Below are 69,722 nucleotides of genomic sequence, written 5' to 3' on the forward strand. Positions count from 1 at the left end.
TCTACTTATTAGTTTTTACTAATACAATAACCCTGAAAGTTGCCATAATTAGCCCTGTTTTACATGTAAGGATCTGAAATCTGAAAAGGAAATAAGTGACTTAGATCCCTCAGATAATATACGGAGCCCAAATTCTAACCCAGATGCGTCGATTTCGGAATTACGTAGCCATTAGATTTTTATATTCTTGGACTCAGCAGGGGCTACGTCACTCATCCAAGAGTTACTTAGGGGGATCAATGGTTTCCAGGGACAAACCTCACATTGTCCAGTTGCTGCTGTTTTTTGTCCATGGAGTGACAGACCAGGGGTCCTAGCTAAGTGAATTGCTGTCAGGTCAGCTCCCGCACTTCACCCATCAGATCCAGGATTCATGAGCATAGTCTGGGACACAGGCTTCGGGGCGGGGGGGCTGGAGTAATGAGATACATTTTTTTGTCCCCAGTGAATTAAAGATGGGGAAGCTCCAGGGATACCACATGGTTCCCCATAAATCCCCCATCTCAATGCACAGGTTACATATTACCTGCTTCCAGAAGAACACCAAACTAGAGAGCACACCAAGAGTTTGTACTTTTTAAAAACTTCAATCTGGTTGCAAAACAATTTATGTTCAATCAAGACACTGTAGAAAAATAGAGATAGTGAAATTTACACCCCCCAGGACATGCCCCCTTCCTGGATCAGAGAAAATGACTGTCCACGTTTGAGTGAATATCATTCTGATTTTCTTTGTCATTCATAAAAATGAAGATTTTGTTGCCTTTACCTTGGATAACTGCTCCTAAGATTAACTTGACTAGTGAAAAACAAAGAATAACCACCACGCTATTTTACAGGCAATTTGCTCACTCATTCGTTCATTCAACACATCCTTGAGTGTGTGTTGTATGCAGTTCCGGCTTCTGGGAGATAGTAGTAGGCGAACTCAGTGGCCTTTATGGCTCAGAGAGAAAGAGGCACATGCAGGAATACAGTTTGTGACAAGCACCCTGTAGGAAATGAATAGAATGGAGGAAGTAAGGGGGTGTGAGAGATGCTTATGGGCTAGACCTTGAACAGGTCAGAGAGGACTTTTCTGAGACTGCAGTCCTCACATGAAGAGAACGATGTCTAATGCAACCTGGTCACATCCAAAGTTGCTATGTAAGAGTAGCTGTTTGTCACTTAAATCCACGCTTCAGTTGTGTTATTAGTTGACGTGGATAGATTCTCAAAGCAAGCAAAGATCATAGAGGTGATTTCATCTAACACCTTCAACTTATAAATGATGAAAATGAGGTCAAGGGAGTGACTTAGCCAAGTCACGTTACAGGCAAATAACAGAACCATGTTCAGAGGCTAACTTTTTTGACCCACAAATCCTGTCTCTTTTTATTGTAACACACAGCCCCTTTTACAGAAGAGTAACATAAAGAAACGTGGCTCTCTGCAGCTCCCACGAATACACTGTAATCAAATGTAATCACCTGCATGATCTTCTTTTCCTGATGCAAGTCTAGGGTGAAAGAAAGAATGTTTTAGTGTTACATGATGTCTGATGTCTTTTTTTTTTTTTCTCCTTTCACTTGCTGTGTGATTCGGCAAAGCAGCTTAATCCTTCTGAGCTGTAGTTGCCTTATTTAGGAAACGAGGATGCTTAGTAAATATGGTTATTATCACAACGTTTGAATGGAGAAAGTAGTAAGACAGTACAGGGGAAAAATGGCACATCTAGTGATAAAATTTCACATCTTCCAGGCAAGGGGAGTAGAGTAGAATTTGGTGAGGGTTGGGTTTTTCTTTCACCTGAATAAGGCTCTGGTTAGGAACAGAAACCCTGGGTCAGCGCGTGGAGAAACCTGGGGAACCAAGGCAGTGGGTCAAAGCCATATTGCTGTGGTTTTTCTTTTTAAGATACCAAACCTTCCGGTTTTCTTCAGTGCTTCTTTTAGCATACTTTATTTGTTGCATTCATAAGCTACGTGGTCGTGGTTTCATTTTTACCATGTAAACTGGATTATCCCACTGCAAATCTCCCTGGGGTTCTTGGAAAGATGTCTAAAACTGATAAGAAGCAGGACATTTTTAAGGAAAAACCCAACTAAGAAATTATTGAAAGTTTTACATAGCTTGTAGAGGACTTAGGAAGGTCTTAACTGCCTCTTTAGAAAGGTCAATTTAAAGCTTATTTTATGGGGTGCCTGGGTGGCACAGCGGTTAAGCGTCTGCCTTTGGCTCAGGGCGTGATCCCGGCGTTATGGGATCGAGCCCCACATCAGGCTCCTCCGCTATGAGTCTGCTTCTTCCTCTCCCACTCCCTCTGCTTGTGTTCCCTTTCTCCCTGGCTGTCTCTATCTCTGTCGAATAAATAAATAAAATCTTAAAAAAAAAAAAAAGTAAAGCTTGTTTTATGTCTCAGGGGGCTGCATGGGGGACTTAATTTTTTAGACTATTGGGACAGACTGGAATAAGCCTAAATTTTTAAAAAAGATTTTATTTCTTTATTCGAGGGAGAGAGAGAGAGCACACGCACGGGGGAGCAGCAGAGGCAGAGGGAGAAGCAGGCTCCCCCTGAGCAAGGAGCCTGACTTGGGGCTGGATTCCAGGACCCTGGGACCATGATGTGAGCCAAAGGCAGACTGACTGAGCCACCCAGGCGCCCCTAGAATAAGCCTAAATTTTGATGTCTTGGAGCCTTCAGCTAGGACGCTCATCAGGCAGCCTTCTCTTTTTCTAACCCAGCCAGGTTGCCACAGACCAAGCAGAAGTGGCTTGATCTGGGGAGAAAATGCAGGCTCCATCCAGAGGGGTAGGCTCACGCTGTCCCCAGATACCGGTCTTCAGCTGGAGGCTGGTTTCCTCTGTCTTCCAGCCCCGGGCAGGCATTTCTGCCCATAAGAAGACAGTCTTCCTACAGCTTGGTGGCAACAGCATTCTCAGAGGGGTGGGCAAAGGAGCCAGCAACAGAGGCTCCAAGAGGGAGCCTCACCCAGAGGAAAGAAACACGGCAAAGCCACCTCCCTTCCCTCTTGCCTCTTCAAAGGATCTTTTCTTTCTTCTTTCTTCCTTTCCTTTTTTTAAGAAGATATGAGTTAGGGGCGCCTGGGTGGCACAGCGGTTAAGCTTCTGCCTTCTGCTCAGGGCGTGATCCCGGTGTTATGGGATCGAGCCCCACATCAGGCTCCTCTGCTATGAGCCTGCTTCTTCCTCTCCCACTCCCCCTGCTTGTGTTCCCTCTCTCGCTGGCTGTCTGTCTCTCTGTCGAATAAATAAATAAAATCTTTAAAAAAAAAAAGAAGATATGAGTTAGTATTAAATGTGGCAAGAAGGGAAATGAATATTTCTGTACCGGTGACTCTATGTCTGAGTACGTGGGCTCGTTAGGGTCTAAGGTCATAGAACTCAATATTAAAGTTGGTTCCACAATCAAAATACACATAGACGCGAATCCATAGAACTCTTTGTTAACCCAAGTAAAAAAATTAGTATAAGCAAATTTAGCAAATAGAGCTATTATTATTATTATTATTCTGAATATGGTGAAAAAGCACTAGCCCATTCTCTGGGGGAGAAAAGTGACTCTAGCAATAACTAGGTCACGTGAGGTGTTTTTCATGTGGTATAACAACCTCTTCAGAAAAGCGTAAACTTCCATGGGATCACACACACGTGGTGACGGTCTTCAATGGAGGTTCTCAAGTTATAGCACACCTGACAGCTTGTAAAAAATGCCGATTCCTGAATCCCACCGCTAGGAAGTCTGATTACGTAAATCTGCAGATAAAGCCCAGAATTCCTGTATTGTCATAATCTCCCCCAAATGCTCCCGAGGCAAGAATCAGGTCCCTGGACCAACATTAGAAAGCCCAGCCTCGGGAATGGGATAGACTGGTGATGGGTAGTAAGGAGAGCACGTATTGCATGGTGCACTGGGTGTTATACGCAACTAATGAATCATCGAACTTTACATCAGAAACCAGGGATGTACTGTATGGTGCCTAACATAATATAATTTTAAAAAATTAAATTAAAATAAAAAAAAAGAGAAAGCCCAGCCTCTCAAAAAAAAGAAAAAACCCTCAGGCTAGAGTATACGAAGTCAAAAGGGCAGCCACAGTGGTGTCACATTCCAAAAGCTGACGTTCACTCATTTTCAAGCATTTGTTTGCAAGCATTTGCACGTGAGATTAAATCTAATTGACCATTCATGCTCCCCAAACAGCAGCAATGGCTTAGGAAAAAAAAAATCTTACAGGAAAGGGAAAAGTTGTCAATCCTACTCATTTACACAAAGCACTCCAGAGGGTGGTGAAGAAGGTTCAGAGCTCTTTCCATTAACGCAACCCTAACTCAGAGCTCTAGGTAATTCACTGAATAGAAGACATTCTTACAGTCCTGGTGGAAATGTTCCCTATGATTTCAGGCTTGTCCAGAAGTCCTCTGTGTATTTTAAAGTGCCTGAATTACTTTCTTTGAGGATCTTTGACGGTTTTTTGGGGGGGGGTTATTTTTTTATTTTTAAAAGATTTTATTTATTTATTTGTCAGAGAGAGAGAGTACAAACAGAGGGAGCAGCAGGCAGAGGGAGAAGCAGACTCCCCGCTGAGCAGAGAGCCCGGTGCGGGTCTCGATCCCAGGACCCTGGGATCATGACCTGAGCTGAAGGCAGACACTTAACCAACTGAGCCACCCAGGCATCCCTGGGTTTTTTAAACTATTTTTAAAATAGTCTCTTTTTCCTTCCGAGAGAGGAGGAGAGAGACACACAGAGATGGACCAGACTGGGATTGGGGGGTCGTTCTGATCACTAGTCTACCTTTACTTATAGACTTTTTTTTTTAACCTCAAGCTAATTATTTAATTTTGCTGTGCCTCAGTTTCTTCACCCATAACATGAGACATGATAATATCTTGTTTTATCAATTCTAAGATAAACATTTTCCCCAAATTTTAAAATCTCTGAAATCAAAGTGTACCTCACCATGACACTGAGAAAGCATTGTGTCCTAGATTAACTGGCAGCATTTTTCTTAGCAGTGCACAAAAGAAAGGAGTGTTTTACAATGATGGTCTCTTAGACTAGATGAAATATAATGATAGCTCTATCCCAGGGTTTTGTAGGGGGTTAGCTGAGTCAAGAAATAAAATGCTTAGGGGCACCTGGGTGGCTCAGTCCTTGAGCGTCTGTCTGTATTCAGCTCGGGTCATGATCCTGAGTTCCTGGGATTGAGCCCTGGCATCGGGCTCCCTGCTCCATTGGGAAGCCTGCTTCTTTCTCTCCCACTCCCCCTGCTTGTGTTCCCTCTCTCGCTGGCTGCCTCTCTCTGTCAAATAAATAAATAAAATCTTAAAAAAAAAAAAAAAGAAACAAAATGCTTAGAACCATGACTAGCTGGTACTATTCACTTAATAAACTAATCTATTACTATTCTAATTGTGGATGGATTATAAATTAACTAGTGTCTTCTTGTTGAAGCTTTAGATTGTCTCCAGTATCCCTACATTATATACTGCCTTGAATGTAAACCTTTCTGTGCATCTCTAATCCTAGAGGTGGAATTACTAGGTCAACAAGTATGAACATATTGAAGGGATGGAGTATAATCACAGTGACTAGAAAGTCCGTCAAACGTGGGTTAGAGTTACTACTTTGTGATCTTGGTCATTTTACTTAATCTTTCTACATCTGTTTTTGCATCTATAAAATAAGGATAATAACAACACTCACAGGCGTATTGTGAGGTTTAAATAAGATGATGCGATTAGACGCAACACAGCACAGGCTCATAGTGAGTTCCAAATCAGCGTAAGCTATTTTTATTAGGACACTGGGACACCCGCAGCAATGCATGGCCTCATGCCGCTTTGGAGGAGTGTGACCACAACTTCTCAACAGTGTCCCCGTGTGGCCATAATGGGAACAGCAGTAGCAGAAAATAGGGTGTAGTCAGAAATTATCAGATTCATCAGTCCTTCCGGTGGTGTTGACAGGATCGTCTATTTGGAAGGCAGAAGCCTGAGTCTAGGATTCGTGCATGATCTGAGATAGACAGACTCAGGAGATAGTGAATGTTGCCAAGCAATATGAGGGCCTGAGAGATTGCTTTAAATATTGAAAGATGGGGGCGCCTGGGTGGCTCAGTCAGTTAAGCGTCTGCCTTCGGCTCGCTCCTGATTCCAGGGTACTGGTATCGAGCCCCGCATCGGGCTCCCTGCTCAGCGGGAAGGCTGCTTCTCCCTCTCCCACTCCCCCTGCTTGTGTTCCCTCTCTCACTGTGTCTCTCTCTCTGTCAAATAAATAAAATCTTTAAATAAATAAATACATAAATATTGAAAGACGATCTCATTTAGATCTCATATATGAACTGACGAAGAGTTCAACATCATTTCTATGGATACATCATAGAAACAGCCTATCTCTCTGCATAATATAACCGTGAAAAATCACTTCGGTAATTTTCTTTGTGCCATATAATCCTGGCAAACTCTTAAGACTGAATTTTAGTGAATGGTTGGGATTGGCAGGCTGATACCCAAGCTATTATTCTTGAAAGGCCTCTCAGCCTGAACTTCTGGACAAATGGGATGCTTAGAGCTTAGAAAGACAGACCTGATCATGTAATGAGCACGTTGAATATATTCAACAGCTGACTTGTCAGGTAATGTATTTACATATTTCATTCATTTTATTTCAGAGAACACCACGTCAATCTTAATTCTGTGGTTTCTACAATTTACTCTTAAAGATTAAATAAAAGAAATATGATTTTAAAATAAGCCTTTACTATCTTAAACATACGAATATCTAGAAGTATGGAGCTATTAGTGACAGTTTTGAAAAATTACTATCAGTAGCAAAACCATAAAACCCCAAAGATATGGATGTAGATGGTCAGCTTGAATTCTAATAAATTTAGAATATATAATTACGAAGGTTTAAATGATTTTTAACTGTAGCTTGTCTTTAGGAATTTATTTAACCACTTAATTAAAAAGTGATATGGAGGGGGTGCCTGGGTGGCACAGTGGTTGAGCGTCTGCCTTCGGCTCGGGGCATGATCCCGGCATTCTGGGATCGAGCCCCACATCAGGCTCTTCTGCTGTGAGCCTGCTTCTTCCTCTCCCACTCCCCCTGCTTGTGTTCCCTCTCTCGCTGGCTGTCTCTATCTCTGTCAAATAAATAAATAAAATCTTAAAAAAAAAAGTGATATGGAAGCTCTAACATGTTTAATGGTACTTGCTTTCTTTCCCCTAAATACGCATGGTACAAAATTTAAAAGGGGCAAAAATGTAGATAATGAAGTCATTCTCCTTGGCTTCCCTGGTAATTAGATATTCAGTTTCTCTCCTTTGAAGCAAATGGTAGATCTGAAGGCATTTTACATTTTTAATTAAAAAGTGTTTTAAATCTTTAAAATAGAATTCAGAATTACAACATGTTTTTATTTTTATTTATTTATTTTTTTTAAAGATTTTATTTATTTATTTGACAGAGAGACAGCCAGTGAGAGAGGGAACACAGCAGGGGGCGTGGGAGAGGGAGAAGCAGGCTCCCAGCGGAGGAGCCTGATGTGGGGCTCAATCCCAGATCGCCGGGATCACGCCCTGAGCCGAAGGAAGACGCTTAACAACTGAGCCACCCAGGCACCCCACAACATGTTTTTAAATATTTAAAAATTTAAAGGAACAAAAGGTATAAATAATCCCCTTCTCACAGTTGGTTGCATCTCCAAAGTCGGTCAGAGCTACCAGTTTTTTTGTGTATCCTTCCAGAAATAGTTTGTATATATACAAGCCATATGGGTGTGTGCATCCAGTGTCTTACCCTTTGTTTGCTATACTTGGCAATTTAGTTTCAGATCAGTAAATAAAGCTCCTCCTCATTCATTTAGGTTGTTATCTCTCCCTGTAAGAAAGAGCTCCAAGATCAGCAAGTATATACAACGCATTTATAAAAGTAGAATTGCTGGATCAAAGGTTTCGTGCATTTGCAGCTCTGATGAGTATTGCAGGACTATCTGAAGGACACTTTAGAAAGTTGTTCTTGAAGTACTTAAAAGGAACTCAGCTATAGTTGCATTTTAATTTTCACTGCAAATCCTGGTTTCATATAACAGAAAGGTAACTAGTCTAATCTCTGTCCAAATTATCTTAACCCAAATTGGTAGAATATTAATAAATTCTTTAAGTTTTAAAGCACGTAAAATTATAAAAAGTCTGTTTTCTTTAAGGGAGTAAATGGCAGAAAAGGATGACCAGATTGGTTAAAATGAAAAGCAACAGGCAAGCTTATGAATATACATCCTTTGTTAGCACAAGTATGTTTAAAATTTTTTTGTTCATGATTCAATGAATCGTGAACCTACTATGTTCTTACTGCAGGAGAAACAGGATGAATAAGTCACAGTCCCTGAAAGCAAATTGCTCACAACCTTGAGTGCGTGTGCCAGAGTGTTTACCACTCTTATCAGTTACACTGGCTCCCTCCTTCCCTCTTCACTAACCATACCTTTTGGGGAACATCTGCTTTCTACTTCTTTACCCTTTTTAGCATTTACCGAAGACTGAAGTAATCGACTGACTAGTCTGTTTTCCTCAGCAGAGAATGGACTCCATGTGGGCAGAAACACTTGCTGTAAGAAAATCTTTGGTTTTTTTATTTATTATTTTTTTTTGTTTTGTTTTGAGAGTGAGAGTGCACAAGCAGGGGGAGGGGCAGAAGGAGAGGAAGAAAGTGAATCTCAAGCAGGCTCCACACTCAGCACAGAGCTGGATGTGGGGCTCGATCTCAGGACCCTGAGATCATGACCTGAGCCAAAATCAAGAGTCCAACGCCTAACCCACTGAGCCCACCCAGGCGCCCCAAGAAACTCCTGATGTAAGTCTTGTATAATCTTAAGTACTGGCACATAATTTTAGGGAAATAGATCTTAACTGAATTCTAAGTCTTTGTGCTATGATGAAACAGAAGATCCCATGTTCCTCTTTCTGCAGTTTAGCAGACACAAGGGACAAAAGCAAGATGTTGAATTCTTTTCCTTAAGGACACCAGAGCAGATTCCTGGTACAGGTAGGACTAGAATGCAGCCCCCTGACTCCCAGGCCAGTGCTCTTTTCACTGATCTTCAGTTCATATTCAGGGACTGCCCTTGTGCCAGGCACTAGGCGCTAGGCTGAGCCTGGTGGTGCAGAGCTATGAGATGTGCTCTTTGGAATGAATGAATGAACGAATGAATGACATGAATAAAAATATATATCTCTGTTTACCTCATAACTAAGTCAGTCTTTGTACATGGATTCGTCTAAAGCAAGTGAAAGGGGTTTGTGAGTTTTCTTCGCTAACGTGAAATGAAAGGTTGGGCAAAGTCAATCACTTCATTTACTAAGGGCCATTTCCCCACAGGGGTCTCCCCTTATTAGATGATGTGATTGCACTAGAAAGCAGTGAAAACGTTCAGTTAGGTCTTCTACTGAAAACCCAGGCATTTAATAAAGGAGCTCAAAAAGTCTCCAGCATTAGAGCTGTACCTCTCAGATGAGAGGACAGGAATCTCAGGCATTTGGGGAAGGGGGGGAGAACATCAGAACCACTGGATTGCCAATCCAATTTTACTCAAAGTTGATTTGAAAGGAAAAGTAAAGTAATTCAACTGTATAATGAGAAAAGCATTATTTTTCTACTGTTTCAAATACATAAATATTGTAGAGAATGCAAAATTTCCTTGATCTTAAAGATAAAAGATAATTTCACAGAAATTGAAAAATTGCATTGGCATATACCTTTCAAAAGTTCCAGTGCTTCTGAGTTTGCTTTTTTCTGCTAGTAAAATTTTCCCCGGCACCTCTGCTTGCTGAGCTGTCCTTAGCTGATATATTTGGCTTTGAACATGAAAATCCTTCTTGGTGACTCGAACAGGAAGCCAGGATCCGGAAAGACATGAGTAAGGTAACCATATAATTTATCGTCCAACTGGAACACTTTTGAGAGTAAAAGAGAATGTTGCAATAACTACACTGTTGCAAACAATATATGTGGTCTCTGAGCCCTAAATCACACATGTTCACTTTTTATCACTAGCTTAACTTAGAGTATTTTAGTAGCGTGTGAAATGTACACACAATTGTTTGCTCTTTTCCTGTTGGCTTCCCAATCTGCATAGGATTCTTTTTTCTTCTTGATGATGCAACAAATATGTTTGTTTTTTTAAGATGGCCATATGTTAAAAGACCCTCATTTCTAGGCACCTAAGCCTCTGATTTCCCTCCTCATAGGGAACTGTCACTGCTGACAGTTTGGAGAGTGTCCCCCCAGACATTTCCAATGCTGTATTTCACAGGATGTCTCAAATGAGAGATGGGTCTGTTGGCTTCGTGGTGTGAAATACATTGAATCTGATTGATGACTATGGTCTGATGTCACAATAATATTGATAATGACTATAAATATAAGACAGGCTTATTAGTTTGCTAGTCCTGCTTTTAGCAAAATGGCACCAATGAAGTGGCTTAAAATGACAGAAATATATTGCGCCACAGTCCCGAAGTCTAGAAATCGAATCTCAAGTATTGGCGAGGTCATGTTCCCTTTGAAATCTGTAAGGGAATCCTTCCTTGTCTCTCCCTAGCTTCTGTGGTTTGCTAGAAATCTTTGGCATTCTTTGCCTGCAGCCACACAATTACAGTATCTGCCTTGTCAACATATGGCGTTCTTTCTATGTCTCTATCTTCACATGGTCGTCTTCTTTTAAGGACACCAGTTGCATTGGATTAGGGGCCCATGTTACTACAGTATGACTTCATCTTAATTAATTACATCTGCAACAACCCTCTTTCCAAATAAGGTCATATTCTGAGGTACAGGGGGCTAGGACTTGAACATATCTTTTTTGGAGGACACAATTCAGTCCTTAGCAGTCAATAAACTTTGTAAGCCGATAAATTAAGCCTACCGTTATAACAAATATTCAGGGATATCCAGAAGTTTGATTCTGTCTTCCCGTGTTCGAGAGAATCTACGTGGGCAATTCTTGATAGACATGAATGAACTTGATAAACCTGAATGAACTGACCTCAGTTAATAGAACCCCTAACTCTTTGACAAAGATTTATTTGCACTAGCCTTTTCTTAAAGATTTTTATTTATTTATTCTACAGAGATAGAGACAGCCAGCGAGAGAGGGAACACAAGCAGGGGGAGTGGGAGAGGAAGAAGCAGGCTCACAGCAGAGAAGCCTGATGTGGGGCTTGATCCCATAACGCCGGGATCACGCCCTGAGCCGAAGGCAGACGTTCAACGAATGCGCCACCCAGGCGCCCCTGCACTAGCCTTTTCAAAAGAGAAATCACTAACAAGAAAATAATCAGATATCATGGGTATAACTTTCTATTAAATATTGAATAGATACAAAATGGTATTTACAAATATGTGTATGGTAAGAAGAATTCTAATACAAGGAACACCCGTGGCCCCACCACACAGTTTAAAAAATAAAACATTACCATATCTTTGAGGTGTCCTATATGGGATTTTTTTTTAATGGTGAAGTTAATATATTGACACATGCTTGTTGTAAAAAATTGTATATAATTAGAATTCTATGATGTAAAAATTTGAAGTCTTTTCATTCCAGAGGTATCCTCTAGACAAAGTAACTCACTCTTTGTAATAAAGGAAGAGAGTTTCATGGTATGTCTGTCCTAGTTGATGTAACCAAGGACAGACGTTGGAGTTATTNAAAGTAACTCACTCTTTGTAATAAAGGAAGAGAGTTTCATGGTATGTCTGTCCTAGTTGATGTAACCAAGGATAGACGTTGGAGTTATTTCCATTTTTTTAAAGATTTTATTTATTTATTCAACAGAGATAGAGACAGCCAGCGAGAGAGGGAACACAAGCAGGGGGAGTGGGAGAGGAAGAAGCAGGCTCATAGTGGAGGAGCCTGATGTGGGGCTCGATCCCATAACGCCGGGATCATGCCCTGAGCCGAAGGCAGACGCTTAACCGCTGTGCCACCCAGGCGCCCCCCATTTTTTGGTTTTACAGTTAATGCTGCAGTGAACCTCCTTGTATATATAACCTTGCACACTTGTGCAAGTGTATCTATAGGGTAAATTCCTAGAAGTGGAAATGTTGGATAAAAGTCATGAATGTGTTTTTTTAAACTTACATAATTTGAGTTGGTTTTCTGATACATCACATTAAAATGCTTCCAAGTAAAAGAATTGTTGCACCAGTCTTCAGAAAATGAGAACAAGACAGCACTTGAATCCAAATTTAATATTGTGGACTGTAACCTAGTTGGCTATATTACATACAAGGATGATCTCAGTTCACAAAGGAGATCAGGGAAAGCCCCATGATGCGAGGCCACTTGCTGGAATTTCCTGGGGCAAGTACTTTACTATTATGATTAACAGTGAATCATTCATTTAACAAACATACCACCTACCTACATCATCTCCATATAGTCCATATTCCTAGTCCAGTTCTTCACTTGGGAACTAGACTACATCCTCTCTCAAAAACTACTAAAGGACACAGCTCGGCAATTTTCTCTTCTGTCTCCCATAATATCTATTTTCTTTTTTTTTTAAATTTTTTTATTATATTATGTTAGTCACCATACAGTACATACCTGGTTTTTGATGTAAAGTTCAATGATTCATTAGTTGCGTATAACACCCAGTGCACCATGCAATACGTGCCCTCCTTACTACCCATCACCAGCCTATCCCATTCCCCCACCCCCTCCCCTCTGAAGTCCTCAGTTTGTTTCTCATAGTCCATAGTCTCTCATGTTTCATTCCCCCTTCTGATTACCCCCCTTTTCTTTATCCCTTTCTTCCCCTACCGATCATCCTAGTTCTTATGTTCCATAGATGAGAGAAATCATATGATAATTGTCTTTCTCTGCTTGACTTATTTCACTTAGCATTATCTCCTCCAGTGCCGTCCATGTTGCAGCAAATGTTGAGAAATCGTTCTTTTTGATAGCTGAGTAATATTCCATTGTATATATGGACCATATCTTCTTAATCCAGTCATCTGTTGAGGGGCGTCTCAGCTCCTTCCACGATTTAGCTATTGTGGACAATGCTGCTATGAACATTGGGGTGCATATGGCCCTTCTCTTCACTACGTCTGTATCTTTGGGGTAAACACCCAGTAGTGCAATGAAAAGCCTAAGCTCATCTTGATAGATGCAGGAGAAAACAAAACAAAACAAAACAAAAAAACAATCTAACACCCTTTCATGCTAAAAATGCTTAACAAACAGTAAGGGAAGGGAACTTCTTCAACCTGGTAAAAGGTATCTACAAAACACCCACAACTAACATCATAAACTATAAGAGAAGACTGGATGCTTTTCCACTAAGAACAAGAACAATTACAGGGTGTGCATTCTTACCACCTCTATTCAACATTGTAGTCACCAGAGAAATTAGGTAAGAAAATGAAATAAAAGCTTCCAAAGTGTAAAGGAAGAAGTAAAACTATCTCTCATGCAGATGGCATGAACTTATATATAGAAAAATCTAATGCAACTACAAAAAAACTATTAGAACTAAAACTGAGTTATCAAGGTTACTGGATACACTATTAACACGCAAAAATCAATTGTGTTTCAACTGCAATGGACATTCTATTGAATGTTCTGTCTACTTGCAATGAATAATCCATAAATGAAATTAAGAAAGCAATTTCATTTATAATAGCATCATAACGAATAAAATACTTAGAAATAAATTTAGTGTGTAAGATTCGTACACCGAAAACGGGAAAACATTGTTGAAAGAAATTAAAGGAGATCTAAATAAATAGAAGGGCCTTCCGTGTTCATGTTTTAGACTTAATGCTGTTAAGATGACGATAGTCCTGAAACTGATCTGCAGATTCAGCACAATTTCTATCAAAATCTCAGCTGCCTTTTTGGCAGCAACTGAAAAGCTGATTGTAAATTCATATGGAAATCTAGGGACCTGATGTAGCCAAAATAATCTTGGAAAAGAAGAACAAGGTTGGAAAACTCATACTTCCTGGTTTTAAAACTTACTACAAAGCCACATCGATCAAGATAATGTGGTACTGGTGTAAGGATAGACATATATATCAATGAAATAGAATTGAGAATTCAGAAATAATCCCAGGAATCTATGTTCAACTGACATCAACAAATATGCCAATACCATTTAATGGGCAAAGTAGAGTCTTCTAAACAAATAGTACTGGGACAGATTGAACATCCACAAGCAAAACCATGAAATTAGACACCTATCTCATACCATATATAAAAATTCACTCAAAATTGATCAAAGACCTAAATGTAAGAGCTAAAAATATGAAAATCTTAGAAGCAAACATAAGGGTAAATCTTCACAACCTCAGGTTAGGCAAAGTTTCTTAGATATGACACTAAAACACGAACAACAAGAGAAAAAAATAACTTAGATTTCATCAAAATTAACTTTTATGTTTCAAAGGACACCATCAAAAAAAGTGAAGTTCAACCCACAGAATAGGATCAAGTGTTTGCAAATCATATATCTGATAAGGACTTATATCCAGAATATATAAAGAACGTTTAAAACCGTAGTAAAAATAATCTAATTAAAAATAGGTGAAGGATCTGAATAGATATTTCTTCAAATACACAGATGACCAATAATCTCATGAAAATAGCTCATCATTTGTCAAATGCAAATCAAAAGTGACTTACTACTCATACCCATTAGTGTGGCTATTAAAAAACAACCAGAAAATAACAAGTATTGGCAAGAATGTGCAGAAATTGGAAACTTCTTACACTGCTAGTGAGAATGAAAATGGTGCAGCTGTTTTGGAAAATAGCCTGACATTTCCTAGAAAGATTAAACACAGAGTTACCATATGGCCCAGCACTTCCACTCATAGGTATACGCCCAAGAGAAGTGAAAACATATGTTCACAAAGAAACTGATACATGAATGTTCATAGTAGCATTATTTATAATAGCCGACAGGTAGAAACACTAGAAATGGATAACCATATGCGGCATATTCATTGTTGAAAATAAGACAACAGGCCCAAAACAAAACAGAGTCCCTTGTGTAAACCCCATGTAACCAAACCAAGACTTAATTAGTTACAATTGTCCCAGAAATGGAATCTTAAGCCAGGAATCAGGAATCACCTGATCAGCACTAGTTAATTAATTTGCCTGATAGAGCTGGGACATCCCCTAAAGGAAAGTAACTTTGCAATAATCAATGCTTTTGCTTAGTATAACTTCCTTGTTCCTGCTTTCCTCTGCCTATAAAAGTCTTTTGTTTTTATTTTCAAGTTTTCCCTTCAGGCTATAAAAGTCCTGTCTGCTAGATTGGATGTTGCCTGATTTGAATTGATTTTTGCTCAAAGAATCTCTTAAAATTTTTAATATGCCTCAATTTATCTTTTTAACACCATGTAATGGAATGTTATTTTTGGTTGCAGAAAAGAATGAAGCACTAATAGATTCCACAACATGGAAGAACCTTGAAAATATTACATCCAGTGAACGAAGCCAATCACAAAAACCACTTGCTTCATGATTGTATTTATATGAAATGTCTAGAATAGGCAACAGCATGGAGACAAAAAGGAGATAAGTGGTTGTTCAGGGCTGGGAGGAGTGTGGTTGGTGATTGCGGGAGTGATAGCTAATGGGCAGGAGGCTTCTTTTGGAGGTGATGAAAATGTTCTAAAAATGATTATGGTGATTGTTGTGCAACTTTGTAAATACACCAACAACCATTGAATGGTACACCAAAAGGGGTGAACTGTGTAGTATGTGAACTAAATCTCAGTAAACTTGTTACAAAGAAAAAAAGAAAAACTTTGCACCAGATAATCTAGGTTTAACTCTCATCTTTGCTCCCGACTGGCTGTGTAACTTCAGAAATGTTACTTAACTTCCATATGTCCTAATCTCCCCATAAATAAATGGAGATAATAATGGTTCCTATCTCACAGGGTTGTTGTAAGGATTAAGTCAAAATATGTAGAGCACAACAGCGTCTGTTAAAGAAAAAGTGTTATTTATTATACTCTAAGTATGGATTCCCAAGTCAGTGCTCCTTCCTCATGACCTTACGCTCTGGTTCTATTTTCATGACTATTTTAAAGAGCAGGTGGTGGGCTTGTTCTACTGCGGGGTCTTTTTTTTTTTTTCTTATAATATTTTTTTTTATTATATTATGTTAGTCACAATACAGTACACCCCTGGTTTTTGATGTAAAGTGCGGGGTCTTTTAGAGAACTGTGGGAGAGAGGAAAGGAAACAGTTCAGAAAGCAAAGGCATCTTTAGTCGGGCAGCTTTAGCCTAGTTTGACCCTCTAGGCTTCCCATTCCTTTCGCTTCAGCGCGCACGCGCGGGAGTCCGTGCCCTTTCATCTTCCTGCTTCTGTTACTTTGACAATGGCGGCTCGCGGCGTGGGGATGTTGGCCCGTTTAGCCCTATGTGCTCAGAGAAGTCAAGTCCTCCGTCCTACCCACAGGCTTCTCAGTTGCCCAGGAACTGTGGCCGCAGACGCTAAGAGAGAAGAGCAGTCCTCCAGGAGCGTAGAGACAGGTGATGGCGCCCTGTTCTCGGTTTGCTCTGTATCCGCGACCTACCGCGGGCGAAGGAAGGGGGAAGACACTGGGATCGTGGGCGAGCGCGTGGCTTGTGCGTACCCCGGTGGAGCCTTTGGCAGTAGGGTGAGGCTCTGTCCCGTCCTCCTCTGACCTAATTAGGGGAACGCAGGGCCACTTGTTGCTCATGGTGGTAGTGCGGTGTGTGATGTGTTTTTGAGGACATCTGTGTCTACAGTAATGGAAGTATTTAAATGTTTGTGAGGTACAGTCCAAGAGAACGGCATGCTGATATTTTATAATTGGCAAAACAACGTTCCCAATGAAAACAGTGATGCCACACATCAATCAGTTGCTTCATTTACAAATGTATCTGATTTTACACGTTGTTGGTAAAGGACGAGTATAGTGTAACGTTAATGAATAACAGTATTCGTGGCTCCCAAATGTAGTGTTCTGACTGGAAATTACTGCCTTTTGCTTTATTCTTTTGGCCGTTTTAGTAACCTGGTAACAGATTTGCATTCACCGGAGCAGGCTGCTGCCCCGCAGACGTTCTAAATTTATATGCCTCTTTGCGTATTGAGAAACCCACTATTATCGAACCTCTCTTCTGACCAAGAGCTGCGTGTATCTTATTTACAATTTTAAAAACAATCTAGTAGAGTGTATCAACTGTCTCCACTTAACAGGTGTACAGAGAGGCTCAAAGAGCTAAGTAACTTGTGCAGAGTTACATAGCTGAGTTCATTTAGACCCCGAATCGAGTTTCTTAGCAAAATGTTGATTTCTGCCATTTCTTGGGGCTATAGTTTTAAGAGATGAAATTATTTCTGGGAATATTTTTATAGTAGGCTAAACAAGTAAAATGTTTCCCCCTAAAATAAATGGTAGGATTGCTGTTCTCATCAGACTGGATAAATAAAGGTTCATATCGACAGGGAGTGAGAATTGTTACTTGATGTGACATTTCATTGATATACTGATTGGATTGTATTTGGTAGAAGCTGCTTCTGTTAAAAATTCTCAAGTAACCGAATATTTGAGTAAGGATTCTGTCAAAGAAGCTATTGTAATTTAACATCTGTATAGTGGTTTAGATTTGGGAATTTTTTCTTATGCTCTTTGAGAACTAAAACTCTGTAAAGTTGGTATGGAAGGAGTTACTACTGCAGTTTATAAATGAGGAAACAGGCTAGTCCAAGTGGCTAGTTAAAACTAAGGAAAGAACCCGATTCCAAGACTATACTCTTCATTTCATACAGCTTTGTTGTTTTTCTTAGGAAATGTGTTTCATTTTGTATCATAACTGGCTAAATATCATAACTGACTCTTGTGGTGCCTAATAAAATCTTCCTGTGAATTTCTTTTCCATTTTTAAAAAGAGAAGAAGGTAACTGCACTTTATAGTCAGAAGCATAACATTTTATAATTGGAAGGAACTTGAGACATTTCCAGCTGAGGTTTCCATTTAGTGTGAGAACTTGTTGGAAAACATTTTAAGTAATATTTTCTAGTAACGAGGAACACACTGTGTCATAAATCAGCCAAATCCATTTTTTGGTCAGGCTCTAATGGTTGGGAAATGTTTGTAGTGAGCTAAATAAGCTTAGCTTTGACATAGCTTTCATTTGAGTAGTGAAAAAGAACCCCGATTTTTTTTCTTTTAAGATTTTATTTATTTATTTGTCAGAGAGAGAGCACATAAGCAGAGGGAGAAGCAGGCTCTCTGCCGCGCAAGGAGCCCTATGTGGGTCTCAGCCCCAGGACCCCGGGATCATGACCTGAGCTGAAGGCAGACGCTTAACCAACTGAGCCACCCAGGCATCCCTAGAACCCCGATTTTAAGAGTAAGAATATGCAGTGTATTATTCAGCACTCTTTGGGGTGCAGGTGACAGAAGCTAACTTGAGTTAGCTTAAGTAGATGGGAGAGGACATACCAACCCGTGTAACCAAACTTCCGAGAGAGCTAGATGGGTTAGGGTCAGCTGGGTGGATATGGCCAGTGTGGGGTATTGCTGTTTTCCTCAGCTGTTGTTCGGTGGCCTCCTTATCTCAGGTTCTTCTCCATGGAGGCATGGCCACAGCACCTTCATGTTTACGTGCTTGTAGCCTTCTTCGGAAGGAAGAGTCATTCATCTTTTACCTGAATTTGTAGAATTTGAAGAAAGAAGTTTTGGTTGATCACACCCCCCATGCTTTGGACCCTGAGGAGCTATCCTATTTTGGATATTTTGGACTATTTTGTCCGATAATCTTAGCCTATCTAATGGGGTGAGGGTCAGTGTCCCAGGTAGGATAACTGTATTGACTGCCCCCCTACAACTTTGTACAGTGGTTTTCTACAAGTAGGGATGTGTTGTTACTCGAACAAGGGGGACAGATGCTAGGCAGTCAGACAACAGATTAATTTTATAGGTGGCTACCTAGCTTATTAGATGTTTGATTTTTTTTTTTTTTTTACCAGTTACGAGACCCACTCTATCCCAAAGATTATTGTGAGTTTTGAAATAGAGTGTATATGTGAAGGTGCTTGGAAAACTGAAGTGCTGCACGAATGGAGGGCTCACTATTATATCTGAAGACAGCATTTGGGTTCTCATTAGTTTTTTTCCAGACTGTAAATCCCACTTTATTTACAGTAATTCTCTGTCAGTTTCTAGATCTTTTACTACACCTCTCCAGATGTTTTCTGTTTCTTTTCTTTCTTTCTTTTTTTTTTTTTTTAGGTTTTATTTATTTATTTGACAGAGAGCATGCACACAGCAGGGGGAACAGGAGAGGGAAAAGCAGGCTCCCCATTGAGCAGAGAGCCCCATGTGGGACTCGATCCCAGGACCCTGAGATCATGACTTGAGCCAAAGACAGACGCTTAACTGACTGAGCCACCCAGGCGCCCCTTTCTGGTTCTTCAATATCCTTCATATCCATTTTGTCCAGAGTAGAACATATACTGCATATATGGCCTGGCCAGTTAATAGTAAAGAAGTGCTGTTATCCCTTGAATTTGGATTTTTGAAAGCATTTGTTTTAATAAAGTTTGGAGTTTTATATATGTTTGTTCTCTCCCTATCCATATCCCAGAAATTAAGACATTTTCTTTTGCTAATTCTGAGCTTTGATCAAATCAAACTTTTGGGCCTCTTCCCCATTATGTCATTGTATCTTTATGTTGTTTTTAATTTTAAATGCAGGACAGTATTTAGTCTTATTATTTGTGTTAAGTTTGTGCTTACCAGATTATGTCATCAATACCATAAACTGAGTCGGTCATCAAATATTAGCACTCACTACTTTTTACTCTCAACTTTGTGTCATTTGTAGATTTGATAAGCCTTTTGTGAGATAATAAACTACCTGAATTTTTTGTCCCCTCCTTCACAACTTTGTCTTGTCCTCATCATTCTTACCTACTGTTGTTCAAGGCCAGAACTGTTAATACTTTGGATCCTACCTCTCCCATCTTCTCAAGTACGTTTCTTCATCTTTTATCAGACTTCTCTATCAATCTTAAATTCAGTCTCTCCTCTTCCCTAGTGATCAACTGCAGGGATATACTTGCATAAAAGGGCAAAGACATTGGGTGCAGATGATACTGCAGTGTTGTTTGTAATAGTGAAGAAAGGAATACCACCTGAATATTTATCTGTCGAGGCCTAGCTAAACTATGATAAATTAACAAGAATACTTACACAGTTACTTAAATAATGAGGTAAACTTACACGAACACAGATGTCCCCAAAATATTAAGTCTTTAGAAGCATATTATAAAACAACGTATAGTATGATTCCAGTAATTTTTAATTGTGTAAAAAATGTTTATCTGCCGAGAAATACAAATGTATATGTTTATATATGCCTTAAACATTCCTGGAAACGTGAATACCAAACTTAATGGTTGGGTGTCATTAGGGACAGAGAACTAGGGAAGGATTTATACTTTTACTTTATAAAATTTAACAATTTTTACTTTTACAGTAAGCACTTAGACATCAGTCTAGACGCAGTAAAAACCAGAGACAAGAATATATAGGTAGCAATTACAAAGGGAAAAGTGGGTATCAATACTGATACAGAGCCTGTATCAAAAAAAAAAAAAAAGGAAATAGGGACAAATTGGAAGGACTGTCAATGGACTGAGATCAAAGTGAATAATCATAGTCTCTGTCCTCAGTATGGAAGATGGATATTTTTCCCTGTTGTTAAGTAAACACAACACCATGAGCTACCGTCTTTCACAGATGTTGAAGTAAGGTAATACAGAGGTGGAGGGAATTCTACCCTGGAAAGTCAGGGGTCTTTACGGACCTACGGGAGGGTGAATGGGAGTTTTCAAGGCAGAAAATGAGAAGGTGGGCATTCCACTCAGAGACAGGAAGATTTTAAAAGTTCACAGTATGTGGTAGTATTGTGTGTGGAGTACCTTAAGGGAACAGTGCCAAAGGAGGAAATGGTAGAAATTGACACTGAAGAGGAGCGGTGGGACAAAATGCCAATGACTATACCCATGCCGTCAGGTTTAGACTTGATCTTGAATGCAGTAGGGAAGCTACTGAAGGGTTTGAAGGGTTTAAAAAATAAGACTTTTTAGGGGCGCCTGGGTGGCACAGCAGTTAAGCGTCTGCCTTCGGCTCAGGGCGTGATCCCGGCGTTGTGGGATCGGAACCCCACATCAGGCTCCTCTGCTATGAGCCTGCTTCTTCCTCTCCCACTCCCCCTGCTTGTGTTCCCTCTCTCGCTGGCTGTCTCTATCTCTGTCAAATAAATAAATACAATCTTTTTTTTNACTCCCCCTGCTTGTGTTCCCTCTCTCACTGGCTGTCTCTATCTCTGTCAAATAAATAAATACAATCTTTTTTTAAAAAAATAAAAATAAAAAAATAAAAAATAAGACTTTTTAAAAAGATTGATTTATAAAGATCACTTTGGTGGCAAAGGAAGAGTAGTGTGAATGAGGCCAGTTTAGGAATCAGGCCTTGAAGTAAGAGATTGATGTTAAAGAGTTGGCATTCAGAACGGAGATAGGACCCCTATTTAAGAGATGTATTTTCAGCACCTCGTACAGTGAATGCAGGAAAGGTACTCTGTATGTGTTTGATCAGTTGTTGGAAATTGGACTTGTGTCAAGGCCAAGAGTTCTGTGGTGTGCCATTAGAGACTGCCTCTAGGTCTGTGCTAATGAACAGAGTTTAGGGTTCAGCAAGCCCTTACTGGCATTAATGCACATTTGTCTGTCTGCTCTGTGAGGGTGTCTTAGAGTTCGCTGAAATTAAGGTACAATGTGTTTGTAGTATTCCTTGATTCGTCAGTTTTATAACCTTTTGAAAGAAGATGAGTCTAAAAGCATCTGCCGATTTCCATATGTTAATTCTGTTTTCTGTACTATTTAATCTCTTTGGAATTTCTTTAGAGTTTTGATATCAGGTTTGGTGGTTTATAATCTCTAGAATCCACCATTCCAGACTTCTGGAAGCACTTTTAAGCCACGCAACTAGAAGTTAAAAATATCGGAGGAAAAAATGAGCTGCTAAAACTCAGTGTTTGGCTTTAATACTTACAACATGAATGGTTTTCTTTTTCCTTATACTTTGTTGCTGATCTTTCCTTTGTGGTCAGTCGATTATGAGTATCTAATTCTTGACTTTCACAGCTCTTGTCTTCATTTGCTGTGATCGTAAAACCCCAATCCCTGGAGTGGTTATGGTTTTTTTTTTTCCCCCAAAGATTTTATTTATTTATTTGAGAGAGAGAGAGAGAGAAAGAGAGGTAGGGAGGGCGAGCACAGAGGGAGAGTGAGAGGGAAAAGTAGACTCCCTGCTGACCGGAGAGCCCGATGCTGGACTCCATCCCAGGAACCTGAGATCATGACTTGAGCCAAAGGCAGACGCTTAGCCAACTGAGCCACCCATGCGCCCCCAGAGTGGTTTTTTATGAAAAAAGAAATAACTCTCTAATTTGTTAGTAAAATTATCATGAACTTTTATGGGTAGCAGCTGGATTTTAAGTTCTTTGATTTCCCTGTGATACACAGCACGGTAGTTGCTAACTCATTTTTAATTGTTTCAACCAAATCAAGGCCCATGGCAAAGAAAAATCATGATAACTTACTTTAATACATTAAAGTTCTAAACTCATTCTCGTTGCACTCAGGCTTATAATAATTTCTTTTAGGCTTTGGAATGTCACAGCTTCTACAGATTTTGTATGTGTGTATTTGGGGAGGCGTTACATGAGTGATTTTATATTCTTGATTTTGCTTTTAAAATTTTGTGGCTCTCTCTCTTTTCAGTGCTATGCATTGAATACAGTAAATCAAAACTGGGAAAGTGGACAATATTAATGATAGTTACAGGAGAATGGTTAAATGAAAATTGAAAATAGTATAGCTTCATTCTTATATAGGTAAAGAAGAAAGAAGATAAGATTTTGATTCAGTGGTTTTAGTCAGCTATAAAATCTTTATATACCTTTTCAAAATATGCTTTGAATTTTATATCTGTGTGTGTGTGTGTGTGCTGGAAGTGTTTTTGTCTCGTTCATAGGCTCTGAAGACAGGACTCCCAAAAAGAAATTCTCTGAAGTGCAGAAAGAAAGACGAGAACAGGCACAGCGAACTGTTTTAATACATTGCCCAAATAAAATCAGTGAAAAAAAGTTTCTGAAATACTTATCCCAACATGGACCTATTAGTCATCATTTCTTCTATGAGAGCTTTGTAAGTATTTGGAAATAGTCTAACATTCATGCTTTTGAAAGATGGAGGTCCCATTCGTTATTTGAAATATGGTAAAGTTAGATTCTCTTTTGATATCTTTCATCTTTCTTTAAATTTCTTTAATCATTTTTTTGTATGAGAATAGACATCCTTATGGCATTATTACAGAATTATAAGTAACTTATAACTGGCTGATTTCATTATTTGAATACTTTATTTTTTAATTTTATTTATTTATTTTTTGATTTTTTTTATTATATTATGTTAGTCACCATGCAGTACATCCCCGGTTTCCGATGTAAAGTTCGATGATTCGTTAGTTGCGTATAACACCCAGTGCACCATGCAATACGTGCCCTCCTTACTACCCATCACTGGTCTATCCCATTCCCCCACCCCCCTCCCCTCTGAGGCCCTCAGTTTGTTTCTCATAGTCCGTAGTCTCTCATGTTCCATTATTTGAATACTTTAAGTAGTCTTGTTATCTTGGGGATAAAGGCCAGGGGGAGGGGATTTTTTTTTTTTTTTCATTTTCATTTTCTGTTTCGTCATTGTTTTCAGCTTTTTTTTTTTTTAAGATTTTATTTATTTGTCAAAGAGAGAGAGAGGGAGAGAGAGCATAAGCAGGGGGAGCAGCAGGCAGAGGGAGAAGCAGGCTTCCTCCTGAGCAAGGAGCCCGATGTGGGACTTGATTCCAGGACCCCAGGATCATGACCTGAGCCGAAGGCAGACGCTTAACCAACTGAGCCCCCCAGGCGTCCCAGTTTTCATCTTCTATTGACTCATATCACTTTATGGTGTTCTTTTTCTTTGTCTGCTTATATAATTAAAACCAGTGCTTGTATTAGAAGTGTATCATTTGCAATAAATCTTTTTTAGTATTATAATCATTTGGAAATTTGAACTGAAATATTATGTAAAATATATCCTTCTGAGATGTCTTCTGTTTTTCCTTATGATTTTGGCATAGGGTCTTTATGCTGTTGTAGAGTTTTGTCAGAAGGAAAGTGTCACTTCACTACAGAATATAACTCGAACTCCAAGTATGGAGACAGAGGCTGCAATTCCATTCAAGTCACGTTTCTTCAATTTAAAGATGAAGAATCCATCAAGCCAGACTTCAGAAAAGTCCAGTATGCCATGCAGTAATCATTCCCCTCCTTCAAGCAAGAAGCTTTTTGAATTACTTTGTTATGCAGAAAGTGTAAGTTTTTAGGTATACTTCCCCAGTTTCTAAAAATATGTAAATATGTGTGTGTGTGTGTATGATATTAGTTTATATATTATAGGTTCTTATCATAAAATAGACTACAGAATATGTTGAGTGAAAAATGAAAGTAATCCTTCCTCACTCCCTGCCCCCACACCCCCTTGCACTCCTCCCAAGTAACCACATTCTTCCAGAGTTTTCAGCCTTTCGACTGTTCAGGTTTTCTTTCTCCGGTCAGCATAATGCCATACAGTGGTACCTGGCATTTTTCTGTAAGTTTAAAAGTATTTCAAAAAAAAAAACAAAAAAAAACTATTTTCGGTGCTCTAACATTGTTTATATGAGTTTTAGTTTTTCTTACAAAAGCTTGTCAAAGGTTTAGCTGGTTTAGTAGTCCTTTCAAAGAACCAGTCAGTTCATGATTTTTATCAAAATGCTATTTTTTGGTTTGATTTTCTAATTTTATTTATTTATTTATTTATTTATTTATTTTTTTAAAGATTTTATTTATTTATTTGACAGAGAGAGAGACGGCCAGTGAGAGAGGGAACACAGGCAGGGAGAGTGAGAGAGGATGAAGCAGGCTCCCAGCAGAGGAGCCCGATGTGAGGCTCAATCCCAGGACTCTGGGATCACGCCCTGAGCCGAAGGTGGACGCTTAACGACTGAGCCACCCAGGCGCCCCGTTAGTTCAGTTATTTTCAACATTATTTCCAAATATGGATGTTTGAGGCTATGATTTTTATTTTAAATGCTCCAGTGCAGTTTCAAAACGTGATGCTTTTAACACCAGTTTTCTGGTGAAGATACGAGATTATTATTCTGTGGAGTCGAGGGATCTTGGGCTTTCGTTACCTGAAGCATTGCTTATTTCTAGTGTTTCTTTCCTTCAACAATGGTTCTTCCTCCCCCCCAACTTCATTTAAAATGTCTAGTTGTGTGGTTGTTTTGATCTCTTTCTGGAGCATTTTACTATTTTCATTTTCCTGAAACAGTATTTTAATTGTAAAGTAGTAGTGATTTTAATTCTAGCCAACTTTGATTTTGCCAAGGTCATCATTCCTCAATTCTTTTTAAAGGGATGTTTTTTTTTGTTTTTTTGTTTTTTTGTTTTTAAAGATTTTTTAATTAANTTTTTTATTTATTTATTTGACAGAGATAGAGACAGCCAGCGAGAGAGGGAACACAAGCAGGGGGAGTGGGAGAGGAAGAAGCAGGCTCATAGCAGAAGAGCCTGATGTGGGGCTCGATCCCACAACGCCGGGATCACGCCCTGAGCCGAAGGCAGATACTACCGCTGTGCCACCCAGGCGCCCCTTAAAGGGATGTTTAAAAAAAAATTCTTAAAAAAAATAATAATTAACTTTTACAGTTGAGGGGGAAAAGGATATGTTTTTATGGTAGGTCTCCAAAGCCATCAAATCTCTGGAAATAAAGTAACAGTTATTTTCTCTGACCTGTACATTTTCTGTATTTTGTTGGTTTTGTTCGGGCCAGCCAGATCGATGATCAGCTGAACACTCTCCTGAAGGAGTTCCAGTTAACGGAGGAGGACATTAAGCTCCGATATCTCACCTGTTCTCTTATTGAAGACCTAGCAGCTGCGTATTTTCAGGACTGTACAGTGAGACCCTTTGGCTCCTCAGTGAACAGTTTTGGGAAATTAGGATGTGATTTGGATATGTTTTTGGATCTAGATGAAATTGGAAAATTCAACACCAGCAAGGTAATTATATTTCTTTAGATCACTAAAGTTAAGATATTTTCAAAGTAATCTTCGGACTTAATACAATTGTAACTGTTGGTTTCTAAACTTTAATAAACATTGTGGCTAAAGAATATGATCTATTTGGTATTGATTCTTTGGAATTATAAAGTCTTTGTATTGATAGAATATGCAATCATTTTTTGTAAATATTCTACACATATGCAATAAAATGAATATTTTTTCCCAAGGGTTCTGAAGCTTTTCCATTAGGCCAAGGTTATTTATTGTGTTACTCGAATTGTCTGCATCTTAACTCATTTTTTTTTTGTATCTGTGTGATCTAGTCATTGAAATATTTTGGAATCTCATGATTTTTGGTTCTGTTAAGTTCTCCTAGGAATTCTTTTGATTTTTGTTTTATTCAAAGGCTGTGTTAGTACATGTGGGTATATAGGTATATGATTATTATATATTCTTACTGGACTGTTCATTTATCATTAAATTATGTCCTTTATCTCTACATATGTTTTTTCCTTAAATTCTTTTTTGTCTGTTAAGATAACCACTTGTTATTTGCTTCATCTATCTTCTGTATTTTCATTTTTGAACTTTATATATGCTGTTATATTTTAGGTGTTTCTCTGATGAATCGCAGATCACTGAATTTTGTGCTTTAGTTCTGAGCTGTGAGTCTCTGGAATCATTGTATTTATTCATTATTTCTGATGATTTTTGGAGTCATTTCTACTGTATTCATTTCTACTGTCTTATTTTTATTTATGTTTTTTTCTGTACTTTTTCTTTGCTTTTCATTCCCTTTCCCTTCCTCCTAATAGATTACTGCTTAAAAAAAAAAAAGCAAAACTGGAATATAGTTGACACAGTGTTTTATTAGTTTCAGGTGTGCGGTATTTGAAAAGTTTATATGTTATGCTATCCTCACCACACCTGTCTGTCTTGTCACGTCTGGCACTGTACAGTGTTGTTACAGTACCACTGACTGTGTTCTCTGTGCGGTACTTTTTAGTCCTGTGGATTATTGCTTTATTCCTGCCTCATTCCACTTTTTCCTCTTATAGTTTAGAAATTACATATTCCATTTAGCTCTCATAAATATGCGTGTCTAACAGGTAAAGTTAGCCAGTATGTCTGCCATCCTTCCAAACAATATAAAGGATGCTTTAATTTAATTAAAACTTTGAAAAGGCTCCTGTGTGTTTATAAAATGTAGGTTTTTATGACTCTGTCTTTTCTTATGTATTTCAAACTTGTAATCCTCTCTATGTGGATGTCTAGGTGGCCCTTCAACCTACCATTTTGAAAACAAAACTTTTTTTCATTCTTTGCAAGTATTCCTTGTAAGTGGCATTTTAGTTTTCCTGACATTTGCTACCTTAAAATTCTATCTTTTGTATCTCTCCCTTTGTGTATATCCTCAAAGCCATTGTCACACAGTTCCTTATAAACTCTCACAGTATTTTGCTCATATTTCTATCTCTCCAGATTTCTTCTATGTTACGTTCAGTTAGTGGCTGATATATTCCTCCCACTATCATAAGTGGGAGGGCAGCAACTCTGTTCCTTTTCTTATCCCACCTAGTGCCTGGCATAACTTAATATGCTCAGTACATATTTAATGAATTAAAACTGGCCAAGGAATGTAAAATACATCAAAATAAAATGGATCATTCCTCTAGTAAGACTAACATGTACTTGAAATTGTATTAAATTCCTGGCAGGGACACTTAAATTGTGCTGGGTTATTTTTAATGTAGGTGAAAAGACTGCAAAATAATCAAGGTGCATGATAATGTATAGTAATGGTTAAAACCTGTGCTCTAGAGCCAAATTGCAGAAGAGTAATTCTTTTACTTACCAGTTGTGTGATCCTTGGTAAATTATTTGTTTTCTCTGTGCTGACATTTTTCTGGCTGTGAGTTTGGGACAGTCCTACATAGCACCTGTCTCATGGAGCACTGTAGGGGCCGACTGAGTTAATACACATGACACACTTAACATGGTGCTTGGCATGTAATAAGTGTTCAGATGTTGGTCACTATAGGCAACAGTATTACTAGTTGTTTAATTATTATGCAAATAGGAAACAGTTTTTTGTTTGAAAGTAGAGGAGTTGGAAACTTTTAGTTGGGTCTTAGATTTCTGAAATACAGAGGCATTCTGAAAAGATATTTCATAAGACGGTGCTCCAGGGGCTCCTGGGTAGCTCATTCAGTTAAGCATCTGACTTTGGCTCAGGTCATAATCTCAGGGTCCTGTGATTGGGCTCTCTGCTCAGCGGGGAGTCTGCTTCCCCCTCTTCCCTTTCCCCCAGCTCATTCTCTCGTGCGTGCACACAAATAAATAAATAAAATCTTGAAAAAAAAATAAAAGACAATGCTCCAGTCTCACTAAACAAATTTACATTATTTGGTATATAGGTTTAACTAATGAAATGTTTTATAAATGTATTCTTTGAAATATGTGCTTGTTTAAGATTATAAAAGCTTGGTTAATAGAAACATTAAAAATGAACTATAATGAAGCACAGAAGCACTTTTTTTTAAAGATTTTATTTATTTGAGCAAGAGAGAGCATGTGCTCAGAGGAGTGGGAGGGAGAGAGGAGGGAGAAGGACGAGCAGACTTGCGCTGAGCACCGAGCGGGATCTCAGGACCTTGAGATCATGAATGGAGCCTAAACTGTCAGATGCTTAACCGACTGAGCCACACAGGTGCCCCCAGAAGCGCTTTCATCAACTTCATAAAAGAGCCTCTTTGCTTCATGTAGTTGTGAACTCTCTTTCAGCTCTTTCCTCTTGGTGTGTGTCTCCTTTGGCACACCACCTTGCTCTATAGTTCTGGGTGCTTATTTTATTAAACCCGAATTGAGGGGAGTTAGGAAGAGGGTGTGAGAGTCTTGTATGTCTTTTAGCACTATGTAAAATATCCTTGCACCACAGGCACCAAACAGATGATAATGATTAAGTGAAAGTTATTTACCAACTAAACTTGTAAACTTGTGTAAGTTTCTTAATGTGAAAGATGCTTACAAGTGAAATGTGCTGCCTAACTTATCACAAAGATCATTTTAGCACATTTTAAGCTAGAATCCGCCTTTGCTCTTTCCTTTAGTTTTTCTTTTTCTAAAGGATTTAAATCGAACTGGATTTAGGTAACGGAAGTAAAAATTGGTGGTTACGTCCTATTCCGTTGTCTAAATCGTTGATGTGGACAAGGTGCTTACCCTGTGTTTTATTTTTATTAGATACTGGTATAATACCAGAGTAATTAGGAAGAACATGCAGTCGTGTTTTAAAAATGTATCTGAAACAAAGTAGTGACGGAGGTACAGCAAAATTAGTACATGTTTATTGATTAGGTGTCTGCGAAGAATTTCTCCAAAGTTTTATTTGTTAGAAGAGTAGTTTGGGCAGGATCTTCGTTTTGCCCATAATAGGGATGGTTTTCATCATCTGCGTCTTCCATAATTGCAGTGTTTTATTTCCGTGCAGAGTGCATTTATGTAAGTAGAATTACCCTATGTGGTTCTGGATCTCTTGCTTCTTACATTGGCCCAATTAGGCCAGGTTATGCCTCGGTGATAAACAGCTCCCAGATCTCAGTGGTTCAGCACATCACCATTCATCTCTTGCCAGAGGCTGTGTGGCCAAAGCAGGTCAGCAGGGGGCACTCAACCTCCCAGGGTGATAAGCCTTACCACCCATGCCTGTGCTTCTGCCGCTGCAGGCAGTGGAAAGGCACAGTGGAGAAAGGACCGCTAGTTCTTCAAGCTCTGCCTCCGTTCATATTTCATTGGTGAAAGCAAGTCATCACGTGACTGCGTTTCACTCAGAGGGACAGGAGCAGGATAATCCTACTAAATATCAGAAAGGCGATGCAGAATATTTAGTGAACAGCTTCAGTAACTGTCGCATTCCCGCTTATAGTTCACAGTTTCTCCAATTTCTTGGCCTTGATTCCTTTACTCAGATCGATTTTTCCCTGGTGTCATTTTCACTTGTTACTTCAGTGATTTTATTTTTCTCTCATTTATAGTATTTAATTTAAAAAGCTCATTATCTCCTTTCTTCTGCGTATTTCTGACCCTTCCCATGCATCTGAGTTCAGCGTGACTCCTCTACCGTCTGGTCTGATACCACTGTCCCAGTTGCTTTTCTCTTGCCATCCTGAGATTATTTGACCCCAAATCTGTCTCTTTCTCCTGGTACCGCTTAATCCTGATAGAAGATGTTTCTCTTTCTTTGCTTTTCTGTTGAGGAGCTCTATGCTCTGTTTGTTGGTTACTCTTGTTCAGGTTCCTGCTTCCCATATAAATTGGTGTGTGCTTGAATTTTAAACGAGTAGACTAGGGAACCAAAAGTTATAAAGGTATTTTAACAAAGAGGCTAAGCTAGATTTTTGAAGTTTTAGTGTTTTTAAAGGAAATCCATTTTTCTCTGAATTTTTCCTAGTAAATAATTTTTCCTAGTAAATAAACAAATCCGTCTGGATGAACAGAATAAATAGAGAAAACACAACATATTTATTTGTGGGGATTGTTTCTATACATGTCATGCCTATATATTTTTAAAGGTATTTTTTTCTGATTATAAAGTAATAGTTACAAAAATGCGTAATGTAAATATCTTTGATGGTCCCACCACCTCCAGAGGTAACTGCTGTGAATCGTTTAATATATTTTGTTTTGGATTTTTTCCTTTGCATGTAGAAATTCTTTTTTTATAACAAAAACCCCTCAATCTTTACAGATTATAACGTGATCGTTTTTTTCCTCCAGTTAATAGTGTCGTGGCAGTCAGTCCACTGCATCCTTTTCAGTGGCTGCCGAGTATTCCACCGAATGATAGTACCATAATTTACTTAACCAGTCCTTTATTTGTTAGACAGTTAGGATGGTGTATTTTTCCCCCTTCTTTATCGTCAACTGTATTAGTTAATATTCTTTAGTCGTTCATAGAAACCAACTCAAACTAGCTTAAACAAAATAAAAAAGGAGTAGAGGGAGCATCATAGAACCCAGGGCCAGGAATGTGGCTGAGTCTTAGGAAAGAACTAGAAGTAGGAAGTGTCAAGTATCAGGAGCCCATGAAGTATTCAGTTTCTTTCCACTTAGTTGCTTTATTTTTTTTTCTCCCCTTCATTCCACTCTCTGCACCCCCACTGATTTTCTTTACACTTTTGTCCCTGTGATGTAGAATGTCCCTGCCCCAGAGTTTCTGAGATACATATTTCAGCCCCGTGGTTGCCTCTGCACCTCAGTTGCAATTCCCAGGAGAGATCTCTGGATGAATATATGTAGTACAGTCCTCTAGTGGTTGCGTCAGCTGCCTTGCCTGGTCCACTCAGCCGGGGATTAAGGGGGTGGATTTCTATGATAAACATTGTTAGGGCCTGAATCCTTGTAGTAGGAATGGGTTCTAGAAAACGTGGTTGAGGGGTTTTTTTTTCTTTTTTTTTTTATTAAGCTAAACAGAATTCCCAGAGGGTGTGTACCACACAAATAATGCTACAGTGAGTGAACGGCTTTGTAAATGGGCTCATCGATGCAAGTGTTTTTTTTAGGATAATTTCCTAGAATTCTAGTAGCTGGTCCAAGTATACATTTAAAGTGTCAGTAGATACTGAAGTTGTCTACCAAATATGTCCTAGTTTACACTCCCATCGACAGTATATACATGTTTCCCTGCACCCACCAGTGGTGATCCTGGCAGCCTTTTTGTCTCTGGCAGACTGATAAATGAAAAGTCCCAGTGTTGTTTTAATTTCTTCTTTAGTCTCTAGAAAACAAGAGCATCTTTTATTGTCTTTCCTAGTCATTTTTATTTCTTCTGTTATTTCTTATTCAAGTTTTTTGTGCCTGTTTTTAGAATTGGGTGGGTTTTTCTCCCTTTCGTGTATATAAATGCTTCATAAATTTGGGAAATTAGTCCTTTATGTGACATATGTGTTATTGTTTTACTTTTGTCTTTTATCTAGTAGTGAATATATGCTTTACCTTGAGATGGTTTCATACAATCATATTTCTTTTGTATCTTCTGGAATTTTGTGTCATGCTTAGAAAATCCTTCACTTCTAGTGAAAACATTCATTGTCTTCTCGTACTTTACAGATAAAACCTTTTGTGTGTAAATCTTTGATTTGTGTTGCATTTTAGGGCTAAAGTCAGGATCTGGTTTTTTTTTTTTCCAATGGCCACTTGACTCATTTGTTAAATAGTAATTTTACCCCGTGATTTGTGGAGTCCACTGTATTAAATTCCTATATTATATAAAGTCTGATTATACTCTTCTATTGATTTGCTGTTTGATTTGATTTGTACATGTACTTCCCTATTCTAACTACTGTGGGCTTATAACATCTATTAAAATGTAATGGCTAACTAGGAGAAGGCAGATGTATGGTCACTGAATTTATAGTCAGTGGTTCTGCATGTAATATTACTTTGTGATATATAATACCTAGTGACATATAAGTTAATTATGAAGAGCCAATGATTATTTTAATTTAGTACTTTATACTCAAGAAACAAAAGACAACTGAAGATTTTTTAAGTCTGCTGTTGGCTGTGATTTCATGAAGAACTTTTTGAGTGTGTGTTTTTGTTTTTTGGTTTTTGTTGTGCCAAAAATGGCTTAGAGCGTCCTAGAAAGTTTAAGAAATTCCTTCTTATAAAAAGCTCCCACTTACAAATGTTTTTATTATTCAGACCTCAGGAAATTTTCTGATGGAATTTCAAGTGAAAAATGTTCCTTCAGAAAGAATTGCAACGCAGAAGATCCTGTCTGTGATAGGAGAATGCCTTGACCACTTTGGCCCCAGTTGTGTGGGTGTACAAAAAATCTTAAATGCTCGGTGTCCTCTTGTGAGGTTCTCGCACCAGGCCTCTGGATTTCAGTGTGATTTGACTACTAATAATAGGTATGAGCTCTTAATTTTATCATCTTAAATGTGAATATTATAAGGTATTAACATGATTTTTCTTGTACAGAAACAGTGGCTTGGACTCTTATACATGCTTTAATAATAATAACTTTTAAAAAATTTTGAACAGTTGGATTGGAGGACATTAGGAGAAGGAAGGGAAGAATGAAGGAGGGGAAGTCAGAGGGGTGGAAGAACCATGAGAGACTGTGGACTATGGGAAACAAACTGAGGGCTTCAGAGGGGAGGGCGGTGGGGAGTTGGGTTAGCCCAGTGATGGGTATTAAGGAGGGAGGGCATGTATTGCATGGAGCACTGGGTGTTATATGCAACAATGAATCATGGAACACTACATCAAAAACTAAGGATGTACTGTATGGTGACTAACATAACATAATAAAATTTAAAAAAAATTAAAAAAATAATAAAAAATAAAAAAAATTTCGAACACTTGTATTTAAAAATTGGAAATATTTTCTCATACGTATCTGTTGGTTTTTTGGTCTTCGTGAATAAAACGTTAGGATATTGTGTTTAAAGTGTTGTCATACCTAACTAACATCATCTGAGGAGAGCTGTGTTTCATTGTTCTTAACTTATGCAGCATGAGAACAACATGAAAGCACTATAGTGGATCTTCTGTATGTAGTCTTCCAAGTATATTTAGAAAATAAAGTAGCACCTTGAGTTTGACCTCTGAATCGCCTTCAGATATAGTCAACTTTGGGTCCTAAACCCGTGTGGTGTTTGCTTAGGTCAGAAAGTGGTCTACACAGCTTCAGACTGCATAGTTTTTACCTTTAGCATGTTTTCATTTTATTATCCTAGCAACCTACTTCCTTAAAAAAAAATGGGGTGTGAATGACAGGTTCTTTCATACTTTGATTCCTTTTCTTTCGTTCTCAGTCAGGGAAACTTCTCAATTGAATTTATTTCCTAACTCTAGTATTCTCATTGCATGCTTTAGATTTCACTATTTTATCTGTTAGATAATAATCATTACTAGAAACAGGTTTAGAAAATCCATTCCAGAGCAGTTTTGCTTCAACTCATGATCACTAACAAGTCAGTGCTGAGTGTTTTGGAATTTCTCTCAAGTAGTCCAGAGAGTAAAAATAAATAAAAATACATAATGCACTTCTTCTTGTTATTACATTTTTTATAGTATGTAAAATAGAACAAAATGACATCTTTGTCTGTGTTATCTTTATTGTCTTGTTGGGACAGGTTTTTAAAAATTTGTTTTACTATCCTTCAGGTTTTTATAATCCTGCATTGTTTCTTTATATAAAGTATCTTGCACTATTTGATATTTATTTCCAGCTTAATTTAGATTCCTTTACATAAAACAATTAATTGCCTTGAATTTCTAATTTGCCATTTCTTCTGTTCTTTTTAAATTCGGGAAGTAAATGGCATGATGAAACTTTACAGTTTGAAGTTTATACTGTTAATAGTTTTGTGCCCTCTGTCGGTTCTTTGGGAAATTACAAGACATGTTTTGATCAGTAGACGACTTTAAAAATATTTCTGATTAATTATTTTTTGCATTGTAACATTATGACTAGGAAACTTATTGAAAATAGGTTCTGAAGTTTGATTTCTTTAAAAGACATTTTATCTTCATGGGTTTTGGTTTTTATAAATGTTAGACTTACGTAATTTTGGCTGAATTTTAAGACATACATACCCTTTTGATAAAATAAGTAGAATATTTTCCTTGCTTGCCAGAGGACTGGATAGCTAAGGTGTGAAAGTGAGGTGTAGAGCCTCTCATTTACAAATGTGTGTGTCTTTATTGGTAGTTACTGAAGAGCACATATGTAGTGTGTTTCCCTTACTATTTAAGTCATGTTTAGGAACTTTGATTTAAAAATTCTAAGTTTTACAACTACATCATGATTGTCAACATTTACAAGAATGTTTTAATGTTAATGAATGTATTTTATATTCAGCCATTCACATTAAATTTTATATTGCAAATACATAACACTTTAGATTATCTGATCGTGGTGTTCCAAATATGCTTAGATATAGCAAGATATTTACGTATGTTCCCAGGTATGTGTTTCACTGTACTCTGGAACCATAATTTGGGGGTTTGAAAATTCTTTTTGTTTTTTGTTTTGAAGGATTGCCTTGAAAAGTTCTGAACTCCTTTATATATATGGTGCTCTTGACTCAAGAGTGAGAGCCTTGGTGTTCAGTATTCGATGTTGGGCTCGAGCACATTCGTTAACGAGTAGTATTCCTGGTTCTTGGATTACAAATTTCTCTCTTACAATGATGGTCATCTTTTTTCTCCAGAGGCGATCACCCCCTATTCTTCCAACACTTGACTATCTAAAAACCCTAGCAGGTAAGACTAGAAGCAGTCTGTTTTCTCTTTCTGACATTTTAAATGAACATAGTTACCATGTGTTGTCAAAGACATGTGTGTTTGTTTACTTTTCATAAAATTTGTCTTCTGTATTTGTAAAGCTTTGTGAATCTAAAATTTAAGTGCTTTTTATTTTTTTTAATGCCCACTAGGGGTCATGAGAGCAGATGATTTGCGAAGCGGAGGCCTTTAGAGTTCTGTCCTATTTGTGTCAGTTGGCAAGGTTGTTTACAGCTATCATGAGACAGTTGGAGCCTCTCTCCTAGTTGACCGAGTCTGGGATAACCTTGGGAAAAAAAACAGATCCCAGATACAGCTTTAGAGTAGATCAAAGTTTCGGCAATGGCTTTCCAAATCTGAATTTATTCCGGATTTTTTTTTAAAGATGCTAAAAACTGTTTCATAATGTTTTGAAGATCCTAAATGTGTTTCTTAGTTAAAAGTTTACAAGCAATCTTGGGTGAATTATTTTAAAATTAATATGTTATTTATGCCATAAATGAGTTGACATTTTGGTAGACTGCTGGAGGAGATACTAAAGTAATAACAGTTCTAAACTCTAAAACGAAGATACATAAGGGATACGCTCAAAATGTATAGTCGCTGTGTCTTCTCCCCATCCTGTGTACTGCTGCCTGATAATACTTTCAAAGTACATCTCTGAATCTTCCCGGTTTAAAGTAACCTTAAAGGGGATTTTATTCCCTATGGAATAAATCTCCGTTTACTTAGCTTGGTGTTGAAGATCTTCTCTTACCCAGCCATACCCGACTTCCCAGCCTCTCGTCCCGCTGTTCCTCCGCAGGCGTTCCCACACTGCGCTCAGTACCATGACGCCTCTCGTCACGTTCCATCTTAGCTCTTTTGTTCACATGATTTGTTTTTCTTTTTCTATCTTTTTTTTTTTTAAAGATTTTATTTATTTAAGCGACAGAGATAGAGACAGCCAGCGAGAGAGGGAACACAAGCAGGGGAGTGGGAGAAGAAGAAGCAGGCTCATAGCGGAGGAGCCTGATGTGGGGCTCGATCCCATAACGCCGGCATCACCGCCCTGAGCCGAAGGCAGACGCTTAACCGCCGTGCCACCCAGGCGCCCCCATGATTTGTTTTTCTATCTGGACTGTGACTTCTCTCAGTTCTCCTCTATGCCACCTTCTCTCCTTATCCAAATTAGAAGTAATTCCTTCCTGTGAACACTGTTAAGTACTGGTATAGCTTGAAACTGAGCTTCAAAAAGCTCGGTGTGATAGGGTAATGGAGAGTAGGAAGTTTTCAGGAGGTAGGGTAGTGGTCCTATATCCCACTTTCGAGGTTGAAGTGAAGGGGCAACATCCATGGCCACGCTCATGTCATTGTTTGGTGTCATTCATTCACTAGGTATTTATTGGTTACTTATTCTACATTGGGTGTTATTTTTGGTGCAGTGAGAATATGGATGATATTCTCAGGTAACTCACAGTCTGGTGGAAGCGTAAGACAGACACACGTACAGACAGACACACATACATAAAATGTGGGCAGATCCTCACAATAAGCAACCCGTAAATAGCACTTCCTCTTCAACCTTTGCTGTGTGTGCTGATGCTTAAAACTACCCTCATTGAGACCTTTTTGGAGAAAAAAATCATGGAATTTTTGGAGTTTAGAAGCTAAGGAAAGCAGAAGCTATAAAAAGGAGGAAGAACGGAGGCAAGTTGATGTTGGGGGCAAACGATGCCCGACATCTTGTTGCTCTTTTCCAGTCTCACGCGTACTGCTACTCCTGCCAGAGTTGGGCCCTTGACATTCCCTTCCTGGGAGCATTTATACTACCTTCTCTCCTTACCTCCATTTGTTTCTCACCAGTCTATTTGTAACTAGCAGAGCTATTGTCAAAAATTCGTTGTCATTGTATTATTTTCTCTTGAAATCCTTCAGTAACTTCCTAGAATCTTTTTAAAAAAATTTCTGCTAATTATTTTAGAAAAAGAATGTGATCGATGGACAAACTTAAAATGACATGTTGAGTTTTTATTCTAAATCTATTTTTTAAAACAATTTAACTTTATTCACATCTAATGTCATCCAAACATACACAACTAGTTTTGGAATTCTTTAATTTTCTATTTTAAAATACGAGATTGGTTGTTTACAATTTTTTGTGTTAGCCTTTGAGCACTGTAAGAGAAAGTTTCAAGTTGTTTTTTGCAGTTATTTCTCTACACATAGCACATTGTGGGAATGAATTGCCAATAAATTTAAAAGCAAGTTTGATAACATTACTGCTGCTTTTTTATCTTTGATTTTTGAAGTTCTGACAATACCTTGAATTTGTTACAAAAGAATTTTTCATGAATGTATATTAAGGATGTGGTGAAGATTATTTTAAGGAGAATTTATCAAAATATTTTTTTTCTGTTCACGTAGGTATTTTTCAAATTCCATGTGTTTTATACTTCCTGATTTTATTTATTTATTTATTTTTATTTTTTTAAAAGATTTTATTTATTTATTCGACAGAGATAGAGACAGCCAGCGAGAGAGGGAACACAAGCAGGGGAGTGGGAGAGGAAGAAGCAGGCTCATAGCAGAGGAGCCTGATGCGGGGCTCGATCCCACAACGCCGGGATCACGCCCTGAGCCGAAGGCAGACGCTCAACTGCTGAGCCACCCAGGCGCCTCNCAGGCGCCTTATACTTCTGATTTTAACCAGTGGTCCCACATTGGTATATATTCAACAGGATCTGACTAAGAATAAAAACAATGTTAAACTCTGAAACAACCAAAACCATCTTGGGCACTAGGGTTGATTGACTGAGTGAGTTAAGTCTTACGTATAATCATTTTGTTTCTTATAAGTTGTGCCTCTCCCTCGATATTCAGATAGAGGCGCTCGATTTGTCATTTTTAAAAAAGAAAAATATTTGCTTGCTTGCTTGCTTGTTTATTAATAGAAAGCGGCATGAACTTCTGGAACACCTTCTAGCACTTCTAGGGCTTCATAAACCTGGTTGGAACCTAGAATAAATCCAGACATCATAGAGTTGTAGTTAGGGTCTCTTTGATCTTCCTTTTCCTCGTGTCTCTGACATTCACTTCTGTGTGCAAATCTGGAGCCTCAGCACTCTAACCTCCTTGCCGATCCTCAGATGTTTTGTTCTTGTTTACATCTCTGTCCTTGCCTGTAATTGCCTCTTCGCAGTACCTCCTCTTTTCCCATGGAGAGAACCTCTTTGGGACTATGCCGGGGAAGAGAAGGCAAACCGAGTCCAGGATCTCATTTGTTAGGTCACTCCTGGCTTTCTCCCTCCCGCCTTCCTCCCAGGAGGTAGCGCTCTGTTGGCTTCCAAGCACCTGGTACACGTGTATTGTAACAGCTGTCCCGTGGCCGACTTGTTTGACCTGCCTGTGTTGGCCAAGCCTTTCTAGGGCAGGCGGCCTTTGATTCATTTCTGCATCTTCTGTTCCTGGCATAGTATTGGGTCCATAGAAGTTCAGTAAATAGATTTCAGAGGATTGGCTGAACGTTTTACAGTTGAAAGCTTTTTGTACTGAGCACGATGGCAACTTTTGTATTTTGGTTACTCTTGAATTTCTGTTTGTGTTTTCTCATAATCTCCACTCCTTTCCCCACTATGTCTCTTATTGTGTGTTCCCTCTTATTTTGACTTTGCTGCCGTTGTTACATTTACTTCTGCACTTAGTGATTTCTGTGGTGTTGTCCTCTCATAAACAGCTGTTTGAGTACAGCTTTTTGTTTAGGATCCCTGTGCTTCCTTCCTGTGACGAATTAAAGGTTGGAGGAAGAAATAACTGGGTATAGTATCTTTGGCCGTGTTGATGCAGAAACCCCAGAATGGAAGAGAGCTTGAATTGGTAGCTCTGTGTGAGCCAGTAACAGTTTATTGGGTGCTAACTCTGTGCCAGGCCCTTGGCTAAAAAGTCTTATACACCATCTCATTCAGTCCTCCCAGCAAATCTTATGAGGCACGTTTACTGTTTTCATTTTATAGGTGAGAAAACTTTGAGAGGTTTTCCAAATTTCTTAAGGTAACTGAAATATAATACACCTAGAAGTACATGTGTGTCTATGTATCAATTTTCACAAACTGAACATACCCATGGAAACACCACCCTGACTGAATAAATACCGCGGGAGCACTGGCTGTCTTCCCTTCTGATCCCTCCACGCCCTCCCCAACCCCCTTTTCAACATCATGGATTCATTTTACCTGTTTATGTCCCTTAGGTAAAAGGCATCATATAGTGTGGATTGTTTTGCTTCTGGTTTCTTCCCTCTCAACATTATGTTTAAGAGATTCATTCCTACTGTTCGTGTATTTGTGGACCACTCGTTTTCATTGTGGCACAGTACTCTTTTCATGAACATACCAAAAAATATTTTTAATTCTACTTTTGATGGGCATGGGAATCGTTTATAGTTTGGGACAATGACAGGTAATTGCTAATATCATTCTAGCACATTTCTTTTGGTGAGTACAGGCACTCCTATCTGTCAAGTATAAACTAGGAATAGAATTTCTGAGTCTTGGGATTTGGGTATATTCAGCTTCAATAGACACTGCCAAACAGTTTCCCAAAGTGTAAACTCCCACAGGCATTATGGACAAGTTCTGATTGCTCTGTGTCTTTGCCAGCACATGGTATTACCTTGTTTTTATGGTAGCTGTTCTAAATGCATGTGTAGTGGCGGCACGGTGTGTTTTGATTTTCTTTTCCCTAATGACTAATGAAGTTGAGCACATTTTCATATCTACATCAGTCATTTGGGTAACTCTTGTGATGTTTCTTTAAGTCTTTTGCCTGTTTTTCTCTTGGCCTGTCTTTCTTAAAGATTCATTTATAGGAATTCTTTATATATTCCGCATGTGAGTCCTTTGTCACATGTTACGAATTTATGTGTAGGTCTTTATATCTCAAATAAATACATACTGTGGTTCCCTTTTCACTCTCTTAATGCTGTTTGGTGAAAAGGACTGAATTTTAAAGTTCAGTTCTATCAAAGTGCAGATTTACATAGTAGGTAAAGAGTAAAATATTCTATATACTTGTTAATGATAACTCACACTCTGAGCCTGTGCCTTCTGTTCCTGTTGCATCGCTCTGTAGGCAACCGCTTTGAACTCTTAACTGATCTGTTTGCTACTATAAACTATATTTTCAAAATAAAGTGTTTTAATTTCCATATTTAACTGGGGAGTGTATTTGGCATATACAACATTATATTGGTTTTAGATGTAGAGCTTGGTGATTCAGTATTTGTATATGTTGCAAAATGATGACCATGTTTTTTGATTTTTAGTTTTAGGCATTATGTATGGCTTCCCTTTATGGAAGAAGAGGAATTACCTTTTTTTCCTCACCTTACACACATCTCTTCCACCCCTCATATTCTGAATATGGCTATGGCTTAATTTTGCTATGCAGTTTTTATACTAGTATGACTATGTAAATGCTATTCCTCTTTAATCTATGGAGTGAACTAAAATTAATTTCCTTTCCTGCCCAACTTTTTCTACTCTTTGGAGTTAATAGTTTTTAATACTATTTATTTTCTCATTTGCTTAGTTTTTTATGTACTTAACATTAGTTGAATCTCTGGCTTGCTACTAGTTGTCTAAATCTTGTGTCAAAACAGTCAATCATCAAATATTCTATTAATTAATTCTTTATGTAGCCTCTGTTTTTCCAAATAGTTCTTTTTTCTTCATTTTATTTCATTTTTCATTTTAAGTTTAGTGTCATGTTAGAGACCTTCCTCAGGTGTCTGATAATCTTTGATTTTCCACCCATGGTTGAGTTAGGAACTAAAAAGTTCATTTGAATCTCTGAGCTTAGGTGGGGCTTGTTGACTATGAGCTTCATTGTAGGGTAATGTAGCTGGACTGTTTTATTGGTGGGCACTTTTTATGTCACTATCTCTGGGTCATTCCTCTTGAGCTAGTCAAATTCCCCAGAAATAACTCTTAATATTTTTCTGGAAGAAAAGACCCTGTTACTAGCATGCTGTCACTTTGACATTTACTATGCTTTTGTTCACTTACTGTTGCTTTTAAAACAATTTTCCTACCCTCAGCTGTCTCCTATCTCTCTTTGTAGATATCCTTTCTTTTGCCCTCTCCAAAGTAAGCCTAAGGTTTTCTGTCAGGGAAGAAGAGATCTGGGGGAGTCTAACTGCTTCTTCAGCCATCAAGCTTCCCCTCCTGGTGCTTCCAGTTAGACCTGGTGCTTACAGCTCCTGAGTTGTTGGAAGCTCTCCCTTGTAGATCGGGCTTTTTCTTGGCTTTCTTTACTGCTAGTTTAGGATTCAGCCTTTTCAGATCTCCTGTCTTTGCTACTTGTCCATCTCTTCTTTCAATTGAAAAATTTTTGGTTGTTCCTATTTCTTCTGTTCTCCATCTTTAAGATTTTGTGTCATTTTACTCTCATTTCCTTGGTATTTTGGGAGGGGTGAGGGTGGATGCTTGTGTTCATTTTATCATCTTTACCCCACAGCATGTGCTCTTACCCAGTATATAGGCTCCCGCTTCGAGAGGCTGAGCGTTATTGGAGCATATGGCGTGGTGGGAGAAGCACGTAGAACTTTACCCTGTCTGTTGATGAGCATAAGTGATTAGTAGGGAGCAGTCTATATTATGGATGTGCAGATGTGAAGAATACTGTCTGAGTTACAGTCTGGAGTTGAGTGAGCTATGAGGCAATAAATAAAGCTCCTTTGAAACGTGGATATAACCATAGCACTTACATTCTTCACAAGGTTAGATCCGAGTACTTGAGAGCAGTTGCTTGAACGTGCATTTCAGAAAGCATTCTGGCTGGGTGGGTTAGAAGGAAACGAAACGGCAATGTGTCTAAGTGTATAGTGCCTTGCCCCCTCGTATTAAACAGTCTGCATGAATTAGTACAGCAGGGATCACTTACTGGCTTCTCCTGTTCAGTTACTGCTGGTCCATGGCATACTGGAAGGCTTGGACCTGTTAATAGTTATAGTAGAAGCCGAATATAGTTATATGATTTAGCTATTCAAGCTTTGTTCCAGTAAGCTCCTCTTACAAAAATAGGACCTCATAAAAGATTTGTTATCNGAAGCCGAATATAGTTATATGATTTAGCTATTCAAGCTTTGTTCCAGTAAGCTCCTCTTACAAAAATAGGACATCATAAAAGATTTGTTATCAAAGNTGTCTAAGTGTATAGTGCCTTGCCCCCTCGTATTAAACAGTCTGCATGAATTAGTACAGCAGGGATCACTTACTGGCTTCTCCTGTTCAGTTACTGCTGGTCCATGGCATACTGGAAGGCTTGGACCTGTTAATAGTTATAGTAGAAGCCGAATATAGTTATATGATTTAGCTATTCAAGCTTTGTTCCAGTAAGCTCCTCTTACAAAAATAGGACATCATAAAAGATTTGTTATCAAAGAAAAAAAACGCCTTCCAAAGAACTTTATGCCTGTTACGCCCCTTACATCTGTGCCTGTCCACTTCAGGTGACTTGCTAGAAATACATGGAGCTGGCATAGTGTAGATTTTGCTCTTTTGACTGGAAAGATTAACCTAAATAATTATACAACCCATAGACATGATATTCTGTACTGCCGTACCTGAGTCATCTATTAAGAGTGCCAGTAGTGATCTCTGTGACTAATTATGAATTACAATGGTATGGATATTAGTTCCCTGAAAAAGTGTGGGTAAGTTATCAGTCTGGCTATGTCTGTGAGAATGTTACTCGGTGAATTGTATTTGTCATGTACACTGTGCCGAAAAAGAGTAATGGATGTACAAATCCATGAGGCTTTAAGGTTTCCAAAGGAACCAAGGAAATCAAATTTAGTAAATACATAACCTTACTTTTCCATAGTTTTTAAGTTCGCTTAAGGTGAAGGTGAAGGAATGTGTCGTCAAGCTCCTAATATGAGTTAATTAAGGTGCTTACCTGGCTCTTTTCCTCACGACTGACAGTTTGTATTTACTTACACATTTTTGTCACCGTTTCATACAGTACTTCTAAGAAAAGAGTGCCACAGGTTTAAACTAATAGTGATAGGGTTCATATGTCTGAATAGGTTGAGAGTCATTTTTCTATTGCAGTACTATCCAATAGAACTTTCTATGATGATGGAAATGTTCTATATCCATGTTGTATGTAGTAGGGTAGGCACTGGTCACTTGTGGCTGTTGGGCACTTGAAGTATGATTAGTGTGGTCGAGGAACTGAATTTTTTACTTTAATAGCCACATGTGGCTGGTGGCTATTATATTGGACTGTGTGGATGTTGTCTGGGTGTTAGTAGACAAATGGGGGAGAGAGGATAGGAGGGGAAAGACTTGACAGCCAACCTGCTAGGTTTGAATGCCTTAGGGATTTTGAAAAAACAAAGATGGACCTATCTTACGTCAGGGATGCTTTTTTTTTTTTCCTTCAAGTTTTAATACTTTCTGTTAAAAACCCTTCTGGTGAAGACCAGCGACCACAGAGACAGTCTCAGTTTTTCATTATTGTACAGTTCTAGAATATTTTAATGTGGATCTCATTTTTCTATAGTAGTAATGCTTTAATTGGAAATATGTTTGTAAAAAAAGACACGGCAGCTAAAAGAACATCAATATATATGATTGGCACTGTGTCACAAGAAATATAACTGCTGATGATTTGGAAGAGTAAAACGTGTCTGAGTCCCATAAAAAATAGATGTAAGCATGGAGTGCCTCGGGGGCTCAGTCGGTTAAGCATCTGACTTCGACTTCAGTCATGATCTAAGGGTCCCAGGATGGAGCAGAGCGTCAGGCTCCACTGTCAGAAATCAAGGTTGTCCCCCCACCCATGCACACATTCGTGCACACACTCTCTCCCCCTCTCTCAAATAAATAAATAAAATCTTTTTAAAAAAATAGATCTAAGTGTAACTGTAAGTTCTTCAGGGTACTACAGTTGCATAATAGATGACATAAAATTTGCTATTAAAATTAATATGTGGGGTGCCTGGGTGGCTCAGTTCGTTAAGCATCCAACTCTTGGTTTCCACTCAGGTCGTGATCTCAGGGTCTTGGAATTGAGCCCCACATCAGGCTCTGCTCAGCGCAGTCTACTTTCCCTCTCCCCCCGCCTGTCGCCACGAGCACATTCTTAATAAATAAATCTTTTTAAATAATAAATAAAATTAATATGTTAGAATCTAGTGTAACTTTTGAGAAATTATATTAGTAACCCAAGTCTTAACAAAAAATACTAAACCACAAAAAAAGGGAGACAAAAATTAGAAGGACCCTTATTTATCTCTTTCTGATTTCTATATTTAATCCCCCTGTTGGGGATTATAACATTCAAGCTATCATTGATCGTTCAGATTACTGGTTACCTGCCTGCTGTATGCTAGACACTTGTGGCTAGACTGGATTTGGAGAGAGGGAGTAGTGACTGGGACAGTGACATTTGTAATCCTAGCCTGGGGTAGGGGAGTGGGCAACGTGCATACATAATCACAATGTGGTCAGGTAAGTGCTCATGGAGTGTGAAGTAACCAACGGAGGATGGCCAGCTTGGAGTTAGGAAATGCTGTCAGATGAAGTGGCTGTTAATTTGATTTTTGGAAGCGTGGGAATTTGCCTGCTGTTGTACAGCGGAAGGTAGATTAGAGTGGGTGAGGGATTTCATGCTGGCTCTATATTTATCATGAGGGGAATGATTCCTTCTGAAGATACAAATACTATTAGAAAAGGCAAATGCATAAGTCCAGGGTGCTGTTTACTTTGTGGTAGTGAATTCTAGTTGCTAGAGTACTGCATTTTAGAAATTACCAGAAGTTCTTCAAAACTCTTAGAGCATTCAGTTTGTGTCATGGATGAATTGTTGAAAATATAGGCATGAAGGGGTGATAAGGATGGAAATGGAGGGGAAATTAAATGTTATTGATCAAAGATAGAGCCAAGATTTGAGTTGGTGAAAGATGGGAACTATCTACATTTTCATTTATAACTGAAAAACTGATGGCCTCAAAAGATAGATTAAGAATCATTGGGTTGTTGATGGACAATTTTAGTATGTTAAAAAAAATGAAATGCTAATTTCACTGTACTATAATTAGTCTCAAATCTTTTTGGTAAGGAGTTTTAAATCCTATTAACTGTAAATATATGTAACACTAATAAAAGGACACATTAATCTGTAACTTTGATTTAGTTAATTATAGATTCCTTTTCTGAAGTAGGCAATATCTTTGAAATGTGAAATATTTTCCATTTCTGTTTTTTGAAGATGCAGAAGATAAATGTATAATAGAAGGCCACAACTGTACATTTATTCGTGACTTGAATAGAATTAAACCTTCAGGAAACACAGAAACACTAGGTAGGTGTTTTTCTTTTTGTTTGTTTGTTTTTAATTGAAACAGACCTTCCTCTTATTTTCCTTGTTTTATTTTCTTGCAGAATCACTATTGAAAGAATTTTTTGAATATTTTGGCAATTTCGCTTTCAATAAAAATTCCATTAATATTCGACAGGTAAATAATATTTTAATATTTGATGACTAAGTGTCTGGTCTTCTGCTGTACTAGTATTTAATTAGTTTTCTAAGTGCTCTAATGTGTTAGTGTATTTCAACTCCACTGTAATAGATAGTAAGAAGGAAACTGATGCCTAGAGGAGCTGCATAAAATCATTCGTCTAGTTATTTGGAAGAGGAAAAGCCAGCTGTTTTGGCGTCTAATACTGCATCCTTCAAAATGTGGAATATATTCTGAAAAATTTTTGGGAAAACATAATTTTATCTGCAGTTCTTGTTAAACTGCTTTTGTGTTCATGGAAGACGTAGGATACATAGCCCTCTAGATTTTGGTGATTCTCTCAATTTGAGCTCTAACTTTATTTAGGCAAATGAAGTTATGATTTTGGTTCATATAAGTAGCTGGAATAATAGATTTTTTTTTTTTTTTAAAGAAAATCCAGAGCAGAACCCTAGGCAAAATTTGTTATCAAGTGAGGGATACTTGAGGTAGCTGTTTGGGTTTATTCTGTTTATCATTTCGGTACTTGGTTACAACCATTGTAAGATTGGCTACATAAAACACATAATCACATACTCTCTTTTTGTTGTTTTATTCAGCTCTTCCTTTTTTCATTCTTGCCTCTTATCCTGCTCATGGAAATTTTGTTTAACAACAACAAAAAAGTGTGGGGAAGGGAGAAGGAGGGGACACAGAGCTCTGGAATGCAAGCTAATATGGCATTAGAGTCCATATGAGGAAAAGGTCACTGATCACATGAAGTTCTTTATCCTTTTTGTACTCTTACCCCTAGGTGTCAGAGATGATGGACAGGCAGGACCCCTGCTGGGCAGGGCAGGGCAGGAGAGAAGTTAGGGAATATGGAGGTGCTGCTCACATTGGAGAATCTTGGCCATTTGTTTTGTTGATATTTTAGTAATATATGTGATATCATTTGAAAGAGGAGAAAATTATATGTGCTAATGCATCACTGCTGGTCATATGAGTCACAACTTTAGCTCTTCTTTTTATTTCTATGGGATGTTGTCTTACCTGTCGGAGCCTTGTATGAGTTGGATCTTTCGGAATGTAATAGGAAACTTACAGTGTTTTAAAATGAATAATGAATAATCCTTTGTTCCTTCTCTTACTTTCTAACTTTATTCTTGGGAAACATTAATTACTGTATCTAATTTAAGGATTCTAATTTTGTGTGCTTCTATTACGTTTTTAGCAAGTCTCAAAAATAAGTGTGTCTTCATTTTATTTTCTGCTATTTTTCATTTTTTTCCCTTTCTTGCTTTATCCTCTTAGGTCAAAGTTGATACTTTAAGAATATTTCTGTTGATTGAGTCAGTCTAGATATACCTCTCATCTGAGCGTCATCATCCATAGCTCATAAACCTAATTTATTTTTCTCTAAACAGTAATTGTAAAACTATAGTGGTAAAAAAAATCAGAAGTACACACACAGACACACAGAGATACATACACAACAAATACGTAACATGTATACATACCCAGTTCTCTTGGGAAAGCAATTCTTTACTCTGCAAAGTAAATGCTGGGATTTTCCCTGTTTTTGACATTTTATTAAACTAAATTGTTCTTATAGCTGAGCCTTTCATATATTTATACATTTTGTCTTCCTTATGATAATCTGTAGGGAAGGGAACAAAACAAACCTGAGTGTTCTCCACTGCACATTCAGAATCCTTTTGAAACTTCTCTGAACATCAGCAAAAATGTAAATCAAAGCCAGCTACAAAAATTTGTAGATCTGGCCAGAGAAAGTGCCTGGATTTTAAGTCAGGAAGATAAAGATCGCCCTTCCCCATCAAGTAATCAGCCATGGGGGCTGGCAATGCTGCTGCAGCCTTCTGTGGTAAGTAGTGTGTCTCTTGCCAAGAAGAAAAGGAAGAAGCCTGCAAGTGAAAGAATTAAAAATTTGCTGGAATCCATAAAAAGTCACAGTCCTGAAAATGACACAAACACCAATGGGAAGAGAACGGTCAGTACTCAGGGATAGCGGTGCCTCCTTTGCTTGAAGAACTGGTTTTCTCGGAGAAGGTGCTCTTGGATTGCCTGGGAAACCTGGTGTGAAACTTTCATATATACCCATTTTCATCTGATGTCTCTTTTCTTGATCTTCTCACTGGGCTTCTTTCTGGTCTGAAGTTCTGGGACATTTTCAGTCTGATAAGACTCAGATCCATCGGCACTTGAGAACGGCCGCCACAAGGAATAGGTGACAGAGGATTGGAAGGGACTTCAAATCAACTATACAAAGCAAGTGGTAAAAATCCGTTTTAGAATCAAACCATCATTGATTTCTACATTAGGCCCTGGATGGAAATCGTTTAAAAGGACTTCTGGGTATGTACATATGTAGTCAGTAAATACAATAAAGCTTCAGAATTTGCTAGTACTCCTTAGTATGTATTTTTGTATTTTTCAAGCGAAGTGCTCTTATTGACATATAAATTAAAATAGGTTCTCCTGTTTTATTTCATATATAAATTAGAACAGATTTCCAAAAATGTTCATGTTTTTAAAAGATATGAATGCAGACACTTCATTCACTACCATCTAAGCCAGATACATAAAAATATTGGTACATTGTATTCTAGAATATTAGGTACTTTTTCTGTTTTCAAAAATAAAACCCTGTTTCTACTATGTGATATTCCCAGTATCCTTTTTCTTATCTTTTGAAACCTCCTTTCTTCCTGATCAAAACAGATACATATGGAAATATAATTTCCATACATTCCCTGTGGAGTAACTTTTGGTTACAGAAGCCAGTAGAATAGTGCTTGAAAACAGGGGCTTCCTGGTAAATTACTCAGCCTCTCGGGGCCCCTGTTGTTCTCTCTGTTAAAAGGGGCTGGTAATAGTGCCTACTTCACAGATTTCTGTGAAGATTACACGAGGTACGTAAGAAAGTGCTGGAGTCTGGCATGTTATACGTGTTACTTTTATTTTTTAATTTTCGTGGTATATAAGTTGTCATTCTTGCTACTCAGAATTCAGATTTACAGTTTCTAGTGGTTTTCAAAATCGTTTCCCATCTGAATTTTAGGTCAGAAACTCTAATGCGCTCTGCTTGGGATATTTTGGGGGACTCACTAATAGAATTGTTATGAAGCAGTGGAGTTCTGTGCTCATGTGGCTCTGCTGTTTTGATTGCACATCTGAAACCAACAGACACGTGTCCGTATTCTTTAATACATATATGGCATTCTTTTATACAAACAAGTAGCTGTGTTCTTTTATATAGTTCTTTTAAAAGCCATTTTTCATTTGTTCTTTAATTAGGTTTATTCTCTTGGGCTAGAATCTGTACTAAGAATTAAAAAGAGGTTTAAAAAGCGTAATTACGCTAGAGTTTCTAAATGAAGTGATTTTCTGTTCCCAGATATTTGATTGGACGTTTTCTTTTTTAGGTTGATGTTAAGTCGAAAATGATCATTTAGGCACATGAAATATGTGTTGGCATTTTCTTTCTTTTTTTTTTTCCCTTGGTAATCTCTGGAACAACTCCGAACACTGTAGGTTTGTGTTACTTTTCAGGCTGAGATTTAAATTATGTGAAATTTTAATCTACAAAGATCTTTTAATCTAAAGTTTTACTTCTAGTCAACTGAACATAGACTACAAACAAATTTAATGTTTTCTCATAAGTTCTTTGTATCACCTCCCAAATTTTTAAAACGTGGTCTTTATTACATATTAGAGATAATCTCCTCTTACTTGTCATTGCCACTTCTTACTTAAAACTGAGTGCAGCAGTAAGGTCAGGAAAAAGTCTTGTTCAAGGCGTTTCTTTTCTAGCTGATTGTTACCAAGCTTCCATTGAGTAGCCTTCATCTACAGTGAGTTTTGCTCAGTATGTGAAAGAATGAGCCTACCTAGATGAGATCGATGTCACTTCTACATTGTTCCGGATTTTATGGCCCACTAGTGTAATTCCTGGAGTTACTACCCATCCTTAGGAAATTAGAGAATTGGCCAGAGGCATTCTAGGAAAAAATCTATAATCTATCTCATTCACAAATCTCTAGGGATCCCAGAGGAGAAGAGAGAATCAGTCGAAGTAGGCTGCCGTCATTTACTACGTACCTCTTCTTCCTTTTGCTCAGGGGCTGTAGTCAGGTGAAAACAGAATTAGAATTGTTTCAAGTTATGTCGTGTTCCTAGAAATTCCTTGACCTTTAAAGTACAGCTCTGTTCAATTCCTTACAGCCTGCTGGTACCACAGTAGGGAAAAGCTACATTTGCATGTGTCGTTTAAGCCAACACAGGGAACATCCGCAGCAAAGCCAGCAGGAAGAGCCACCAGGCAGTCACAGCTTGGCCGTGTAGCAGCTCTGCGCTTGCCAGAGTTTGGCAATCAGTTGGTGAGTAGCTGTCCTCCGGTCGCCATTCCGTCCCTTCAGAAAACCTTGTAGGAGTGCAACATTCAAAATGCCATAGAAGTGAATAAATCATTTTTGCCTCAGATGATCAGAGAAAGCTTCATTGATGAATAGCGTAGGTAGATCTCGAAAGGATAGGTAGACTGAGAGAGGGGCATAGGGCTTACTATTCTGGGAAAAGGAGGACAGCCTGAGGAAGAGTCAGGAAGAGGGAAGTGTATTTGGACAACTGGCAGTTGGGGTGAGTTGGGACGTAGCTTTTACCGTGATACTCAAAACTGTTCAGGTTGAGTGCGATCGTGACAGACTTCCAATGGCAAGTTAAGGAAGTTGAGTGTATTTTCACTGGTAAGCTGTTGAAGGTTGCTGTGGAAAAATAATGAAAATTAAGGCAGTGCTTTTAGACGATTAATCTGTTCATACCAAGTACTTTTAGATCAGTGCTCCTTTTTTGCAAATTTGAGTTCCATGGATCTCATCAGTAAGTTAGATAAAATTTGGCTGTTAAATTTTCCATAAAGGTCCAGAAGCTGACCCCCATATACCTCAGAGGAGTCTTTCTTCTGAATATTTAAATAAGGAAATAAAGTTTAAGTATTAAAGTTACCGTCAGGAAATACCAGGTCATGACACACGATTTCATGTAAAGCCTTATTAATGAGAAATTCTTTGCAATATATACTTGGAATGAAAGTATAACCAAAAATCACTTTTCACCTCGGGATGATGTTGGAAAATTTATTTGAAATACTTGAAAGGCTTATTTTGGTTTCATGTAGAGTTCAGTTGTGGATACATATTCCAAAGAATATAAACATTACAATGTTCCTCTGGAATTCCCATGGAGCAACTCCCAGAAAATGTCTATTTTAGATAGAATCTTTAATCTGTAATATGTGTAATACAGGATATATAAAATCACCACAAATTATTTAAAATTATTTAAAAATATACTATTGGTATGTTCTCTGTGGTATGTATATCCCACCCACCTTTAAGAACTCAGTGGAGTCAAGGCTAGATTAAAGGCATTACTCACTTTTTCTGTCTACTCTTAGATGAATGCAATGAAACTTATCTTGCCCCTGAGGTAAAGTTTTGAAGCTGTTAGCATGTAGGGCTGAAACATTTTAAAAGAGGGTATTGGAAAGATTCAACTTGAATAGTAAATGTTATACTTTGAAGCCAATATAATGTGGTATGATACCTATTTTGGAATAGGCCAAGGCAAAATTAAAAAAAAAATATGTTATTGTTATTTTTTCTGAGTTTATTTTGAATTATGGCACACTGAAAACTTACTGTGATGAATGCTGTTGAATAAAGTGGCCTCAAATTAACGAAAAGATTACAAATCAGGTCTGTATTATGTTCTGGGTTACCAAAATTCTTTAACTTTTTAAATTGTTATGTACAGTGAAAGTCCTACATTTTTGAAGCTTTTCCTGTAACAAAGTTACTGGTATTTGGCTTAGATTAATGCAGTTTAATGATTAGGATTTTAATTAATCTTTGCTGAGTTTACACATGGACTTGGAGAGTGGTGTAAAATAACATATTGACATGTTCTCTCTCCCAAAAATTAATGGTAAAAGGTGCGTTATGAAGCTGACTTATGAGATGGAATTTGAAACTCAAAGGCTGTTTTTTTGTTTTTTTTTTAATTCCATCTAAAATGTGTATTGTAATTCTATAGATACACTTATCAAGATAAAACTCACACAAGCTTCACTTTGCTATTCTTCGTTAACAACTAATTTTGGTGATTTAGAAGGGCTGTTGTTAATGATCTGTGTGATAATGTCTCTTCACATCCCCCTCTTTCCCATTCTCTAATAGTCCCAGCAGTAAACATCTTGGGAGTTTCCCTGCTTGATTTCTTGGCATTACTGATTAGAAAATTCAGTTATCAATATTGACTGGTTTCCTTTCACTTTATGTAATTGACTTTTTAAAAAAGAGAACCATAATACCTTTTGTATATTTTTATATTTGACTCATTCACCTTTTTTTTAAGAAGATGATTTATTTGAGAGAGAGAGTGAGCACACGAGTGGGGGGAGGGGCAGAGGGTGAGAGAGAAAGAGAGAGAGAGAAGCAGACTCCCACTGAGCAGGGGGGTAGATGTGTGACTTGATCCCAGGACTCTGGGATCATGACTTGAGCAGAAAAGGCAGACAACCGACAGAGACACCCAGGCATCCCATTGTTTACCTTTTTTCTTTTTTTTTTTTTTTTAAAGAAGTAACTATGCTTAGGATAACAGTGAGTGGTAGCACTTCGTTTATCTTTTAATGACCAGTAAGATGGGTTCAAATAAACAGGTTACAGATAGCATTGATTCCCATAGCTTCATCATCACTTCTGGGCATAGCGCTGTCAAATCATTGTCTCAGTCCCACCCGCTAGTACTTGATGTTGATTTTGCTCTGGACTTTGTGCCCTAACAGTCGCTCCTCACCTCCAGTTCAGGCTGCGTTGAGTTAAAATTATCTTCTTTAAAATCGACTAACCTCATAATTTGCCTATTTCTGTGGTTAGTGCTGTTATTGTCTGCCACCACAGCTCAAATGCTGGGATCCTTTTAGACTCTGTTTTTTTCCCCTTTGTTTGGTTAATCTTCTTCTGATTCTGTTGCCATTAGCTTAGTTCATGTGTTGATTACCTCTCCTAATGTAATGCAATAGTCTATTAGCTTGTTTTTTAACTTAATGATTCCCTCTTCTATCTACACATTTAAACTGTTAATTTTCAAATGGGTAGGATTTAAGAGAGTACATGTATGATAAATGAGTATGAAATTATATTTGTGTGTTTCTGAGGATAACTTGGAATTGTACAGCGCTTTAAGGTCGTTCTGAATATCCGTGAAAATTTTTGTACAGGTGTTGAAAAGGATACTGTTTAAAGGTTTTAATTAGTTAGGATTTTTTCTGTAACATCCAGAAGGTATGTTCTGTTTAGAAGCTTCACTGATTTCTTAAAGTTTTCAGACTTCTCTAATAATGACACTTAATCCCCAAATACTGGTTCAATAGAGTCATTCATTGAGTAACCATGTTTACTACGTACCAGACACCATAAATCAAGACACACTGCTTACCAAGAGATATGAGAGGTTTGAATTACTGCAAAAATGATTTTTGTTCTTGAATAGAAAAACTTAGTATAAGGGTAACGTTTTACTCATATTTATCAATTAATAATGATGCAATCAGTTAAAATCCTGTAAGGATTTTTAAATGTGAAAGTCATCAGAAGTATATCACGAAGAATAATCATACAAGAACAGCTAGGAGAAATTTTTTAATTTGGTAAATAACTTATTACAATATAAGACATAAGTAAGTGAAACAGAATGGTACTGGTTTGCGATAGACAAGTCAGTGAAATCCCAGAAATGGATTCAGGATATATGTGGGAATTCAGTAACCTAAGAGCAGCACTTCAAGTCAGTAGAAACATGGATTATTCAATAATTTGTGTTGGGACAGCTGATAGCTATTGGGAAAAAAAAGTAGTTTGATCCCATTCTCACTCTTTTAAATTCCAGATGAGCTGGAATTTAAATATGGAGGTGGGAAAAATGAAATCATAAAGTACTAAAAGAAACCGTGGATGAACATTATAAATGTGAAGTAGGGAAGTATGTCTTTTCACGTATGACATGTGCTGATAAAAGAATGTATTGATAAATTTGACTACTTTAAAACAGAAACAAAATGAAGAATTCTGCAACTAATGAGAAGGGGCTCATTTTTCTAATACATACTAAGATCTATAAATCTAGAAGTAATAGGCAAAAACAAAGACAAAGATCACAGATGCAACTAAAATGCACACGTAAGTAGTAAAGATGGTCGAGTGTACCAGTAATTCAATAAAACTATTATGGAGACTTTTGAACAAAGTAAACTGAAGAGTACAATGAATTTGCATGAATCTATCACTTATTTCAACGCTATGGCAAATCGTGTTTAATTTATAACCCTGTTACTTGCCTCTTTTGTATTAAGCAAATTTCAGTCATTCAACTATTTCATCTATAAATGTGTAATCTCCAAAAGATACTTTTTCTAACACAATCACAAACCATTATTAAATCTAAACGGAACAAGGAAAAACAATAATTCTTAATATCATCACATCCAGTTAGTGTTCAAGTTGTCTTACGGATCTCACTGTTGTTTTTTTTTCCCCAGGACATTTGTTTGAGTCGGGATCCGGTTACTGTCCACATACTGTGATTGGTTGGTTTGGTTCTGAAGTCTCTTTAATCTTTAGGTTTCTGTTTCATCCCTCTAATTCCTTACAATTTATTGAAGATAATGGGTTGTCTTAAGGAGTTTCCCACATCATGGCTTGTGTGGATTATGTCAGCACATATGATGATGTGCTGTGGAGTTGTTCAGCATTAGCTTAATGACCTAAAAATTATTTTTATCACTTTTAGAAAACTTTCAACCATACTTTATTGTGTATTTTCTAGCCCTTTCCCCTCCATCTTCATTCTGGATATTTCTTTCTGAAACTGTGTTACAGTTTACTATTTTTTTTTTCTTAAGCTGTGTTGAGTTTTTTAAACCCATTCACTGAATTATCATCTTTAGTAGTCCCCCCCCCCCGCAGTTCTAGAATATCCACTTGGTACTTTGAAATTTTTTTTTCTAATTTTCTGACTAAATTTTCAGTCATGTCTGATTTTCTTGTATTAAACAGTCACTTTAAAGCCTGTGTATGATAATTGGATATCTGCTGCCCTGTGGTTCTCTGTTTTTCATGATGTTGGATTTCTCTCCTAGTACACCTATTTTTTGTGTTGACATTGTATGTGAAAGAGCAGGGATTATTTCCGGGAGGTGGTGTCTTCCTTCAGAACTGATTTGGTTTTGCTTTCAGAAGGCAGGTAAGGGTACTTAGGATCTTGAATCACCTTAATCAAGAAAGGGCTTGAGATTTTGAAGTTGGATTCAGTTCCTGATTCTGGGTACTCTTTACTCTCAGAGTGTGTCCCCATCCAAAACCGGAAGCCTTTACCAGAGTCCTTTCTCCTTGATAAGCCCTAAACTTTTTGTCCCCTTTCCTGTGAGTCTTTTGAAAGTTCTCCTCAGCCTGCCTCATCCACAGATGTCCCTATGGGAGTAGTAGCCCTAGATGTTGGGCTTACCTGTGTACGTTTACTTCTCCGCTGTCCTGTAATTTTTCACTACCTTGTTGGCATTTGGATGCTTTCAAGTAACTGACCTCAGTTTTGCCCACCTTTACTAGTGTTCAGGGAGTTGGTGTTTATTACCTAGAGTGCCATTACATTGAATTCTTTGTGATTCCTATTTTTATATATATATATATATAAGATATATATATATATAAAAATATATATATATATTAACCTTATAGAAATGATACATACCATTCATTTCATTTGCTTCCTTGTAAGGAGCTTCCACATGCTGTCTCACTTACCAATATGTGTTGAGTTGGGCTTTGGGTAACAGTGTGAACACCTGTCTGCAGTGAATGCCTAATTCACCAGTAAGGAAAGAGGGCACTGCAAATGTTTCATGCTGTTTTTCAGAAATTGCTTTTATTTCTGGACTCTGATTATTTCTGGACTGTGATTTCCTCATGCAGGATTTTGTACATGCCAGTTCAAAGTTTAAATTTATGCCATGTGTGAATACGTGCAAAATGCCCAAATAAGAATGGGGAAAATATCTTCTTTTTCCAGCTGTCTTGAGACACTTCAAAAACTATGAAATACAATTTTTCTTCCAGTTTTCCAAAATATTTCTTTGGGTCGATACCAAGAATGAGGTATTTTTGGCCAAAATGCTTCTTAAAATTTTTATAATTTTATAAGAAGAAATTTTCTTTTGAACTTCAAGCATATGTTATTATCATGGTATCTTATTCATGAACACAACCATTTCAGTGCGTTTTTACACTAGTGGAATAATTTAGGTGTTCTGTATTATTATGAGTCAGTTATTTCTCTGATGTTTGGCCATTTCATATTTGTTGTTTTTCTGCTATCTTATCAGCCTATGTTTGTGTAGGTAACAGAACTAACAATTAAAAATAGCCGTCATTATTTTGAGTAGGTTTTCAACTTGCGTTTATGGTTTGCTGCATATAGTCTAACATTACTATATTGCCAGAGACTTTCATACAGGTCTTTAAATATTTAGTAAAACCATTTTGAAAACTGAAATTATTTGATGTTTTTATCTTGATTGCTCTGAACAAAGACTGTACTTCAAACTTCCCCTTGATGCTTCAGGATGAAAGTTGGGTTAAGCAATATTTGAATTTAAATGTGGTTTAAAACGTTTCTTAATTCTGAAGTCCTTTGTAGTTTTTATTTTCCAAGCAATATTAGCTGTATTTGATCTCTTAGATGAAGAAAGAGTTGACTGTGATTAAATATGTGCAGTGCCATCCCGGAGTAAACTTTATTCATAGATTAATAAAATCTGTCCGGCATGATTTAGAAAAAGATATTTTAGGCCATTAAATTTAGTTACATAAGCTACAGTCTGTTTTAAATTCTGTGCACTAAAATCTGTTTTGCTTAAAAAAAAAAGGTCATTACGCTGGGAAATGTGGAGTATTTGTTTTCCAAAACCATCAAAAGCATGCTTAGTCACTCATTTAGGAAAATTTGGAAGTACTAGTTTTAGCCTTTCAATTTAATGACAGTTACTATCATTGTCTAATTTTCTTCTCTGTACTTAAAAGCCTTAAGAACATGCTAATAATTGATTTGACTACATGGTTTTTTTGGTGCCTCTGTGGTTCAAATGCTGTTCTTTTCTCAGACAGGAAGTAAACTATAAAGTAAAGGAATCTAGCACCCTACCCGGCGTATATTTGGTAATCGGTAAATTACTTTTTCCCCCCAACCCCCACCACACACATATTTTGTCCGTGGTTTTAAATGTGTTAAGATGTAAAAACAGTATCAAGAAGAATTTAAAAGCTCAGCTTCCATTCAAATCTTTAAACGTCTTCTAAAAGAAAAATTCAAAATTAATACATGATGTTGTAGGCAGAATTCTGTCGTGGCTCCCAGGATTCTCACCCCCTGGAGTATACACCCTGTATAACCCTATGTCCTTGAGTGTGATCAGAGCTGTGAGTAGGATGGAATAGTCACTCTCTTGGTTGGGTTGCATTAAATGCCAAAGGTGATGGTTGCATCATGCCTGTGATTATGTTATATGATCTAAGATCCTTTTGCCCACTAGAGAGGGATTCCTGCTGGCTTTGAAGAAGTAAGCCGCTATGTTGTGGAGGGCCACATGGCTGGGGCCTAAGAATGACTTTGGAGAGCAGAAAGCTATCCCTACCAACAACCAGCAAGAAATCGGGTACTTCAGTTCCAGACAGGAAGAGACTGAGATAATGAATGAATAAGCATTTATTCATTTATTCATTATTCATTTATTCAAGCCCCAGGTGAGACCACATCCTGGCCAACACCTTGATATTATTGAGTCTTCTGAGACCCTGAGCAGAAAACCAGTTAAATCAGTCTCTGACCCCAGAGACTATGAGCCACAGAAACAGAGAAAATAAATACATTGTTACATTGTTTTAAACTGCTAAATTGGTGGTCATTTGTTAATACAGTAACAGAAAATTAATACATTTGGGGAAATCTCTCTCTCTCTCTCTCTCTCTCTCTCGTGTGTGTGTGTGTNTCTCTGACCCCAGAGACTATGAGCCACAGAAACAGAGAAAATAAATACATTGTTACATTGTTTTAAACTGCTGAATTGGTGGTCATTTGTTAATACAGTAACAGAAAATTAATACATTTGGGGAAATATCTCTCTCTCTCTCTCTCTCTCTCTCTCTTTCGTGTGTGTGTGTGTGTGAAAGTTAAATCATTATCTTACATTGTAAATATTTGAGTTCAGGACCAGCAGTGAAAGGATGAAGATTGAATAGCTGGAAAAGAAACTAGAAGCTGGAAAAGAAACAGATTTTCTTCTAGAGCCTCCACAAGGAATGCAGCCCTGCTGATACCCTGATTTTAGGACTTCTGACCTCCACAACTGTGCTGTTTTAGGCCAGTAAATTTGCAGTAATTTGTTCAGCAATAGGAAAATAATACACAAGTTATCTGAGTTCAGCAATAGGAAATAATACACAAGTTCTCTGAGAAAAACTTCTTAACGTGGGAGAAACCAAAACAGTGATTGATAGAACATACTCCTATCCAGAAGGAAGGACACCTCAAAGATAGAAACTTTCCCTAACATGCTTGTAGAAACAAGTGAATGTATGCATCCATGAAAGAACAGAATGATACATATACATAATAAACACTCAACAAAATTCTTAAAAATTGAAATAGAATTTTTAAAACTCAACATAAGGGTTGGTAGTTAGAATTAAGGAAATTGCCAAGAAAGATTAAAAGAAAAAAAAAAGAAAAAGAAAAGGTAAGAAAATTAAAGGAGCAAAAGCAGTAGGTCTGAAACCTGAAGAGTAGAACTTCCATTGAGAGAAAGGGGAAAAAAAAGGAAAAATCATTAAGAAAATTTGCCAAGTTGAAGGATATGAGTTTTTAGGTTGAAGCTGCTTGCTGAGTGACCAGCAAAATGGATAAATAAACTCATCCTAAAGCACATTATCATAACTTTGATGGAAGCAATTAGAAGATCCTACGGAGAGATGGAGGGAGTGAAGAAAAGGAAAGATCAGTACAAAAAACAATATCTACAAAGGTATATTATCAGGAATAAGAATAGCTTTGATCTTTTTAACAGCAACAAGGGAAACAGGGTAATAGCCAATGCCTTCCAAAGTCTGATGGAAAAGGAATTATGACCCGATGTTCTGTGCCTAGCCAAGCTGTCCTATAAATACTGTTCAGGCAATTTTACAGAAGTGTCCTTTCTCACAGTACTTCTGAAGAATGTCTTCCATAACATGAGGAAGCAAACCAAGAAAGAGAAAGACAGGATTCAGGAAAAGAATGAAAACAGGAGAAAATTGAAGAGCATACCTGGAATGATTTTGGGGAAGATCCAAGAAATGCCCCAAGGCACAATCCTTAGAACTCTTTTTTGCCAACAAGTATTCAAGGTGAAATTTTCAATCTTTTTTTTTAATTTGAAGTACAATTTCCATATAAAACACTGCACACATCTTTAGTGTAAAATTTTCTAAGTTTTGATATAGACATGTACCCATCACCAAAATCGAGATACTGGATATATGTATCATTTCCAAATTTCCATGTTGCATCCTTGCAATCTATAGTGGTTGAACCAGTTTACAATCCTAGCAACAATGCACAAGGGTTTTCTTTTCTCCACATCTTCACCAACACTTGTTATCTCTTGTCTTCTTGATCATAGTCATATTTAGAGGTGTGAGGTGAGCTCATTGTGGTTTTGATTTGCATTTCCCAAATGAAGTTAGTGATGTTGAGCATTTTTCAGGTATATGTTGGCCATTTGCATGTCTTCTTTGGAAAAATGTCTAGTCCCTTCGCCCATCTTTTTAATTGGATTTTTTATATTTTTGTTATTGAAATAGAAGAGTTCTTTATAAATTTTGGATATTAACCCCTTATCTGATACATGGTTTGCAAATATTTTCTTCCTTTTTGTAGGTTACCTTTTCATTTTATAGATTGTCTCTTTTGCAGGGCTGAAGCTTTTAAATTTGATCCAATCTCACTTTGTTAATTTTTTTCTGTCCCTGTTGCCTGTGTTCTTGGTTTCTCATCCAAAAAAACTCATTGCCAAGACCAGTGTCAAGGATCTTCTTCCTCATGTTTTCTTCTAGGAATTTAGTTTCAAGTCTTATGTTTAAGTCTGTGATTCATTTTGAGTTAATTTTTGTGAATGGTGATGGTGGGAGTCTAATTTCGTTTTTCTGTATGTGGTTTTCCAGGTTTCCCTGCACCATTTTTTGAAGGGGCTACTCTTTCTTCATTAGTGTACTTGGTTCCCTTATCAATATTAGTTGACTATATATGTAAGGGTTTAATTCTGCACTCTGTATTTGGTTCCATTGGTCTATCTGTTTTTATGCCAGAACCATAAAATGTTTTAATTATTATAGCTTTGTAGTACGGTTTGAAATCAGGAAGTGTGATGTTTCTGGGTATTCTTGTTTTTGTTTTTTTTCTTATGATTGTTTTTGCTCTTTGGTGTCTTTCGTGCTTCCATATGAATTTTAGGATTTTTCTTCTCTGAAAATTGCCATTGGGATTTTTATAGGGATTGTACTGAATCTGCAGTTGGCTCTGGCTGGCATGGACATTTTAACAATACTAATTTTTCCAGTCCATGAACACAAGATGTCCTTGCATTTGTTCTGTCTTCTTCAGTTTCTTTCAGTAAAGTGTTACAGTTTTCATTCTACAGATACATAACTTTCTTGGTTAAATTTATTCCTAGATATTTTATTGTTTTGATTCTGTTGTTCATGGAATATCTTTTTCTATTTTTTCACTTTGAGTCTAAATGCTTCCTTAATTCTGAAGTGTGTCTCTTATAGCTAGTAGTAGATGGTTGGGTCTTGTTTTCTTAAAATACATCCAGCCACTTTGTGTCTTTTGATTAGTGAATTCAATCCATTTACATTTAGAGAAATTACTGATATATAAGCACTTACAAATGCCATTTTATTAACTGCTTTCTGGGTGTTTTATATTTCCATTGTTTCTTTTTTCTGTTTCTGCCCACCTTTTTCAGTTGTTTTTCCATGGTGGTATACTGTTTCCTCTTTCTTTGTCTTTTGTGGATCTACTCTAAGTTTTTGTTTTATGGTTACCATGGAATTTACATTAAACATCTTATAAGACAGTCCGTTTTAGGCTGATAACAACTTATCTTCAATCACCTATAAAGGCTTCACCCTTTTATTCCTCGCTTTTGTATTTATGATGTCACAATTTACCTCTTTTTATGTTGTGTTTTTGTTAATAATTTATAGTAGTTATAGTTAATTTTGCTATTTTTCTTTAATATTTAAACTACCGTTGAGTGGTTAATACACTATCCTATTATAGAATTACATTTTTTAAAAGTCTGACTGTATATTTCTCACCTTTACCAGTGTGTTGTGTACTTTCATGTGTTTTCTCCATGTTGTTGCGAATAGCAAGATTTCATTCTTTTTTATGGATAAGTAATATTCCATTGTGTGTGTGTGTGTGTGTGTGTGTGTGTGTGTGTATACATATATACCACATTTTCTTAGCCATTCATTTATGGATGGACACTTGGGTTGCTTCTATTTTTTGGCTATTGTAAATAATGCTACAATAACCATAGAGGTTCATGTATCTTTTAAATTAGTGCTTTTGTATTCTTTGGGTAAATACCCAGTAGTAAAATTGCTGGATCATGTGGCATTTCTGTTTTTAATTATTTGAGGAAACTTCATACTGTTTTTTGTAGTGGCTGCACCAGTTTGCATTTTCAACAACAGTGCACGAGGTTCCTTTTTCTCCACATCCTCTCCAGCACTTGTTGTTTCTTGTGTTTTAGATTTTAACATTCTGACAGATATGAGGTGATATCTCATTGTGGTTTTGATTTGCATTTCCCTGATGATGAGGGATGTTGAACGTCTTTTCATGTGTCTGTTGGCCATCTGGATGTCTCCTTTGGAGAAATGTCTGTTCGTGTCTTCTGCCCATTTTTAAATTCAATTATTTTTTTTTTTGGTATTGAGTTTTATGTTCTTTATATATTTTTGGATACTAACCCTTTATCGGATATGACATTTGCAAATATCTTCTGCTATTAAATAGGTTGTCTTTTAGTTTTGATGATTGTTTCCTTTGGTGTGCAGAAGCTTTTTATTTTGATGAAGTTCTAATAGTTTATTTTTACGTTTGTTTCCCTTGTCTCAGGAAACATATCTAGATAAATGTTGCTACAGCTGGTGTCAGAGAAATTACTGCCTGTGCCCTCTTCTAGGATTTTTATGGTTTTAGGTCTCACATTTAGGTATTTAATCAGTTTTTAGGTTTTTTTTGTGTATGGTGTAAGAAAGGGCCCAGTTTCATTCTATTGCATGTAGCTGTCCAGTTCTCCAACACTATTTGTTGAAGAGACTGCCTTTTCCCCATTTTATATTCTTGCCTCCTTTATCAAAATATAATTGACCATATAATCATGGGTTTATTTCTGGGCTTTCTAGTCTTTTGCATTGATATATCTGTTTATTTTTGTGCCAGTACCATACTGTTTTGATTACTACAGCTTTGTAATATATTTCAATATCCAACTTGCTCATGGTGAATGATTTTTGTAATGTATTCTTAGATTTGGTTTGCTAATATTTTGTTGAGGACTTTTACATCTATGTTCATCAGAGATACTGGCCTGTAGGTTTTGGGTATTTTTTGTAGTGTCTTTATCTGGTTTTGATATCAGGCCAACCTCATAGAATGAATTTGGAAGCTTTCCTTCCTCTTCTATTTTTGGAATAGTTTGAGAAGACTAGGTATTAACTCTTCTTTAAATGTTTGATAAAATTCACCTCTGAAGCCATCTGGTCCTGGACTTTTGTTTGTCACGAGTTTTCTGATTACTGATTTAGTTTCATTGCTGGTAATCAGTCTGTTCAAATTTTTTAATTCTTCCTGATTCAGTTTTGGGAGGTTATATATTTCTAGGAATTTGTTTCTTCTAGTTTGTCCAATTTGTTGCCATACAATTTTTCATGATATTCTCTTATAATCCTTTGTGTTTCTGTAGTATTGGTTGTCATTTCTTCTCTTTCATTTCTGATTTTATTTGAGTCTCTCTCTCTCTCTCTCCCTCTTTTTGATGAGTCTGACCAAATATTTATCAATTTTATTGATCTTTTTAAAGAACCACCTCCTGGTTCCATTGATCTGTTCTATTGTTTTTTTAGTTTTTATTTCATTTATTTCTGCTCTAGTCTTTATTATTTCATTCTTTCTACTGGTTTTGGGTTTTGTTTGTTCTTTTCCTAGCTCCCTTAGGTGTAAGATTAGGTTATTTGAGATTTTTCTTGCTTCTTGAGGTATGCCTGTATTGCTATAAAATTCCCTGTTAGAACAGCTTTTGCTGCATCCAAAGGATTTTGGACTGTTGTGTTTTCCTTTTTCATTTTCTCCATGTGTTTTTGGATTTCCTCTTTGATTCTTGGTTGTCCCATTCATTGTTTAGTAGCATGTTATTTGACCTTCGTATATTTTGTATTCTTTCCGGAATTCTTCTTGTGGTTGATTTCTAGTTTCATAGGGTTGTGGTCAGAAAAGATGAATGGTATGACTAACATCTTTTTGAACTTGTTGAGACTTGCTTTGTGTCCTAATATGTGATCCATTCTGGAGAATGTCCTTGAAAAGAGTTCATATACTGCTGTTTAAGAATGAAATATTCTGAATATGTCTGTTAGCTCCATCTGGTATAATGAGTTATTCAAAGCCACTGTTTCCTTGCTGATTTTCTGTTTGGATGATCTATCTGTTGATGTAAGTGGGGTGTTGTAGTTCCCTACTATTATTATATTACTATTGATTACTTACTTTATGTTTGTTATTAGGTGCTTTATGTATTTGGATGCTCCCATGTTGGGTGCACAAATATTTAGAATTGTTATATAGTCTTGTTGGATTGTTCCCTTTATGATTACATACTGTCCTTCTTTGTCTCTTGTTACTGTCTTTGTTTAAAGTCTAGTTTGTCTGGTAATAAGTATTGTTACTCTAGCTTTCTTTTCACTTGCATTTGCATGGTAAGTCCTTTTCTGTCCCTTCCCTTTCAGTCTGCATGTGTGTTTAATTTCTGAAATGAGTCCCTTGTAGGCAGCAAATAGATGGGTCTTGTTTTGTATCTCTTCAGTCACTTTATATCTTTTGATGGGAGAATTTAGTCCATTTGCATTCAAAATAATTATTGATAGGTATGTACTTATTGCCATTTTGTTACTTGTTTTATGGTTGTTTTAGTATTTCTTCTCTGTTCCTTTATTCTCTTGCTCTGTTCTGTCACAGTTTGCTGGCTTTCTTTAGTGATATACTTGGATTCCTTTCTCTTTATTTTTTGCATATCTATTACCAGTTTTTGATTTGTGGTTATCATTCGGTTTATATATAATATCTTATGCATATAAGTCTATATTAAGTTGATAGTTACTTAAGTTTGAACCCATTCTTTACTCCTCTCCTCCCACATTTTAGGTATATGGTGTCATATTTTACATCCTTTTATTTTATGAATCCCTTGACTTATTTTTATAGATATAATACTTTTTTTTTTTTTTTTTTACTGCTTTTGTGCTTTCTGCTTTTCTTTACTCCTACTTATGGTCTTTCCTTTCCACTCAAAGAGTTCCCTTCAACATTTCTTATAGGGCTGGTTTAGTGGTGATGAACTCCTTTAATTTAACTCCTTTATTTGTCTGGGAAACTCTTTATCTCTCCTTCTATTCTGAATGATAGTTTTACTGGTTAGAGTATTCTTGGCTTTAGGTTTTTCTCTTTCAGCATTTTGAATATATTATGGCACTCCCTTCTGGCCTGCAAAGTTTCTGCTGAAAAATCAGCTGATAGCTTTATGGGATTTCCCTTATATATAACTGTTTTCTCTTGCTGCTTTTAAAATTCTCTCTTTATCACTACTTTTTGCCATTTTAATTACTATGTTTCTTGGTGTGGAGTGCCTTGGTATGGATTTTGTTACGGGCTATCTGTGCCTCCTGTATCTAGATTTCTATTTCCTTCCCCAGTTTGGGCAGATATTTAGTTATTATTTCTTCAAATAAATTGCCCCCTTTTCTCTCTCTTCTCCTTCTGGGACCCCCTGTAATGTGAATGTTATTATGCTTGATGGTGTCACTGAGTTCCCTTAGTCTGTTTTCATTTATTATTATTATTATTATTATTATTATTATTTTTCACTCCCCTGCTCAGCTTGAGTACTTTCCATTACTCTGTCCTCCAGGTCACTGGTTCTTCTGCTTTCTCTAGTCTACTATTTATTCCATCTAGTGTATTTTTTAAAAAGATTTTATTTATTTATTTGACAGAGAGAGAGACAGCCAGTGAGAGGGGGAACACAAGCAGGGGGAGTGGGAGAGGAAGAAGCAGGCTCCCAGTGGAGCAGGGATCCCATTGCGGGGCTTGATCCCAGGACTCCGGGAACATGCCCTGAGCTGAAGGCAGATGCTTAACGACTGAGCCACCCAGGCACCCCATCATCTAGTGTATTTTTAATTGCAGTTATTGAGTTCTTCATCTTTTATTTTTTTAATGTTTTCTAGTTCTTTATTGAGGGTTTCACTGAGATGTCCACTCTTTTCTCAAGTCCAGTCAGTATTTTTATGACCGTTATTTTAAATTCTCTATCAATATATTACTTATTTCCATTTCATTTAGCTTTCTTACAATGATTTTTGTCCTGTTCCTTCATTTGGTATATATTTCTCTGTCTCTTAAGTCCATATAAATCTCTTTGTTTGTTTCTGTGTGTTAGGAAAGTCAGCTATGTCTCCTGCTCTTGAAAGTAGTGGCTTTATAAAGAGTTCCTGTAGTGCCCTACAGTGGAATGTCCCCTTCACCAGAACTTGGTGCTTTAGGAGTGCCCCCTATATGTGTAGTGTGTGCCCAGAGTGTGACTGAGCTACATTTGCCTTCAGTTCAGCCATCTCCAATGGCTCTCTTTGCCTGTTGTGGGCAGTGTTTGGTCCCTATGTCAGTGGGCCAGTCTGGGGCCACCTTGGGCTTGAGTTGTGTCAGACCAGGCATTTGCCAATGATGCAGTAGCACTAAACTGCGAGGCACTTTACCTGTGTTATCCCTTGAGAAGCTTCCATTGTTGGGCAGGTCCTGCAGTCAGACCTGATATCTGCCCCCAGCCCACTGCTGGGGCCAAAGTTGGACTGGTGTGTGTGTTTATCTTCCCCTCTCCCCAGGGAAAGAGTCACATTGGAGTGGTGCTGGCCCTTGTCAGGGCTACGTGCACACTGCCAGGCTTGTAACACTGCTTTGGATGGACTCCAGCCAAAGGCATATTGAAGGGGGGGCAGGTTTGCAAGAGAATGCGGAGGTGGGTGTGCTGTGCCAGCAAGCTGGGCACTGGTGCATTGTGGGAGTGGACCTGTAGCCACCTGCTGAGGCAGGCATGGTTGGAGTGGGCAGATTTGCAGAAGCATGTAGGGATGGGTTGTACTATTGGCAAGCTAGGTGAAAGTGTTCCGTGTATCTAGGATGGGGAGTAGAGGAATGAAAAGACACCCACCAGCCATTTTGTTCTTTAAGAAGTCTTCCAAAGATCCCTGCCCCACCAGCACACACTCTAAGATTATTAAATAAATCTTCCCATATACCTCAGGTGCTTTTCAAACTGCTGCTTCTAATGCTGCATCTTAGTGGGGCTGTTTGTTGTGCTGTCTCTTCAAGGACAGGGACTCGGACTTCCCAGCTCTCTCAGAGCTGAACCCACTGATTTTTAAAGTTCCAGGTGTTAAGCCCCACTCATTATTAGACCACTTTGGTTGTCAAAGGCAAACGTTATGGGGATTCGTCTTTCCCATGTGGGTCCCCTCTGTCTGGTGTGGGGTTGCTCCTCTCCCCTCTGTGAGCCTGCAGCATCCCTCCTTCCTGCAGACAGTCCCATAGGACTGTTTAGCTCCCTACGGCATCTCCACCCTTCCCACCCTCAAAGATGTGGCCTATTCTCTACATTTAGCTGTAGAGAATCTGTTCTGCCAGTCTTTAGGTTATTTTCTGGGTTATTTACACTGATGTGGGTGCTGTCTAGTTGTATTGGTGGGGGGAGGTGAGCTTAGAATCCTCCTACTCTGCCATCTTCACCGGAAGTCCCCTCAGCTGTTATTTCTTTAAATAGACTCTCTGCTCACTTCCCCGCTCTTCTCCTTCTGGAACACAAATTATTATTATTCTGTCTTCCTGATGGAATCCCGTAGCTCTGTAGGCTTTCTTTACTCTTTTAAAATCTTAGTCCCCCTTTTTCTTCTATTCGTGTTATTTCAAAATTCCTATTCTCTAAGTCATTTATTCTTTCTTCCTTCTGGTCTGCCTGCTACAGGCACTCTGTATTACTCTGTGTCATCTCATTCATTGAATTCTTCACTTCCAGAATTGCTGTTTGGTTCTTTCAAATAATTTCAATATCTTTTTAAGAATTCATTTTGTTAATATACTTTATTCCTGATTTCATTGGATAGTTTTTTGGAGTTTTCTTGTAGCTTGTTGATTTTCTTCATAACAACCTTTAAAAATAATTAAGATTATTTAATACATATACTTAAATTTATTTTTATTTTTTAATCTTAATTCCAGTATAGCTAACATACAGTGTTATATTAGTTTCAAGTGTACAGTATAGTGAGTGATTCAGTGCTTCCATACATCATTCAGTGCTCATCACCTATTTCACCCATGCCCCTTACCTACCTCCCCTTAATATTTTCCTTTTCTTTTTTTTTCTTGTTATTTCACTTCTTGACCTTTATTTATTTTTAAAATTTTATTATGTTGTGTTAGTCACCATATAGTACATCATTAGTTTTTGATGTAGTGTTCCATGAGTCATTGTTTGCATATAATACCCAGTGCTCCATGTAATATGTGCCCTTCTTAATATCCATGACTGGACTAACCCATCCCCTCACCCCCCTACCCCTCTGAAACCCTCAGTTTGTTTCCTGGAGTCTGTAGTCTCTCATGGTTCATCTCCCCCTCTGATTTCCCCCCTTCATTTTCCCCTTCCTTCTCCTACTGTCCTTCATGCTATTCCTTATGTTCCACATATAAGTGAAACCGTATGATAATTGTCTTTCTCTGCTTGACTTATTTCACTTAGCATAATCGCCTCCAGTTCCAGCCATGTTGATGCAAATGGTGACCCTTAATATTTTCTAAAAGCCACATTAAAAAGATAAGAGAAAAATTAAATTTCATTATATATCCATATACGTATTTTTAAAATAATTCAGTTTTTTGTTTCATTTTTACACAGCTATGCATCACATACGTTGTAGGTGCTGTGCTGGGTGATATAATGGTGACAAAAGCAACATGGCTTCTGCTGTCATAGAACTTTCAGTTTTTTGGAAGAAGATAGACATTAATTGAAGGTTTATAACAGAAAAAAAGTCCAGATATCTAAGTGGGAGTGTTTCATTCAAGACCATAACAACTATTTTGAATTTTTTTTTATCAGATCACAATATTTTTTTTTGAAAGATTTTATTTATTTAACACAGAGAGAGACAGCCAGCGAGAGCGGGAACACAAGTAGGGGGAGTGGGAGAGGAAGAAGCAGGCTCCCAGCAGAGGAGCCTGATGTGGGGCTCGATCCCAGAACGCCGGGATCACGCCCTGAGCCAAAAGCAGATGCTTAACGACTGAGCCACGCAGGCGCCCCTGATCACAATATTTTGTGTCATTGAATTTGTTTGCTTGAGAATCATCATTCTATTTTTGTGATGCTATATTACCTTGATTTTTCATATTCCTTGTGGTTGTGTACTTATGCTTTTGCATTGGAAGTAACAGACACCTTTCACTCTTTTTTCCTTCAGCAGATAGAATGTTATGTTCTATGGTGTTGTCATTATCTGAGGGTCTTTCTTTCTTTCTTTCTTTCTTTCTTTCTTTCTTTCGTCTCTGTCTCTGTGAAAGTGTATCTGCCTCACTTTTCTTGTTCCCTCTTGTGGATGAATTTTTAAGCCTTTATGTCTACTTTGGTTCTTATAATTCACCCTGCTGGATTTTGGAAGCCTCTCTTCTTTTCCATCAGGTGGCACTGTAGTTCAAGTTTGCGGTCTGCCCCTTGCTCACCAACCTTGGCCTGTTTTCTTAGCCAGCTCCCTGTGTACTGGACCTTGTTCTCCCAGGTGTACTCCTAATTATGCACAAAGAGCTGGTAACAGAGTGGGGGGAGGCATGGCTTTAGCACTTCATGCATTGGGGTGCCCTGGACCTAATAGAGAGATCTCCAGGGGTGGTACTCCCAGAGGCTTGTGGGTGGACTTTCTGCTGAGCACAATCTAAGACTGTTTGAAATTCATATCTGCCTCTTTCTCATTATGCTCCCTCCCCCCATTGTAGAGCTCCCACCTTAGTACTGTGGGTATTAATGGAGAGAAATGGGTTTCTTCAGCTGAACTATACCACCCAACTGGTATAGTTCAGCTATCACTCACCAGTTTCCTACTTCCCTGTGGGAGAGGTTTCTTTCTGATAATTCAGTCTGTGTCAGTGTTTCCTTGAGAGAGGGGTGGCCCTGGGAAAATTTCTCTTACTATCTCCACTGCA

General features: G+C 37.7%; 1 protein-coding gene across 5 annotated transcripts; it reads left to right on the forward strand.

Moving 5' to 3' along the window:
• The first annotated feature begins 15,620 nt into the window (after positions 1–15,620).
• Positions 15,621–58,098, forward strand: MTPAP (mitochondrial poly(A) polymerase). 5 transcript variants are annotated; one of them, XR_004620925.1, is made up of 12 exons: positions 15,621–16,569; positions 23,116–23,288; positions 24,259–24,492; positions 26,000–26,224; positions 32,933–33,144; positions 35,280–35,506; positions 45,785–45,877; positions 45,958–46,031; positions 47,680–48,389; positions 50,078–50,168; positions 50,259–50,413; positions 54,634–58,098. XR_004620925.1 is itself a non-coding variant. In XM_002919658.4 (9 exons), the coding sequence occupies exons 1-9, from the start codon at positions 16,416–16,418 to the stop codon at positions 48,040–48,042; spliced, it is 1,755 nt and encodes a 584-aa protein (XP_002919704.1). In that variant the 5' UTR covers positions 15,621–16,415; the 3' UTR covers positions 48,043–50,050. The 5 variants fall into 5 exon arrangements, 1 of the variants encoding a protein (XP_002919704.1); XR_002142773.2 differs by lacking the exon at positions 54,634–58,098 and having other exon boundaries at positions 50,239–52,484; XR_002142772.2 differs by lacking the exon at positions 54,634–58,098 and having other exon boundaries at positions 50,259–52,484.
• The last annotated feature ends 11,624 nt before the right edge of the window (positions 58,099–69,722 follow it).

The sequence above is a fragment of the Ailuropoda melanoleuca genome, chromosome 15, assembly GCF_002007445.2.
Source record: "Ailuropoda melanoleuca isolate Jingjing chromosome 15, ASM200744v2, whole genome shotgun sequence".
In the NCBI taxonomy this organism is placed as follows: domain Eukaryota; kingdom Metazoa; phylum Chordata; class Mammalia; order Carnivora; family Ursidae; genus Ailuropoda; species Ailuropoda melanoleuca.

Coding starts and splice junctions, on each gene's coding strand:
- MTPAP (XM_002919658.4), top strand. CDS start 16,416: ATGGCGGCTCGCGGCGTGGGGATGTTGGCCCGTTTAGCCCTATGTGCT. Junction 24,493..25,999: donor TACTTTGTTATGCAGAAAGT/GTAAGTTTTTAG, acceptor CGGGCCAGCCAG/ATCGATGATCAGCTGAACAC. Junction 45,878..45,957: donor AGGAAACACAGAAACACTAG/GTAGGTGTTTTT, acceptor ATTTTCTTGCAG/AATCACTATTGAAAGAATTT.